The sequence below is a fragment of the Lactuca virosa genome, chromosome 8, assembly GCF_052849685.1.
Source record: "Lactuca virosa cultivar CGN04683 chromosome 8, Lactuca_virosa_CGN04683_v6, whole genome shotgun sequence".
Classification (NCBI taxonomy): domain Eukaryota; kingdom Viridiplantae; phylum Streptophyta; class Magnoliopsida; order Asterales; family Asteraceae; genus Lactuca; species Lactuca virosa.
The window spans coordinates 278,613,135-278,685,223 of record NC_136433.1 but is presented as its reverse complement, the minus strand read 5'-3'; the positions used below and the strand labels follow the sequence as shown (position 1 = coordinate 278,685,223).

Here is a 72,089-nt window from a genome sequence, read left to right as displayed (position 1 = left end):
ACTCGGTACCAAGTTTAGAGAATGAAAAATGTATAAATAAATTATGAGTGAAGGGATGTGTACCTTTTTTGAGATTTAACGGGTTAAGATTACTAATTTACATGAAGTAGATCTTGAGGTGGATTGCATTCCAGGATCTTGATAGAATGATTGCTTCCATGGTGGCAAGCCAGTATGCCCATTTTCTAGCTTCAGAGTCTATGAGATACGGGCCTTCGCATTTAAGAGCTAATTTTCCAGCACTAGCATCCTTGGTGTTTTGGAAAACCTCTATTATCACCAAATGTGCTATTTGGAATATTTTGATCCTGATGTTTTTTTGTTGTAGGATCTAGCTATTCCCTGTTACTAAGATGTTATCCGAATTTTGGCAAGATCCCAGACCTCATCTAATGTGTCAAAGTTTGGTTGTTGCTTTTGGGTGTTTGCATATTGATTCTTGTCATATGGAGAATTACTTAAGTAGGAATAGTACTTCAGAACCAAATACTAGAGAGTAAGGAGTTTGCCCCCATTGCTCCCTTTGTAGTTGTTCTATCTACCCATAGTGCCATGGGTAATTCTTCAGCCCATCTCCCCTTCTTGTTGTTCAAGCACTTCTTGAAATTATTTATAATGATATTTTTTGTTGGATTCTGTAACAGCCCAAATTTCCAATAAAAATTTTTCATTTTAAATAACAAAATCATTTTCCATAATATATAAAATTCCAATCACATTTGTTTTCAAAATCCATAACATCAGATAAATTATTCACATTATCAGAGTGTCCCAAATAAAATGCCAGAGAGTGCATGTCTCGCCATCACGCCGGGCTCTTGCCCTTAGATCCTGAAGTACCTGAAACAACCAACAAACTGTAAGCTAATGCTTAGTGAGTTCCCCAGAGCATACCCCACACAATCCACATAATCACACAAACCATATTAGCCATATTAGCTACATAAACCTCATAAGCCATGCACACATATAAGGATGCCGTGGAAACCCTCCAAGGTCTTACTCCAGGATGTCGTGGGCTCCCTCCAGGGTCTTATACCTACATGTCATGGGCTCCCCCATGGTCTTTACCTGAATTGCCATGGGCTCCCCCCATGGTCTGATATCCAACTGCCACGGGCTCCCCCAGGGGTCTTCCATGCAAATAACACAGAGTTAACTAACATAACATATCACAGAAATAACTAGCATACTACATAACACATATATACACATATAGGGCTGTCGTGGACTCCCTCCAGGGTCTTACTCCAAGATGTCGTGGGCTCCCTCCAGGGTCTTATACCTATGTGCCTGATGGGTTTTGAGCATTCTAACACTCCTATGGTGTACATGCAACCCTACAAACCTTAGATCTATGTTTTCTCTATTATTCATGCAAATATTCAATATTCCAAGATTTCATCCTAACTAGCATCTTATGGAGCAACTATACTACAAAAGTCTAGTTAGATGACATACCTTTTGATGAAGCTTGAAGTCTTGAACTTTAAGAGCTTAGCGCCAATAGTGTGGAAGCCTCAAGTAGAATCACAAATCACCAAAAACACCTTGGAAAGCTTGAGAGAATAGTAAGCACACTAGAAATCAGGCCACTCTTGTTTACTCACACACTAGTGTCAATTTCAAGTGCCACGGACCTCTTTATATAGTATGGAGGATTAGGGTTACATTCATGTAAACCCTAATACCCATGACCTTTCATTTCCATAGGATCCATGGGTTAATAACTCCATGGACTATCCATGCAAGCTTAGCCCATCCTAAATGAACTTGGCCCATCCTATATATATATATATATATATATATATATATATATATATATATATATATATATATATATATATATATATATATATATATAAGAGTCCATATTTAATTAGTTAATTTTGATCACTAAATTAATTCTAAATTAATTCTTGATCAATACTAATTAAATAATATGATTTCATATTAATATATTACAACTTATAATATATTAATAAACCATATACATACTATTCTCAAACGACTATCCATACAGATTGTTCCGGTGAAGTGGAACCCAAATGGACCATGCTACTCTCGGGTCGAGTACATACCATTAATAGTTATGGGCATAGACATCTAATCCAACGGCCTCCCACTTGTATAATTCTAAAACTATTATTATGTATGACTCCAAGATCCCGACTAGCAATCGTAGCTCTTAAAGCCGCTGTCGAACTCTGACCTAGTCAAATGGCGTGTCCATTAGATAAGGGATCATATATTCCTCCATTCTAGATATCATATGGACTGAGACATGGATTATAATCATTCTCTCTGTCCATTTGTTGTTTCCCGATTTCTGATTTATGACGACCGACTAATTGAACAAATCAAATCAGTCCAGGCTTGGCCAAGCACTTAGGGGTGTCATCACTAAATCATCGAGGGGCCCACAAATATCGTTTTTATCCCATCAAGGGTAAAAGGAATGGATAAACTTCAACCCAAATGTTCGCATGTACTGACTCATCAAATTACACACAACGATATGTTTTATAACAACCAAGTTACTGGTTGCGTTTACATATGTCAATGTGCAACTGACGCGCAACTACAACTCACACGTCTCTGTTATAAGAATATAAGATATTATCGTCTCATGATCACTTGTGATAAAATCCATGAAGTGATACAAATGAGCGTGGGTTGAATCCTATACTCAAATCTTATTCCAGGAGCACTCATGAATGTTGTAGCAACTTTTGCTATGTCTAAACACTTTATACATCTACAAGCTCACTTCATGACAGTCTTCGTTCATACCTACTTACAAAGTATGATTGACTATGGAGAGTTTGAATAACCTAGTTATTCGGGAAGTCAAAACATGGAAAGTGAAACACAAGAATAATCGAATCCAATATGGTCTCAGAACTTATGAATATAAATAAAACACCTTTTATTTATCACCATATTGATTACACATTATTCATTGCATAATGTTTCAAATAATCAACTTTATACTTGAACTAAAACGATAGTTGTCCCATGCTCCAAGCATACACACTATGTTTTCTAAACAATAGTTAAGCCATACTCCAAGTATGCACACTATGTTTGTCTATGATCCTTACTTTGTGGAATAGATCAATTGAACATTATTCCAATGATTCTCATTCCACAATCCCAAATCCTTACCACAAATGTAAGAATACAAGATTCTTTGCCATTTACTGAAATCTGTTAGATTCTAAACTTACATGCATTGATCCTCTTGTAATGACTATGCACAAAAGTCACAAAGACTTGGCAACAAACATTACAAAGTATTCCAATGGAGATCAATTCCATGGAAACGAAGTCTCATATTCAAAGTACATTCCTTTGAACATCCTCCTTTGCATTAAGTTTTCTAATCTTACACAGATTGAATAACTTCCACCTATGGAGACATTTCCATATTCCCATTTTGACTATCACTTCTGAACAAGAGTTGCCTATTTTCAGAATATGTCAATATGGTGCTTTCCAAAAACTTATACCATACTTCCAACTGTCCATGAGCAACCAATCTTTGGTAAACCTCAGATTGTCCTCGACAATTGCTTAATCATTTTAGTCATATCCAATTCTAGACCATTTCCCCTCTTAATGCCCTAGACATTAGGAAAATTTAGAAAGGATAAATATTATAACACATGTAATCGATCCTATATCCGAAACATATGGGACACGATTCATGATGTCTCACATAAAGACATGATCCTAGATCAGTCTTTTGCTACACTATTTTTTATTTGCCATGTTTTCATAATTCGACTATAAAGAGGGATGTCGTAATCATAATCGGATTTGAGAACACAATATGTATAGAATTTCCTTATGTTGAACCATTCTAACATAAAATTCATATATATTTCCTTGACTAAAGAATGATTAAAATCTCAATCTAAGCTTTTAGAATTGAAATGAAGTATAATTTCTTCTCCCTTAATTATAACAAAACAACTTTTTCCTAATTGAAACTTCTGTTTTCTATAATTAACATTGCTAACTTGCAACACTTATCATAATTATCATGCTCCCACTAACATGATAATTATCAGCATAACACTTATGCTCCCACTAGCTTTGGCATGTATCCAGAAATCAGCTGGACTTCTAGAAATCAATACTTTATTGACTTTCTTACCAAAGTTCAGATTTCTGATATGAGATGCTTTGATAAGACTTTATCAAAATCATACACCTTTTCTTAGATAGCTCACATGTGTGTCTAAACAGTTTTTAGAACTATGAAAAGGGATGTCGTAATCATAGTGTCAATTGTTTAGACCTTTTCCATTTCTCACAAGTCCATGTTAGTGTGCCGGTTAACCACACACGCTCCACTAACGACTTTGAGAATGCAAATATCCCAATTGCTATCTACTTAAAACCTACTTAGTGAAAGCGTTTCCTCACCATCATTTTTATGAATCGGAGAGAAACCTTATGACACTTAGATTTTATGGTGTATGTGTTCCTATTCATGTGAATTTGTCAAAACCATAATCACAAGACAAGGTTAGTGACAAATCCAAACTCATATGGACTGAACTTGTGCAATCTTAAATTCTTGCGACTTGGCAGCACAAGGCCTACCATTGCTTCCAGGTTGTTATCCAAAAATTGAGAACTTGTAGAACTCGGATGCATAGTCAACTTTAACTATAATGGGCACAAAAACAAGAGTATGTCAACACGATAGGTTACAAACCTCAAGTCGTGCGTTAGTGATAAACTACATGTTTTATTCTTGATTAGTTCTTGAAACTCTTTCAGGATCTTTTAGACTCCCACTGTCATCTTGACATATAAGACTCTCTTGCCAAGAACCATTCCTTGACAAACAAATATTCAAGAGATAGTGCAGATTCTTATCAAGACAAACACTTCACACAATTGGCCTTAGTTGGTCTTTGTTTTATCCAAAACATCACAACTTACCAATTTCAAATGTACAAGAATAGAAACCATTTTACTCTTACATTTGACAAGTGTTATAAACCTTCTTTAAGATGTGTCACTCAAGTTACAATCTTGGAGTATGACTCTAAGAATTGTTTTGGAACGAAGTATGACTCATCTTCTTGATTTAACCACTTCAACAATTCATGACTCCTCTTCTTAGCCATAAGAATGCACTAAGGTGTCCTTAAAGGATGAATTGTGATATGGTGTCATAATCATTAAGATGATCATAAAACATGATACTAAAGTACTCTCCCATCTTTTCAGATTCGAGAAACTTTTATCTTTCTGCCTAATTTGATTCTTCTCATTCGTTCTGCCATACACTGAAACTTTTCCAATGTTTCAGAATTATACTTAATCTTGTAAGTATAACCATATTTACTAAACTTTAGTAAATCATGACGAATAGTCTTATCGATCTTTGTCGTAGACTTGACCAGTGCACAAGAATGTGTACTCGATCCCTTAGTCCTTTACTTGACTCACATATACATGTGAACAAGGAATTAGTCTTAATTTTCCAAAGATAAAAATTCTCATTCATCAAACAACACAACTTGCATGATTCCAAGTTTCTGTCCAATTGAAACTTTGGTGATGAGAATCTTTCCTTATTTGGTAAATTTAGACACTACCACCAATGAAAGAATCAAATTCATATTTCCATTATTGCTAGAAACATACAAACATCAATTTTCCATAAATGCCATTGCAAGGAGATATAAAATAAAACAAAACAAAATTTTATTTATTTATAAAATGCGGAAAAAACTTTTCCTTACAATGGAAATTTAAATGAAAACTATGCTATTACATATTTCCTAGCAAACTATCATAACCCTTAAGTAGTAGCTCAAAAATCCGATCTTCGAACCATGCGATTGAAATCCATCTTCGCGATCAGATTCATCATACTCTTCTTTTAAGCTTCCTTCCCTTTGCTTGATCCCGCAAAACATCAAAATGCAACCTAGTCACATCATGTATTAAGAATCAATAATTAGGAACTTAACAGAGTTAGATAGTGGACTTACCTAAAGCAGAGTCAAACTTTTTGATTCTTCCTTCTCTCAGATCTTTCAGGTAGTTAGGGCAGCTTCGCAACCAATTCCCCTTCTCTTGACAATAAAAACATATAGACTCTTTGGGAATGGTACACGAGACTATCACAGGCTTAGCCTTTCACTTTACCTTTTGGTCAACCGGGTTGACCAAAGCCGATCCCTTTCCATTCGGAAGAGAAAGTTTTTCTGGACTTCCAATGTTACCATTGTCAATGTCCATGGAAGTTTGAGAAGTAGATCTTCCACCCAAATTTACTTTTCCAGTGCGCCAAAACATTTCTGATTCAGCAGCAACAAGCAAATAAGTAAGATCAATGAGGGTCATGTCGTGGTCTGTCACATAGTAGTCCTTAATGAACTCACTATATGACTCAGGAAGTGATTGAAGGACCCAGTCAACAGGCAACTTCCTTGAGACGTCGACACCCAACACTCTCAGCCTGACGATATGTGACTTCATCTCTAAGACGTGAGAACACACAAGTCTTCCATCTTCATGTTTCATTTCAAGTAAGGCTTGAGTGACCTTGAATTTTTCAAGTCTTTGAGCTTGTGGGTCAGGGAGAATAATTGGAGGAGGTGGAGGAAGAGAAGTATGATTTCCATGATCCAATCACGGGACATCATCTACATTAGGAAAGCTTGTTCCAAGAGATTTGGGAAGATCATAGTTGTCTGAACCAGACATCTACAATGGGAGAAATTCAAGTTAGTTGATTTAAGTCCTTAATATAACACCCAATACGAAATATTAAGGCTAGGACCCAACACAATATTTTATAACTTGGAAGAGGGATGCCGCAATCCAAGCTACAAAATATTTGAAGGTAGGCGAATGACGATTCACCAATTTCCACCATAAAAAACGAAATAGGTATTAGGTTTTAATTGGATTGAAACTCCTAGATCTTTTGAGATTCATTGAACTTTTCAATGTCATGTTTAAATCTCGATTGTGCCCTCTCAAGTTTGTGACTGGGATGCCGAGGATCACAAACAAGGTGTGAATAACCATGCAAATTAACTTGGTACCCTTAATTTTTATCACTTAATCGATGTGCCGGTTACCCACACGCGCTCCACCGATCTATGATAAACATTAAATCACCCTTTGCCACTCTTACTAGTCCATGTTAGTGTGCCGGTTACCCACACACACTCCACCAACGACTTGGTAAGGTACAAAGTGTAATTTCATGGGTTAGAACCAATTTCACATTTTCCTAAAGTAACTAAGATTGGGAATTTATAAAAGGTTTAGTTACTTTATATTTATCATTATACTTATAATGAGAATTACAGTCCTTGTCCTACCTGTTCGGCTAACGACCCTCCACCAGTCAAGGAAACGGTGGGTGAGAGTGGACACCCATTAAGCTGCCATTTTATAGGCAACACTTATACCCCCCTTATAGACCGACTTCGTCAATGAGGCCTACTAATAGTAAGACTGACTTGCTCTTATACATATAATATATTATTAACTTATAATACTATAAAGTATAAGGGTTGAATTTTAACTTTTAAAACTCTAGGGTTTGGAATTAACGTGTGTGTGAGACTTTACAAATTCCAAAACTTGAGGGAAAGTTTTGAAACTATTCAAAAACTTTTCATTTCTATAACTTATGAGTTTAATATGGCTTTTAATGGCAAGACTCTTGAAAATCCATAACTTGAGGATAAGTTATGGATGTCATAAAACAATTTATTGAAAAAGGACTCTAAAAGTTTCTATAACCTATGGCTTTAAAAACTCTTTTAGATCATCTAATAAACAAATAAACATGTCAAGAAAAACTATGATCTAGTTTAAACTCATATGAACAAGACAATTCAAATCAAACAATTTTCATGTAATTAGCATCACCATTAAACTAATACAAAACATGAATCTATTGACAATTATCTTTTGAATTGGATTAGAATGACCATTACCATATCAAAAACACGTTTATAGGTTCAAAAACAGCTTAGTGTAATGATTCTAGTCCAATTCCAGCCTTAAAACATGAAAATCTGCAAACTGGAAGACCAACTCGTCGAGTTCTATAAGGAACTCGTCGAGTTCATGCTTTAACACATGAACTCGTCGAGTTTTTGGCCAGAACTCGTCGAGTTTTTGGCCAGAACTCGTCGAGTTTTCAGTCTGGGCAGATTCTTGGTTTTGAAAAATAAGTTGCATCAAGTATAATTGAAAACAAGCCTAGGCTCTGATACCACTGATGGATTTTAAGCATTCTAACACTCCTATGGTGTACATGCAACCCTATAAACCTTGGATCTATGTTTTCTCTATTATACATGCAAATATTAAATATTCCAAGGTTTCATCCTAACTAGCATATTATGGAGCAACTATACTACAAAAGTCTAGTTAGATGACATACCTTTTGATGAAGCTTGAAGTCTTGAACTTTAAGAGCTTAGCCCCAATAAAGTGGAAGCCTCAAGTGGAATCACAAATCACCAAAAACACCTTGGAAAGCTTGAGAGAATAGTAAGCACACTAGAAATCAGCCCACTCTTGTTTACTCACACACTAGTGTCAATTTCAAGTGCCAAGGACCTCTTTGTATAGTATGGAGGATTAGGGTTACATTCATGTAAACCCTAATACCCATGACCTTTCATTTCCATAGGATCCATGGGTTAATAACTCCATGGACTATCCATGCAAGCTTAGCCCATCCTAAATGAACTTGGCCCATCCTATATATAGATAAGAGTCCATATTTAATTAGTTAAGTTTGATCACAAAATTAATTCTAAATTAATTCTTGATCAATACTAATTAAATAATATGATTTCATATTAATATATTACAACTTATATTATATTAATAAACCATAGACATACTATTCTCAAAAGACTATCCATACAAATTGTTCCGATGAAGTGCAACCCAAATGGACCATGCTACTCTCGGGTCGAGTACATAACAATAATAGTTATGGGCTTAGACATCTAATCCAACAGTGCCATGGGCTTCCCCCATGGTCTTTACCTAGAATGCCATGGGCTCCCCCCATGGTCTGATATCTCACTGCCACGGGCTCCCCCCCCCCCCCCCCCCCGAGGTCATCCATGTCTAACCAATAAGGTACTAGCACATTCACATACATACATACTAGGCATATCAATAATGATTCCACAATCATCACAACTAACTGAATGGGCCGGACTTGGTGCCTTCGACCCATTAGTATGGTGAGGAGACTCACCTCTCAAGAAATGTTGAACTGATATTATCAAATCCCAACTCACAACTCGAACTCAACTGCCTACAACCATCATGAGACTAACTTTTCCAAAATCCCGAAATACCAAAGATACCCTTAAAGTCAAACTTGGTCAACCATGGTCAAAGTCAGAGTCAACAGTCAAGGTCAACAGTCCATGTTGACCCAACTCGTCGAGTGGACTTGCTGACTCGTCGAGTTCCTTCAGTTCTCAGAAGACCGGGGAAAAACCCCAGTAAACTCGTCGAGTTTGCATAGTGTACAGAGGATCGTGTAAACCCAAGTCAACTTGTCGAGTTGGCAGGACAACTCATCGAGTTTTCCTAGTCTTAACATTTTTAAACACTTTTCCAGCGAGTCCAAAGCCCCAAACTATAGATATGATCCCCTAGGATGGAGATACCATGTAAAGTTGCTATCTTTACGTCCATGCATGGCATTAAGGGGGCTAAAACACTCAAACATAGCTTATTAAGGGATTTAGGGCATGAAGGAGGGCCAAGACTTAATAAATTTAGCGACTTTAAGTCCATGGAGGCCCTAAAATGTCCAGATTTGAAGTCATAGCTTGAAGACATGCTCAAATCCAAGAATGACCCAAGTATAAGCTAAAAATGACACTAAACCCTCTAATGGGGAGATCTAGCAAATGAATGATCAAGGTTTCGACTTTATACCTCAATGTAGCTGCAACACTAGAGGAAATCACGGATCTACTACCTTCCACTCAATCAAACCTCTTCAAGCTTTCAAGTTCCTTCCAAAAGAGCACCAAAAATACTCTCCAAGCTCACACACACAAAATGAGAGGAAATGGGTGAACTAGGGTTTCTTAGGACAAAGGGGGTGATGAGGGAGGCTAACAATGAGGCTTAAATAGAGTGCAAACCCTAAAAATTAGGGTTTTCCTTCCCAGTGTCAACTTGTCGAGTTGGAGCTCCCCAACTCGTCGAGTTGAGTCCTTAATCCGCGTCCAAATAAATCCCTACACGACGAGTTGGGGCTCCCCAACTCATCGAGTACCTCAATGTAGCGTCCAAATAAATCCCTGACCATTGGCTTGAGGGTGGATGGGTGTTGAAGTTATTAATATGATTCCGCATCTTGCACATAAATATTGATTTTTGTTGCTAATGAATTATGATCTATTGTCACATATGATTTCTGATGGAATTCTGAATCTTTTCAGGATGTTGCACTTTATAAAGGATACCACTTCTTTATCTCAAACCTGGATGAAAGCATCAGCTTCTATGTATTTCGAGAAGTAATCAGTCATAGCCAACATAACGACCTTCCCACAAGTTTCCATAGGCAAGTTTCCAACTATGTCCATCCCCCATTTCATAAAGGGACAAGGAAATAGTATAAGATCCATTGGTTCTGTCAGTTAGTGAAGAATGTTGTTCTTCCTTTGACATGTGTCACAACTCTGAACAAACTAGGCAACATCCTTCCTCATAGTAGGCCAATAGTATCCGGTTCTACGAGCTTTTAAAAATAAGGCTTTGCCCACGGTGTGGCTTCCATAGTCACCTTTGTGAATTTCTTTAAGGGTTTTCATTGCTTCATCAACCTCTAGACATCTTAGGTAAGGTCCTACAAAAGATTTTCTAAAGAGTATATTGTCAGTTATAAGAAAACTATAATTTTTTAACCTCAAAGCCCTTAGGCTTCCAAGATTTTGGCCGGGATGCTGAATCGAATATTGACTTGAATGATGTGTAATGTCGAGATTTTTACCCCAAAAGTTTTCATTTTATGTAACACTTTTTTTACTTTAAAACAAACCATACGTTACCATGTTTCAAAAATAACCCAATTAAAACTGTTTAAGTTTAAGAAAACCTTTATTGAACAAAAGTAACAACCAAAACATGTCCAACTGGTATCGTCTAAATAAAAATATACAACCCAATATTGTAAAAATCCTGACTAGGTTCCGATTAATCTCTGATTAATCCCTAGGCGCTACCCGACCGACTAGAAGGCGTCTAGCGATTAATCTCTGCCTACAAAATGAGCGAAGCAGTAGAAAATGTTGAAATTTTAATACTCTGAAGAAGTTTTATCTCAATAGAAACTATTTGAGGAATGAATAGTGTTGTATTAATCATGTTAACCTATTTTGATATGATATTAATGGTATTTACGAACTTTGTTATGATATTTGTCATATTTAATTTTTTTATAATTCAACGAATTAGCAAATTATGGTCACCACTAAATCCCCCGATTAATCCCCGCCTAGCCGATTAACCCCTTAACCCCAGTCCACCGACTAGCTAACGTCGAGCTTTTTTACAACCTTGATACTACCCAAAGATAAATGCTCCTAACCTCACCAATCCATGCTCCCAAGCTACCTGTGCCGAGCCAAATGCACAAAGTACAAGAACAAGTGTCAGCCCCTGCTAAGTGAGTTAATAAAAGTTGCATAAAGTCGTAGGGAAAACATAGAGTTCCCAAACGGGTCAACAATTCAATTTATACGAAAAAACAACATCGAGCAAGAAACACCACATACTCACATATAACAACAAATTCATCATGTATCACCAAAAGCATAACATGTCACCAAAACAACACATATCACGAAAAGCATCGCATATCACCAAAAGCATATTACCAAAAGCATATCACTGAAAATATCATATATCACCAAAAGCATATCACCAAACGCAACACATATCACCAAAAACATCCTATAATAGGCATGAATCTCTACGCACATCGTTTGTAACACCGTGATTTTTCACTCAAAATTTTCTTTTTTTAAACACCTTTTTAATCAGAAAACATTAGCGAAAGTCTTATATTGCTTATTAAGAAAACATCACCAATGTTACTTATGTCAAACAACCATTTCAAACCCAAATTCATAATTCAACAAAAATAAGTTCTCAAACTAGCGGAATGAAAGCTACAACAATGTTCCAAACTGGTATCATACCAATGAAACTAACTAACCAAAAGTGTGTCCCAACTCACTAAGCCTCACTCCACTTTAACCTAATGTACCATTCACAAGTAAATATGGCAAACACACAATAGATCAAGTGTTGGCATCGGCACAATGAGTCAATCTCAAGTACAAGAATATGGAAACATGCACATTTCATACAATCCATTCATTCACACACATTTCCATATTAGATGGTCCATGCATACACATAAATCTATTTAATAATTATACATTAATCTCACCATTATAATTACTTAGTATATTCACCGTATATAGGGTCTAAAACAACTTTAACCTTCCCCAAAAGACCTCATTCACTAGTAACATGACTTGATGACCAAATTCACTAAGTGAGGCGTGACTCTCACTAGTAACATTGTCTCTGGTTCCATTTTCGCTACTTCGATGTTGCCCAAAGCCTTTGTCTCTGCAAACATACTTCCCAATCAAACGTGATGTTTATGAAAGATCTTGTATGCCCAAAAGTCATTATAGAATGATATTGCTAATAACATATGATCTTATAGGGTCACACCTTATAGCAAGTTACCATTAATTGATTATTTATTAGCATAATTTGATTATTAATAAATATATCAACACTTGTATTTAATTGGAAAAACATTATTTTACGAAAATAATATTTTACAACATATTAGGAATTATCGTTTCAAAGAAATAATAAGAAAGAGAACAAAACTAGCTTAGTATATAAGGTATGTATTTAAATGTTATGTACAAAGTTTTGGTCACTTTGAGTAACAATCAAGTTAACATATATAACTAGCTAGTTGAATAAAGTAAATAGCATTTTATTTTTGTCTCCTTTGACCTATATGAAATGATGGTGTTAGGCATGCATTTTGATTTGTTTATTACCTCATATCATGCTTGTAAGAAAGCTCCATGCTTCTATTATTTTATTTCCTCCTTTAGTACTAAGTCTTGGTATAAACGAAAGGCTTAAGAGATAAGTTTTAGCTAGTTGTTTTACTCACTATTCTCTCCATAAAATGGCAGCCAAATTTTGGATTTTGGATGCTTTCCCTCTCTTCTTCTTTCTTCCATTTGGTGCTAGAAATGAATGCTCTAAAGTTGCTTCTATTTAAGCAGTTACTTTGTATAAGTCTTAAATCTTAAGAAGAACTTTATACAAGTGTTTACTAGCATACTTTGGTAGTTCAAATCTTGCTTGGTTGATACATTATAGAGAACTTCTACTTGGAGTCGTAAAGTCATCTTCATCAAGTTCCTAAATGCCAAAAGGAACCAAAGTCTTCAATGGTTGTTATATTTTCTCCTTCTTTGGTTATGTTTAATCTTTCTAAGTTCTTGCAAAAGGATCCTTGGTGGGTATAAAATGGTTTTATTTTATTCAAACAAAAACAATTTTGTTGTTAACTATGTTGAATTTTGAGACTAAAATTAGACTATGTTTTAATAAAAACCTAAAAATTTGTATGAGAGCCATTTTGGCAAGCTTGGTTAGATTATTTGTTAAGTTGATAAAATCTTTGTTTTTGGAAAACATGGATGGTTTTCTCTTTGTAAGAAAAATCCATACATATTTTCTTTAACAACATTATAATTGTTATTTTTTGGTGACAAAAGTTTACATGCATTTTTGTGAAAAAAGTTGTTTTAGAAAAATAAAGAAATGTTTTATATAATTTTGAGTATATATATGTATGATGTACATAAAATAGCCATGGACCTTTGTGTTATTGTTTGTGTTGATTTGTTCAAAATGGTTGTAATAGTTTATTTATTCATATGGTATGTAATAATTAAATAGATTAGTTTTTATTTTGTTTATTTTTGTAAGTAACATATTAGTTTTAAAAATAATTTATTTTGTATAAAAATGTAACAAGAAATGAAGATGGAGCTAATTTTGAAGATCAAAAATGTTTGTTTTTGCTATTTTTTAATAGCAGGTGAAAACGCAAGCTTATCTGAAAGTGTTGCCGAAAGTATTACTGTTGGAAAAGTGTTGCATCAGGTGCAGGTCGTAAGCCAACCTTTTCTGTGAAGTGTTGCATGTTGCTGAAAATATTACCCTTCAAGAAGTTTTCAACTTTTTCGCAAGCATTGGATGTTTTCTCAAGTGGAAGCTTCAACAACAACATCACTTGATGTTTTTTGTTCCCTTAAATGTCCCTTTAGGAATAGACTTGACATATTTGTGATGGCTCACAAAAATATCACTAGACTTTGTTGGTTTATGCACATAGGTTTTTTTGCATGTTTATGTTGTTTCATTTGTGTTGTTATTATTATGTTATGGTTGATAAATTAGTTTTCAAATGATAAATAATATTGAACATAAATAACATCACAAAGGAGTTTGGTTTTAATGAAATTTACCTTTTAACATAAGATGGTAAAAATAGTTTTAAAATAAAACAAGATTTATCGTTAAAACTAGCAACCGATAAGTTTTGTCGATTAAAATTATATAGATTTGAAATTGAAATTTTATAAACTTATCAAACTCCAAGCCATATTTTATAAAAGAGAGTTTTATTAAAAGGTTTTAAAATGTTCTAAAGAGCTCAAACGGTAAAACTTAATACTAGCTATTAATTTTAAAATTTGATTGCGGGGTAAATGACCTAAAAAGGTAACGAACTTTGGTATTTGTCCACATTTAGGTAACCATGTTTTTTTCGTTCACATTTGACCATTGAACTTGTTTCACCTGTTCAAAATAGGGTAATATGACCGGTAATTAGCGGTAACATTACCCTATTATGAACAGGTCAAACAAGTTTACTGGTCAAATGTGTACGAAAAAAACATGGTTACCTAAATATGGAAAAAAAAACCAAAGTTCCTTACCTATTTTGGTAATATTTGGTTCTTTATGTTAAGTGCATGTAGTCATAAGATCCATTTATGTGAAATGAAATTGGGTTGTCCGGTCTTGTGTATGAGGAGATGGTTAAGTATTGGGTCAACCCAGTTTAGGCCCAGCTAGTTAAGGGTTAGGTGGTATACGCTTAAGGGGTTACGTTGTATGTATTTTAAAGACCGAGCAACATAGCTTAGCCCATGACTAGCCGAGACTAAACTGGGTTAGACCAAGCCTAACCTAATTGTTCATTGACTGTCGGAGCCTGATCCCAGGGCACACAGTCCCTAAGACGGTTCTTGTCTAATATTACCAGAACAGGTAAGAAACTTTGGTTTTTGTCCGTATTTAGGTAACCATGTTTTTTTCGTACACATTTGACCAATAAACTTGTTTGACTTGTTCATAATAGGGTAATATTACCGTAATTACCGGTCATATTACCCTATTTTGAATAGGTTAAACAAGTTCAATGGTCAAATGTGAACGAAAAAAACATGGTTACCTAAATATGGACAAAGACAAAAGTTCGTTACCTTTCTAGTTCATTAACCCTTTGATTGCGTCAATTTTATAAAACCGGATTTTATATAGAAATTGTTAAAATGTGATTTTACATAAAATGATATTTTTTAAAAGTATATCATGGCTCATTGGATGTATGCAATAATCATGATATAATATGGTTTTTAAACTATAATTATAAAAACATGAAAAGCCCCTTATAAACCTCAAATATATGCAATTATTTTTAAAAAACATTCGCGCATCTCTTGTATGTACTAGTGGGATAAAGGTCACCTAACCGACTAATGTTATCTTTTTTTTATGGTCGGGGTGTTTTCGCAATTTCTATAACCAAGTTATAGGCTGAGTACACAAGTTTTTTAAATTGGATGATTTGATCGAAAATCTTTTGTGATAAAGGATACCTAAGCAAGAGAGTTCTGAGGCATAGATGGGATCAAACATGTCTAATTAAATTTTGTTATTAGTGATCCCATATATCTAGGAATTATATACTAGTATATAATTGATAATAGATATCTAGTTGGATTCACATGAATGGGATAAAGGATACCTAACCATTTGTCTAATTTGCAACTTGGATACTAGACTTTGATAATTAATGTTTTTGGAAACGAAAAGGGTATTAATTATTGAAGATTAAATATTGAAAATAGTAAATGAAATTTGTTAAATATTTGTAAATATATATAATCCGTTGTCATTACCATAAATCATCATTTTCTAATTGATCTGAAAAGCAATAACATTCAATAGATACAATTTCAATGAATGAGTTCATATCTTGAGAGACCGAAAATTGTATACTCATAAAGGACCTATTCTTAAACCACCTTCTTTGAGCAATAGACTTGAACATGATACCTAATAAAGGCATCACTATGAGGCTTAAGATGCTTCTAACATCATACTAGGAATAGTTGATTTCCCAGAAGTATTGGAAAATATAGATGTATATATGATGATATAACATGTATGCAAATATTCCTACAATACAGTGATATTTTGTTTCAAATCAGTTTAAACAATGGAATAATACAAGGTTGAAAAGAGTCACCCTTTGTGATCTAAGAGGCTCATAGTTTATGGAATGAATACCTTTAGGCTCAAAAAATCCAATAGGCCCACATAGATGGATCTTTTTTCTTTTGTGGAGAAACATGATACTGGAAAAGGAACTACTCCTTTATCTAAAAAGAAAGTGTGCAAGAGACTAGTACTTCAGGTGTCTACTATATAGAACTTATACTTTTCAAATAACACTCAAGTACTTGGCACTTAAATCTTAACATAATATTTGTAAATGGCTTGAAAATACTTACAAAACAGTAACCAGCTGAGCACAAGCAAGTTGGAACTACACTCTCAAAGTTTAGTTTATTATTGATGCTTAGAACATAAAGTACTTGTAATGTAAAACAATATATGTTTTTGGAATAATGTATGTTTTAAATTTATCATGTCTAAATATATGTCACATTTAATTTATTAAAATTTGATTATTTACTTAAATCGTTTTTTTCATATCGATCACGTTCGTATTCGAAAATGATTAACTTTTATTTATGAGACAAGATCTCTTAATATAATTAAAAGTAAATATCAATGTTTTATAAATATCAAGTTCTATATGCAAACACTTTTGTCTTAAACTTGTCTTGAGTCAAAGTTATCTAAGACATTGTTATCTTTATTATATAAATGAAATACACATATTCCAACTTCAAGAAAGGGATCATTGAAGGAAAATAATGTAGTTTATTTGACATATGTGGATCTTAATTATAAATAAAAGATTCCTAATGATATTTTCACTAAACTGTAAACAAAATAATTATTAAGGAACTATATACGGTGATGTATGACTTTCTTTCTAATGAATGTCTAAGATTTAGCATATGATACCAAATCAACTTTATTAACAACTCTAGTAGTTACAAATTACATTTTACACGTTAAAACATAATTATGAAATGTTTGTTTAAGTTTTCAAATATAAAGTTGAGATATAAACCAATAATAGTATCTAAAGCCTTAGTGATAATAAAGGATGAAGTAAACCTTACTGGATAAAGTTTACTTTCTAATCGGTTGAAATATCCTCATTTTTCTCTTAAGATTACCCATCTATCACTATTTTTATCTTGAATATAAACACCAAATAATAAGTGGATAAAACAATTTATAGGATTTTGTATGGAAAAGCTACATCCTTATCTTACATAATGTTTTATGAATTTAAAGCCTATGTTAGACTAAAGCTTATAATCCTAAATTCTACTAAATACATATTTGTAGAATACTCTAAAAGGTTGTTTATATTATTATATAGAAACCCACCACGAGTAAGTTCTTTTATTTATATGAATGCTAAGTTAGCAGAAAGCATGCTTCTAATGACAAAGCAAGTGGGAAGAACATGGAACTTAAAGCAACTCAAGAACCATAATATGATGTAGCACAAGTTGGCACTAGTTTTAACAAGAAATTGTTAAATATGAGTAAAAGCTATTCATAAATACAAATTGTTCACATTAACGGTAGAAATAATCTATGACTTGAGAAATTTAGAATCTCTTGTTGATGAGCTCTACTTGATGGTTTCTGGAAAATCCATCAACTACCAAAATACTATATCATATATTGAATCTGTTAAATGACTTTGAGTCGTGAACATTGAGATGTAATCATGTATAATAATTAAGTATGGCCTTGATAAATCTTCCTCCCTTTAGCAAGGCTAAAAGTAGTAAGTGATTCTTTTAGAAAGAATACATAGATGGATATCATACATACTTAGCAAGGCTTGTTATAAAACAACTTTCTCATATTCATGTTATTGACTATGGTCCTTATCATACTCATGACATTGACTATGATCAAATATTTTCACAAGTAGCTATGATTAGATCAAAAAGGATATTATTTACTATAACTTCATATTCTTAATATGAGATATAGCAAATAGAGTTCAAGAAAGATTGATTTTCTTAATAGACATGTACTAGAACATATCTATATAACTTAGCATGGAGGTTTTCTTAATCCTAGTTATCCTAACATAATGTTTAAAGCTTAAGATCCACTTGTGGATATAAAGCAAACATCTCAAGGTTAGAATCCTCATTTTAATATATAAATACACAATATACTTTTATATCAAAATAAAGATGACATTTGTGTTTACTAAGAACTAGCGGGAGCAAAGTGATATTCCTAATCTTGTATGAATGATACATAACTAATCATGAGAAATTACATTCTGAACATGCCCAAATTTTTCACCTTGACTCGGAATGTGTTTCTAAAATGAAATACATAGGAATGACAAGATACATTCTTGGAATGTAAAATATACGGATACAGATAAAGATGAATGTTCAAAGTTTGATAATCTTCTTGCATATGTAGACAATATCTTGAAACATATCAAGATACAAGATTCTTTTGGAGGAATATTGGTATTACCATATGGCACTAAGTTTGAGGTAGCCTCAAAAGGACCTAGCATATAGGTTTGAGCTACATAGAATGATTTATATTCAATTTTCTTAGCAAATGAATCAATCATTTATGTTATATTATGCACAAGACTATGTATATGATTATGATATGAACATATCATAAGACACCAATTGAATACATGGGTAAGTCATTGGATGAATATGAGGAGATTCTAAGAGTACTTGAGAAAAACTAAGAGAATGTGCATAAGATACTCAGTTTGGAAGAAGAAGATCTTTATGTAAAGAGCTACACAAGATGCTGACTTCAAAACAGATTAATATAAATATGAATTATAATTGGATTATGACTTCATTATGGAATGAAGAGTAAGTTTTTTGGAATGAGGTCCAAGCAAAACATGATAGCACTGTCTACTACAACATAAGAATACACTACTACTTCGATAGCTAAAATCAATTATGATTAGTTGAGTTCAATGAAAAAATAAGTTTAATCCTACCATTCAGTGATAACTTAGAAATATTTTTTGACTTCAAGAGTATACTTAAACATCAGAGCACCAATCATATTCTCTAAGATATTTTACTATACTAAGAGTAAGTTAAATAGGGAGATTATAGTATTTGCAAAATTCATACAAATTCAATTTAGTCAGACCCATTAATAAAGTTCTTCCCTTTAAATTAAGTATGAGTGGTCACACTTTAGCTATAGGACTTCATTATTTTAGAAATGCGATTTTGATTTGAATTTAGTATTTTCATATTGGAACTTTAAAACAACTACTATATTGTTTTGATATATTAGGATATGATCATCACATCAATACTTATTGTGTTCTATATTAACATGTTTAACCCATGAATAATCTCATTATTATAAAAGTTTATAGTCGATTATAATTATGGGAGCAGTTATGAAATAAGACTAATATGAATTGGAATGGTTGAATCTCACCAAATGAAAGTAGACAAGTGGTTTTAACCAAGTTTCATTGGTACTTGTCAGAGAACTGGTACGGAATAGAACGTCATCAAGATCACCTCATGGATTGCTTTCGTGAGTGACACTTGATTAAAAGGTAGTATCTATGTATCCTTTAGACCGGAGATACATAGTAGGACTTATGTGTAGGGAGTGTTGTGCTTTGATATGGTCAAAAGCTGATTCTTAAACGGATAGCTATAAAATCCATTTTTAGGTATGGTGTGAACTATGCAAGAGGCTTATGTATTTAAGATGGGATTTATCCATCTTATGTGCTGAGAGTAAGACATCAACCGTCGTACCCAAAGTTGAACTCGAAATAATATTGAGTCTGATCCAAGTCTCAAGTTCAACAGGATGTCTGTACCAAAGGGATAACTGATAAACTTACCTTATACATCAATTGAAGCTTTGAGCTTTCGGGAATTAGATGATGATGAATGCCATTCTTCGTCGTATGTTATTAAGGTTGTGAAATGTTGCGAGACATTCACCACTGTCTATATCAATCTATGAAAAATCTTGTGCAAGTGGGAGATTATAAGATCTTGTATGCCCAAGAGTCACACCTTATAGCAAGTTACCATTAATTGATCATTTATTAGTATAATTTGATTATTAATAAATATATCGAAAAACATTATTTTCTGAAAAAAATATTTTACCAACATATTAGGAATTATCATTTCTAAGAAATAATAAGAAAGAGAACAAAACTAGCTTAATATATAACGTATGTATTTAAATGTTATGTATAAAGTTTTGGTCACTTTAAGTAACCATGAAGTTAACATATGTAACTAGCTAGATGAATAAAGTAAAGAGCATTTCATTTTTGTCTCCTTTGACCTATATGAAATGATGGTGTTAGGCATGCATTTTGATTTGTTTATTACCTCATGTCATGCTTGTATGAAAGCTCCATGCTTCTATTATTTTATTTCCTCCTTTAGTACTAAGTCTTGGTATAAACGAAAGGATTAAGTGATAAGTTTTGGCTAGTTGTCTTACTCACTATTCTCTCCATAAAATGGCAGCCAAATTCTGGATTTTGGATGCGCTCCCTCTTTTCTTCTTTCTTCCATTTGGTGCTAGAAACGAAGCCTCTAAAGTTGCTTATTTTTAAGCACTTATTTTGTATACGTCTTAAATCTTAAGAACAACTTTATACAACTGTTTACTAGCATATTTTGGTGGTTCAAATTTTGCTTGGTGGATACATTATAGAGAACTTCTACTTGGAGTCTTAAAGTCTTCTTCATCAACTTTCTAATTGCCAAAAGGAACCAAAGTCTTCAAAGGTTATAATATTTTCTTCTTCTTTGGTTATGTTTAATCTTTCTAAGTTCTTTCCAAATGATCCTTGGTGGGTATAATAAGGTTTTATTTTATTCAAACAAAAATTCTTTCGTTGTTAAGTACATCTAGTTTTGATACTATAATTGGACTATTTTTTAATAAAAGCCCAACAGTTTGTACATGGCATCCAAAATCACCAACATCACTCCAGCCCCATACATTGGGGCCATGTATCAGAATGGTCACCTAGAAAAACCATTTGATCCCCCCCCCCTATGGTTGTAACTCTTATCTCATTGATGTGGTCAGACAGGGTATGTACCTTGACATAGGCTGATACCCCTCTTTTTAACCCACTATGTGTATTTATGCATTTTTATTATCTCACAATACATTAGCATTTTATTTTCCATGTCTCACCACTAAGCATAACACATACCAAATATCACCATAAAGCATATAACATATCAAGTCCCATCATGAAGCATATTAAATCATTTCATGCGTATTACTCCATAAATACTAATAGCATGCATCCTAATAACATTATTATGAGGTCAAATTAGATTCATAGCAAACTTGAAACACACATATACATCAACAAATTCACATCTCACCACTAGCATGACCCCAACACTATTTTCATGAATATATCAAGATAATCATTGTGTCTAGCATACATACTCTCTTATTATCTTTAAACATTAAGGAATATAAGTTTCATGTAGCCCTTACTGCACACATATTTAGAGCATGACAACATACAAGTAATTTTAGGCCAATAGATTTATAAAAAAAACATGTATATCTCTATTTATGTACTAAATATCCACAAGAGAGACTCACCTCTAATCCAAATGAAAGGAGTTAAGAACATTGGAAGTTGGCCAAACAACTACTACGAAGCACCCTACAATATATTGGAAAGAACCGGATCAGTAACGACACCAAAAACAACGAAAACTCCCTCACTGTTCGTCAGGCGCGTCGCGCTTATTGGTTTCCTAGTTTCGGGACTTTTCGATTCCAAGCTTTCCAGACCATATTTAATCTCATTTTTGGGTGATTCGGCCAGTAGGAAGTATATGACAAAGCTAGGTTTGTTAAGGAGGTAGATAATGGCACAAGGAGGCACATACATCATTAAAACCTTAAGAACATACCCACACACTAGTGATGGGTGACACCCACATGACTACCAATGATTAGGACATGAAGATATATGATAAGAGATGATTATACCTTCTGGATATTCAAAGATGAATCCAAGAGAATCCCTAGAAGAGAAGATCTTCAAGACTACCACCAAGAATTCACCACAAACTCACCAAATCTTCACTTCCATTCCACTTACTACACCCACACACTCCAAGGAAGGAAACTAATCCAAGAAATCATTTCAAAGTAGGATGGAGGCTACAAAATAGGGTTTGTTCCCGGATTTTTGGGTTCGACACCCTTAAATATGTGATAACTTTTAATTTAGGCCCCCCAAAGTTCAAGTAAATGACCCCATGACTCCTACACATGATAGATTATCATTTTCCTCAACTTTGACCCTAAAAGTTAACTTTAACGAACTCAAAATGTAAATTAACAAGGAAACATAACAAAAAGTAACCTTGATGACGGAATAGAAAATTCAGGTCGTGACATCCTATCCCAATGGAATTACCTAGTTCACTACTCGTGTGTTTGTATTGTTGAATGCTCTAAGTAGCTCATGACTCCACCCAAAACACCAACCCCGGACACCCCTTTCTCTACTCTGACAATGTGAAACACAAGTAGTTTGTAGTGTCATTAAGGATTTTCTACCAGCAGTTTCGTACATCCATAACACCTCCCAATCCAACGTGATGTTTCTACTGGTCCTCCTCGGTACGACCACACCACTCCATTCCACAAACACTATAGTAACTGAATATGTGTATCATATATCTAGGGATGTTCACTATTTGGATAAAACCGAATTGTCCAATTGGACAATTTGGATTGGACTATTTGGTTCGGATATTCAGATTTTTGGATTGGTTTTTAACAAAACCGAATTATTATTTTGGATTTCGGATTGGTTTTGGTTTACAAAATAAGAACTGAATAGTCCAAAAAAACCAAATAAACATTATTTATTTATTTATTTATTTCAAATTGGTTCAAAACATTTCACCCGATAAAAAAAACATTAAATAGCATCTTCTCTCAAAAGTTTTCTATCTATAAAATATTTAACTATAATATATCTTCTTAGTAGTTATTTATAAATTTCAAATCACAACTAAATAATTTGTTTTCATTTCTTGTGTAAAGTTGGATAATATTATAATTATATGTCATTTTAAAATGTTTTGGTTTTTGAAAACCGAATTATAAAAACCGATCCAACCGAATTCTAATCAGATCGGATCAGATCGGATTTGAATTTAGTTTAGATTATTTGGATCCATGTTTTGAAAACCGAAATCAATTTGGATTTACTTGATTGGATCGGATCAAACCGATCCATCCAAACGAACACCCTTACATATATCACTTGATCTTGTAGATAGTCTGTGTGACTTATGCCTCAATGGCTAAATCTCTTTTCTTATAGGTCCTCTATCAACCTAAAGGTCACCAAAAGTATCTAGATATTGTTGAAGGCAAGTGTTATAAAATACCCAACCCACTACACAATGCCCCTAAAAATTCAGCAATCCATCATATTAAGCATGCAATTTCATACAATCAACCAATATCATCATATGCACCAAATTCATCAACAATTCACCAAAGCACATCCAACTATCATCATTTCAGTCAAATTTGTGCTAGAATACCATAAATATCATAGTCATCATAATAGAGTCAAATATTAATTTATACCCAAAGCATGGCAACCAGAAAACAAGAATATCAAATTAACACATCATATTCAAATACAAAACGATGGCTAATTTATACGGAAATTGAATCAATGATACGTATGTGAAATGTACTTTTCGACTTATGCACATTTTGTGAATAAAACTACTAACTCACCTTAGCCTTGACGAATACTTTATTAACTTTAATTTTTTAGCTCCCTTGAAGTTTTAAAGACCTCAACTAATCACATATACCATCAAGTTATTAAGTGCACTCAAAGTCTATAAGTTTAGTTTATCATATTTTAGTTTTATATTATATTTTTTATAATTCCATCCTTGACCCCTGTTCAGTGTTTTGAACATAAATCAAAATTTACAACTCCAAACGGGATGATACAAAATTTTTTGGAAACTAGACTCTATTTACTAAAACTTTGTTCTTCTAGTTATTTTGTCTAATTCAGAGCATAATGGCCACTACAGCCCTTGCAAGACAGGTCAACATTGTTGTGCAGATTTCCAATATTTACCAAAAATCACCATATGCTTTAAGACTTTAGACAAAGGATTAAAACCACTAAATTTTACACACAATAATCTTGAACAAAGGTATTTAAACATCAATTGAGTTCTTAATATAGATAACAAATAGATGACCAAAACATGATTGAAATCAGGATGCTCTTATCACACCAAACATAAAATCCTACACCCACCAATCAAGACTTCATCAGGTTCCAATTCAAAACACATACTAGCATGAATCTTAAATGGACTTTAGGAAAGAATTATGTGCCATATAAACATTTTATTTAATCCCTTTGATTGTGGTTTTAGGGCAGAATCGAAAGATGAAACAACAAACATTACATGACCTTTCAAGCTAGATGTCGGGTACATCTTTTAGCAAGAATTACCACCACTTAACAAAGAATATAGAAAGGCTCTTAGGGAATGTTTTAACAACCTTTAGGAAGGTTCAAACATAGCTTCTTAATGCAGAAAAATTTCAAACAATAAACCACATGAGTTGAAGTAAAAGAAGACAAGATTTTGACACGAAATAGAGACAACTTATTTTGTAACTCTAACCAATTCTTAAGCACCATCAACAAAAAATAAGGGAATGTTTTTTAAAGAATTTTGACAGTGAGAAATAACCAAGAACACATCCAATATGATTATAATTCGGCCATACATGGAGTCACAATATATGATGTGAAAAAAACAAGATAAATCGACAAACGATAAGTAATTTGACTTCAAGACTCTTAACACAACACTAGAAATTGAACAAATAACACATTACAGGAAAGAAATTAAGAATTTTACTAATTTGGATGATTTATTTCGCAGAGCACCAAAGCTCCCAAAAATCTCGTTGATATCTCCCTCCCTCGCCTCGCTATTTCTCTTCTCGCACCCCTCCTTCATGTTTGGATTTCTTTTCTTCTTCTTCCTGATGTTCAACAATGCAACCACAACCCAAAACAATAGGAAGTAATCATTTTTTATGATTTCACATAGGCCACGAATGAAAAGGAAACGGACGAGTGTAATTAACCCGACGAACGTTGTACCAGGGGGTTATACACGATTTTAGGTTATACATGATTTTGCTAATTAGTCCTTCGAGTTTCAGCCTTAAACCCTCCTACCCCAAACCTATATTAGTTAACATTTCAAGCTTTTTTTAATGATAATATAGCCCCTCCATTCTAATTAAACCTTTTAATGAATTATATTTACCTTATTTTTCCCACAAAACCATTTAATTAAATTATTTTCTCTTAATTATTCTGTAATTCTTTTAGATATTAAATAACACCATGTTTATTTAATTTATTTCATTTTAATATCATAATAAAAAATCATTTGTAGAAAAACTTATTCGAGTAACGGAAGCTAACGTCGTTGATAGAAGTAAATTCGGGTTGTTACATGTTGAACCATGATTTTCAATTTCATCGACTTGCTTTTGTTTTTTGAATGTTGGGGTGGTTATATAGATAAGTGGGATATTTGGGTGAGGTGGAATCTTGAAAATTGATGCAAGGTTTGCTAATGTATCGGCTTCAGTATTGTCTTCCCTATGTATTTGATCCATGTTGAAGATTTGGAATCCTTTCTCCAACTTTTTGACTATTTCTAAGTATTTGGAGAGCTTTTCACCCTTCCAGTTAGACTTTAAATGTCTTCGGTGGATGTTGGAGACTTCATATTGAGATTGGTTTTATTTGTTATGGGCTTGCTTCTATTCCTCTTTTAGCTACCATGTAACCTAAAAACATTTCGGATCATACACTGACGTGTCACTTTGCATGGTTCAACTTCATGTTGTATTCCTCCATGATGTCAAGGGCTTCTACAATATTATTGTAGTTCTTCGACTTTACCACTGTGTATTTTATATATACTTCCATGGTTGTTTTGATCTTGTCTTTGAACATCTTGTGCACTAGTCTTTGGTAGGTGGATCCTGCATTTTTCAAACCAAATGGCATAACCGTATAACAATATATACATGTTGGTGTCATCAATGTTGTGTATTCTTGATCTGATTCCCCCATTTAAATTTTTTGGAATCCATTGGATTCATACATGAAAGTTAATATTTCACACCCTGTTGTCGAATCCACTAGGGAATCTATGTGAGGTAACAGGAAAGGATCCTTGGGGAATGCTTTATTCATGTATGTGTAGTCCATGTATACTCTCTATTTCCTATTCTTCTTTTGGACCACCACCACATTTGCCAACCACCTTGGAAACTCGACCTCTCTAATTATCTTGGCTTTAAGTAGACGTTCCACTTCTTCTTAAATTATCTCATTTCTTTCGGGTGAAAACTTCCTTCTTTTTTGGTGTATCACCATGAAATAAGGATCAATATTTAGTCCTAGAGAGTGCTACTCTTATTATTTTTAGGAATTGGACAAGATCTTCCTCAAGATCATGGGGAAGATTTGTCCCCAGTAGCACCTTGATTTCCAAATCGAGGGGGGGTCAAAGGACACTTTTTTTCTTTCTTGCTCACTTGTTTTTAAAACTTTTGGTGCTTCCTTATTTAAATGTTACGTTGCCCAGGAATTGTCGAAAATTTCATTGAGGATGTGTAGCAATTCTTGGCTTCTTATTGATCTCCAAGAATCTTGATTATCACACCCTCGGTCGATGGTGGAAACGTTGAGTTGTACGACGTTTGCTGAATATCGTAACCATAATACATAAAGCCAACATAATATTTATTTGAATGGTTATTACATTGAATATATTACATGTCATGAGATATCTACTTTCTTGCGTCTTGTACTCCCTTGGAATAATCTTCTTCTTCTGTGGCTCCCTAGGAATACATGTGATTTTGAAAACGGTCAACCTAATGTTGGTGAGTTCACAAGTTTTATGGTTATTGAAAATACTCTTTGTAAAAGTTCTCAATATAGGATCTTTGTTTATGATTATGTATGCTTTCCAAATTCCTCCTGTTGTCTATGTTTTTAAGAAGTGTTTTCTTTTACTATCTTTGGTTGTAAATTGTTATCTTTCCTTTAACATTCTCTTTTTATTTTGTTTATTCCTTCTTTCAGGAATATTTGGATTTGTACACTCGATTAGTTCAAGTAGGTATTTGATAAGATACTTAGGAAAGTATCTATCCTTATTCTTGTATTTATTTACTGGAGCTTATATTAGTATCTCTTCTTATCACTTTTTCTTTTAAGATAAATTACTTCTTTACCCTAATCTTTTCTTTAAAGACTTCTTATTTCTTTTGCTTTGTAACATCTCAAATTTTAGACCAAAATTTTCATTTTTAATTTACCATAATGAAGGTTTCACAAACCAAGTTATCAAATACATAATTATCCAAAACAACCATTATCACAAAATATCATAGTTCACAAACTGTCCCAGTAACAAATCTCCCAGCGAGTGTGTACAATCAGACCTTCGCCTTCCCGCGATCCTCAGAAGTACTTGCCACATATAAATCAACAACTGTAAGCATAAATCTTAGTGAGTTCCCTAAGATACCCCATACAGCGAAACATAAATAAACATCTATTGGTTATCAGCAACCTTGGGGACTATCAACAGTCCTATTGGGCTAACAGCATGCCCTATGGGTTATCAGCAACCCTGGAGACTATCAACAGTCTCAGTCACATATAAAGAGCATAGCATAATAATAACAGCTAGACCTAGCTGGTTATCACAGATACAATTATTCTACCACACAGGTAAGAATAAGTGAGGAGACTCACCTGATACTGACGAAAAGTAAATCTCACACCCAAACTGTCGGAACTAGACTCTGCCTAATCAACGAAATAATTAACCCTAATTAATAATTAAGGTCTAAAACACAACTCGCAAGTCCAAATCCCACAACTAAGTCCTATAAGGGCAAAAAGACTATTTTGCCCTTCTCATGATCCAAAACCCTAAATCTTGACCAAAAGTCAAAAGTCAATAAAAGTCAATTGCCCATCGCGTACGCTAGGTGTACAATTCCTTACGTGGGGCGTACAACGCAATCAGAACCCATCGGGGGCGGAATCGGCTATGCAGGGCGTATCCAGGAGTACGTTCGACGTACTCTGTCTGCTTCCACTTTCACCAACTTTGTGTCTTAATCCATTAAGACAACTAACCCAGCCTCAGATCTGACCATTCTAAGATGTCTTAATCCATAAATTCATTGGCTTTAAGCCTTTGCATGACTAAGAAGGACCCAATTGCAACAAAATTTGACTTCTAACACACTCTAAGCTACTTTACTCATGCATGAGCCAAAGGGAATTATCAAGCAACCATTTTATGAATCTACAGGTCCTAAAATGCATGAAAGGACAACTACAATTCCCTGGAGTATTCCAAATTCATAAAGGACCAATTTCGGGGACAAAAGCTCATAAAAATTCAATCATGTAGATCAAATGGAAAACTCATCAAGGTATAAACTTTATACTTGAGAAATATGCACAAAGAGGAAAGGTTTCTGGCTCTTCAAGCTTGCAAGCAACCACTTCTTCTTCTCTAGGCTCCTTCTTCAACAAAATGCACCAACAATACTGAATAAACTCACAAAACTCACACCAGAAACTTAAACTCGGAATTAGGGTTTGGGAGGGGGGGATGGTGGTTGATAAGGATGATCAAATGGGGATCTAATGTTGTTTAAATAGGGAGCAACTCTTAAGATTAGGGTTTGGAGTCTGGGATAGTACGCCCGGCGTACCACACGTACGCCCAACGTACTAGCGGATCATACGCGTTCCACTATGCACGAGTACGTTGCACGTACCCTCGAGTACGCCCAACGTACGACCAAAGTGCAAGCCTTTTTCTTTTCAAGGGACCAATTGTGCACTTTCTCATAAAATAAAGAGTAATAAAAATAATACCTAATATTGGGATGTTACAATTCTCCCCCACTAGAATCAGACTTCGCCCTCGAAGTCCTCCTCAGGAAACAACTCAGGATAGTGCTCACGCATCTCGAACTCAGGTTCCAACGTCCACTCTGATCCCTTCCAGTGCTGCCACTGAACTTTGACCAAGTTCATTACCTTGTTCCTCAAGGTATTTACTTTTCAATCCATAATTGTCACAGGCTTCTGAACGTAGTTCAGGAGATCGTCGATCTGAATGTCCTCCAAAGGGACCACGGCTGCCTCGTCAGCTAAGCACTTTCGCAGCTGGGAAACATGGAAGGTATCATGAATCTGTCTCAACTCCTCTGGTAGCTCCAACCGGTAAGCCACCTTGCCCACATGGGCCAAAACTCGGAAAGGGCCAATAAACATGTGGCCCAACTTGCCCTGCTTCCTGAAGTGGATAACACCCTTCCAGGGTGACACTTTCAGAAGCACTAAATCCCCCACCTAAAACTCTAGCTTAGAGCACCGACGATACACATAACTCTTCTCATGGCTCTGAGCCGTCAGCAACCTCTATCTAACCTGCTGTATAAGCTCAGTCGTCTTCAGCACTACCTCCGTGCTCCCCATGACCCTCTGTACAACCTCGCCCCAATAAATAGGAGTCTGACATCTCCTTCCATATAGAAACTTGAATGGGGGCTTGCCGATACTGGCATGATGATAGTTGTCATAAGAAAACTCAGCCAATGGAATATAGGAGTCCCAACTCCCACCAAAATCGATGACACAGGCACGCAGCATATCCTCGAGCGTCTGAATAGTCTGCTCGCTCTGCCCATCCGTCTGCAGAAGGTATGCGGTACTGAAGTGTAGTCGGGTACCCAACTCCTCGTGAAACCTTTTCCAGAACTTGGAAGTAAAACGCACATCCTGGTTCGACACAATAGAAGTTGGCACCCCATGCCGAGCCACCACCTCTCGAACATAAATCCCAGCCAACTTCTCTGCATAAGAGCTCTCACCGATGGCTAAGAAGTGAGAACTCTACGTTAAACGATCCACTATCACCCATATAGCATCAACACCCCTAGCAGTCTTCGTAAAAAATCCATAGTGATCTGCTCCCACGTCCATAAGGGAACCTCCAAGGGCTGCTATTTGTTATGAGGGTGTTGGTGCTCGGCCTTGACCTTCTGTCAGGTCAAACATCGCTCTATAAACCAGGCGACATCTCTCTTCATACATGGCCACCAGTAACTATGCTTCATGTCAAGATACATCTTGGTATCCCTAGATGAATGGAAAATCTCGACTTGTGGGCCTCCTCCATAAAAATTCATCGGGCCCTACCTGCATACGGTACCCATACCCGCCCATGAAGGGTCAAAAGCCCTCGGCTATCAATATCAAAGGCTGAAATTTGGCCGATCACCCGCTCACTTTTATGATTTTCTTCTTTTATGGCCTCCGACTGCGCTTCTTTGATAATCGCTAAAACTTGAGTCATCACAATCATCCTCATGCACACATCCCGAATCGGGGGACTCACCGCCTTCCGGCTCAAGGAGTCGGCCACAACATTGGCCTGGCCCAGGTGATACAGAATCTCACAATCATAGTCTTTCACTACATCCAACCACCTCCTTTGCCAAATTTTCAGGTTAGGCTGATCCATAAGATGTATCAGGCTCTTATGGTCCATGTAGACGGCACATCGAACACCATAGAGATAGTGGTGCCAAATCTTGAGGGCGAAAACTACCGCCCCCAACTCCAAATAATGCGTGAGATACTTCTCTTCGTGAGGCTTCAGCTGCCTCGAAGCGTATGTAATCACATTCCCCCTTTGCATCAACACAGCACCCAACCCTGAAATGTATGCATCACAGTGGACTACGAAGTCCTCAACTCCCTCAGGGAGGGAAAGTATCGGCGCCTCAAACAGTCTCTAGTGAAGAGTCTCAAATGATGCCTGCTGCTCAGGCGCCCAATTAAAAACAACATCCTTCCTTGTCAACCTAGTGAGAGGAACAACAATATTTGAGAAGTCTCTAATGAATCTCTGATAATATCCTGCCAATCCGAGGAAGCTCTGAATCTCAGATGGAGACCTCGGCATTTCCCACTGCATCACCGCCTCTATCTTGGCTGGGTCGACCAAGATACCGTTCTGATTGACGAGGTTGCCCAAAAAATAAACCTCGCGTAACCAAAAGTCACACTTGGAGAACTTGGAGTAGAGCCTCGCCATCCTCAAAACTCCAAGAACCTCTCTTAAATGCTCCTCGTGATGCTCTCTAGTCTTCGAATAGACCATAATGTTATCGATGAAAACGATTACCGATCCATCCAACATAGGCCTGCACAACCGGTTCATGAGATCCATGAACGCCGCCAGTGCATTGGTGAGCCCAAAAGGCATCACCACGAACTCGTAATGTCCAAAGTGAGTTTGGAAGGTCGTCTTCTAAATATCCTTCTCTCGCACCCTCATCTGATGATAGCCGAACCTTAAATTGATCTTGGAAAACCAAGATGCCCCCTGAAGCTGGTCGAAAAGATCATCAATCCTCGGAAATAGGTAACGGTTTTTCACCGTCAGCTTGTTCAACTCCCGGTAATCGATACACATCTGGTGTCAACCATCCTTATTTCTAACAAAAGGAATTGGTGCTTCCCAAGGAGAACTGTTCGGCCGAATAAACCCTTTTCCTAACAGCTCCTGCAGCTGAGAGGATAACTCCTACATCTCAGGAGGTGCAAGACGGTACGGTGCCTTGGCAATTGGCGTCGTACCGGGAGTCAGATCGATCTAAAACTCCACTTTCCTCGCAGGAGGCACACTCGGTAACTCCTCAGGAAAATCACGTACAACCAAAACGTCAGAAATAGAGGTCGATCCCTTCTTATTAATCTGAGGATCCACTACATATGCCAAATACCCCATACACCCACGCTGTAAACTTTGTCTTGCCCTGGCGGCAGAACAGAAGGTTGATCCCGACCTAGTACCCTCGCCGTAGATAGTCAGCACTCCCCCACTAGGGTCTCGAACCATCACCAACTGATGCTCACAGTCGATTAGAGCCCCAAACCGGCTCAACCAATCCATACCCACGGTCACATAAATATCTCCCATCGTGATAGGGATAAGATCTATCGGATAACCAATGTCGAAGATATCTAATACACAACCCCAGTAGATATCTGTAGCAAAGACTGGACGCTCATCAAGTATAGAGACTCTCAAGGGCCTGCTCAAAGTCTCTCATGTAATACTAAAACTACGACAAAAATACGATGACACAAAAGATCGACTCACACCCGAGTCAAACAGCACAAGCGCAGGCACATAGTTCACAAGAAAGTACCTGCACAATCGATAATATAAGCAACATAAATAAATCAGCAGAATAATAAAGAATACATACCAGCCAACACGTCTGGAGCTACACGTGCCTCGTCTACTGTCAACTGAAATTCTCTCCCTCGAGCCCTCGGTACCTCGGGCTTCCCCTGACGGCCATCATTGATACGCAGGGTCGCGGGGGCCAAAGTTTGAACCACCCTATATGCAAGCTGAGAACACTCTGCTCTCATGTGATCCGCCTAGTTGTAATTGAAGCAAACCCAAAATCCCTTGGGGTCAATCCCTAGCCAAATTCCCCTCCTTAACACACAAGTAGCAAGTCGATCCTGACCGATAGAGTCCCTCATGATCCTTGCCGCACTTTCCTCAAGTGCGGCCCTTCTGGCCTCCAGCTCTCTGATCAGAAGGCTTGGGCCTCTTAGTCATCGGTTGCGACTGTACTGGCCTCCTATCTCTCACTTGGTTCTCCCTCTCCTCCCTAATCTGGGTCTCCAGCTCAATCTCTCTCCTCCTAGCATTGGTCTAAAGCTCAGCCAATGTCCGATATGTGGTGTTTGCCACAAATTCAAAGATATCTCTCCTCATAATGCTCAAATACCGACTCACACACACCTGCTCCGTGGACATCTGCTCAGGACAAAACAAGGCCCTCACATGAAATATCCTGGTGATCTCAGTCACTGTCTCGGTCTTCTGCTTGAGAGACAGGAGCTCCTACACCAATCTTTCCTGCTCAACCACGGGTACAAACTCATCCCTAAACATCTCAGTAAACCTCTCTCAAGTCACCGCAATATGCTCTGCAATAATGTAATCAGCTGTCACAAACTTCCACCAATCCCTTGCTCCCAAGCGAAGCAGGTTCAGCACGAAATGAACCCTCAGATTCTCCGATGTCACAACCCGAAAATTTCTATCATATAAGGTGAAACATCTTAACTTAAGGTCAAACTTATGGGTTTCCAGACTTAGTATAAGTCAGGGTTGTGTGTTAGGAAGTGAACCACTAAGGAAACGAGTTAGAAGTATTGCATTCGAGCCATAAAACCTCAACAAGTGAGGTTCACGGCCGTGAATCCTGATGAGTTTTGAGCTTTCTAACACTCCTATGGTGTACATGCAACCCTAGAAACCTTGGATCTATGTTTTCTCTAATATACATGCAAATTTGATTTTCCAAGGTTCTCAACCTAACTAACATGTTATGGGGTACTTGTAATATAAAACCTTAGTAGAATAACATACCCTTTCTTGTGGTTGATTGCTTGGAGCTTCAAGAGCCAAGCACCAATAATATGGATGCCTCAAGTGGAATCACAAATCACCAAACCAACTTGGAAAACTTGACAGAATAGTATGCACTTGTAGAAATCGGCCCACCTTTGTTCTCCCACACACTAGTGCCATTTCATGTGCCAAAGGCCTCTTTATATAGTATGGTGGATTAGGGTTACATCCATGTAAACCCTAATACCCATGACCTTTCATTTCCATAGGATCCATGGGTTAAAAACTCCATGGACTATCCATGCAATCTTAGCCCATCCTAAATGAACATTCGCCCATTCTATATATAAGAGTCCATATTTAATTAGTCTCTTTTGATCACCAAATTAATTCCAAATTAATTCTTGATCAATACTAATTAAATAATATGATTTCATATTAACATATTATAACTTATAATATATTAATAAATCATAAATATACTATTCTCAAAAGATTATCCATACAAATTGTTTCGGTGAAGTGCAACCCAAATGGACCATGTCGGGTTGGGTCAAGTACAAACCAAATATAGTTACGGACTTAGACACCTTATCCAACAGTCTCCCACTTGGATAAGTCTGATAACTATAGTTGCAAGTATGACTTCAGGAACCAACCAGCAATTGTAGCTCTTAAAACTTTGTTGAACTATGAAGTGTCATTTTAGATAAGTGATCATTTAATCCTCTGTTCTAGATATCAGCCGGACAAATACATGGAACAACGTCGTACTTATTGTCCAGCAGTTTGTTTCCCGATTTCCGATTTGTTTGACATAAAACTAAACTAAACACATCAATTCAATTCTGACCGGGCCCGGCACATAGGTCAAAACAAAATCATTGAGGGGCCCAGATATCGCTTTTAATCCTCCAAGGGCTAAAAGGAACATATAAACTTCGACTCATATGCTTGTTCTACTACTTGTTGAATCATACACAAAGGCACGTTTTATAGCATCAAGTTACCGATGCGTATTCGTACAATCAATGAACAACCAACTCATAGGCAACAACTCATAACTCTAGGTTTGAATAATTATATCATATTACCGTCTCATGATCACTCGAGATAAATTCCATGAAGTGATACAAGTGAGTGTGGGTTTAATCCAATACTCAGAACTTATGAGCACTCACGAATGTTGTAGCAAATTTTGCTATGTCTAACCACCTTAGACATCTACAAGCCCAATTCATGACAATCTTGATTCGTACCCACTCCCAACATATGACTGACTGTGGAGAGTTTGAATAAAGTAATTATTCTGGAAGTCAAAGCATGCAAAGTTGAAACAATAGTAAACGATTGACACAAGATAGCAACACCTTACTTATAAATAAACAACAACTTTTATTTAATCAAATGTCAATTACATTTTACAAGTTTCAGAACTAGCTATCTAATCTTTAAAACTAATATCGTCCTTTTGCCCGGTACAAGTCATAGCATACATGATCGAGCCAACAGCAGAAGCATATGGCAATCGACTCATCTCAGCTATCTCAGCCTCTGTACTCGGACTCTAAGCCTTGCTCAGTTTGGCATTGCTTTGGATCGGTAAATCACCTTTCTTGGAATTCTGCATGTTGAACCTTTTCAACACCTTGCCCAAGTAGGTGCTCTGACTAAGTCCAATTAGTCTTTTACTCCTTTCTCTCAAGATCCTTATCCCTAGGATATTGGCAGCCTCTCCAAGGTCCTTCATAGCGAAACACTTCCCAAGACAGGACTTAATCTCCTGCAAGTTGGGATGTCATTTCCCATGAGTAGTATGTCATCCACATACAGTACCAAAAAGCTAACTATACTCCCACTAGCTCTGACATATACACATGACTCATCTTCGCTTCTCGAAAAACCAAACTGTTTTACTTTCTCATCAAAACAAAGATTCCAGCTTCGAGATGCTTGTTTCAATCCATAAATGGATTTCTCAAGCTTACACACTCTATCAGGGTACTCTGCATTGACAAAACCCTCTGGCTGACTCATGTAAACATCCTCAGCCAACTTTCCATTAAGGAAAGCGGTTTTGACATCCATTTGTCATATTTCATAATCATGAAATGCAGCAATGGCTAGCATAACCCTAATAGACTTAATCTTTGCTACTTATAAGTGTGTACGTTACCATCCATGTCGGTCTTCTTCTTGAAGATCCATTTGCACCCGACTGTCTTACGACCAGGTACATTGTCAACCAAGTTCCAAACTTGATTGTCATACATGGACTGAATCTCGCTGTCCATAACGTCTTTCCATTTAGTAGACTCGGGGCCTGCCATGGCTTCCCTGTAGCTGTTAGGTTCATCCAAATTTACCAGTGTACTATCACTGATAAATGTATAACCTTCCGCAGTAATATGGAAACCATAGTAATGCTCAGCTGCATTCCTAACTCTAGTGGAACGCCTCAGAGGTACAGACTCGTCAGTTAGTTCAACAGGAGTTTCCTCCTCAGGTTGATTACTAGGGTTTTAGGTTCCTTCACCACTTGACTCTTGAAGCTCTTCAAGGTCAATTTGCCTCCCACTGTTTCCTTGGCTTATAAATTCTCTCTCGCGAAAGACCCCTCTCCTTGCCACAAAGACCACATTCTAATTGGGCCTGTAGAAGAGGTAACCAAAGGATTTATTTAGGTAGCCGATGAAAATACACCGCTCACTACGAGGTTCGAGCTTGTCGTGAGTCTCACGCCTCATGAAAGCCTCGCTACCCCAAATCTTGATGTGGTCTAAATTGGGAACTTTCCCAGTCCACATCCCGTGAGGTGTTTTGGCAACCTTCTTGGTAGGGACTAGATTAAGGATATGGGCGGCAGTCTCCAAGGCATACCCCCAGAATGAGATTGGTAACGAAGCTCGACACATCATGGAACGAACCATGTCCAACAAGGTTCGATTGCGCCTCTCAGCCACACCATTAAGCGGTGGTGTCCTAGGAGGTGTCAATTGTGAAACAATTCCACATTCCTTAAGATAGTCAAGGAACTCTGTACTAAGATACTCTCCACCTCGATTGGATCGAAGCATCTTAATGTTCCTGCCCAGCTGATTTTCCATTTCCTATTTAAACTCTTTGAACTTGTCAAAGGTTTCTGACTTATACTTGATTAAGTAGACATAACCATATCTACTGTAATCATCAGTAAAAGTCACATAGAAGCGGTTAGCATTTCTTGTGGCGGTTCTGAAGGGTCCACACACATCTGTGTGTATGAGTTCCAACAAACCTTCACCCCTAGCACAAGTACCAGTGAAGGGTGACTTAGTCGTTTTTCCAAGTAAACAAGATTCACAACTATCATCTGACCTTAAGTCAAATGACTCCAAGACTCCAGCCTTTTGGAGTTGGCCTATACGCTTCTTGTTGACATGTCCAAGACGACAGTGCCACAAGGATGCCTTATCCAAACTAGTGGAAGAATCGATATGCAACACATTATTTCCTAAGTTGTCTACAACCGACACAGTTTCATATACACCATCACAAGGTAATGCTTTAAAATAAAGAACATTATTATAAAAAGCATTAATACCACCACATTCATTATCAAATGAAAAAGTAAACCCTTGTTTGTACAAACCGTGAAAAGAAATAATATTTCTCACCATTTCAGACGAGTAACAACACTTATTCAAATCTAACACTAACCCAGTACTTAGCAACAAAGAATAAACTCCAATCTTGGTGACAGATGAAGCTTTCCTATTCCCCATGATCAAGTTTATCTTTTCGTGCTCCACATCCTCACTTCTTCTTAGGCCTAGAACATATATGAATACCACAACCTGTATCAAGGACCCAAGAATTAGTATGTGGTGAGTTATTAGACAATATAGTGTAAATACCTGCATGGGTAGGTTTGACCTTCCCATCCTTAACATCTTGCAGGTACTTGGGGCAGTTTCGTTTCCAGTGCCCCTTATCATGAAAATAGAAGCATTCAGCTTCCTTTGGTTGGAAGAAGGAGTGACAAAACCACCTTTGGTTCCACTGGAAGAGGAGCCATCAAGAGACTTTCCCTTGGTACCCTTCGAAGGGGTCTTCAGCTTATTCCCTCTACTTTTCCCGATTGCCAGAACCGGGGCGGTGTTAGGAGTAGGAGTAGTAACAACCGATTTACCTTTGATACGACTTTTGGTGATCTTCAAAAGTCCTTGAAGCTTGATGAGTGTGACCTCCCCTTGTTCATATGATAGGTCATTCAGAACTGATCATAACAAGTAGGCAAGGAGTGCAGTATGATGTCAATAGCCAACTCCTCGAGGAAGTTCACATTCAATTTCAGTAAACGGTCCACAAACCTTTGCATTTTCTGCATGTGTCTCGTGATGGGTTCACCATCCTTCGTTCGGGTTGTTATCATGGAAGAGATGATTTCATACCTCTCTTGACGAGTACTCTGATGGTATCTGTCCATTAGATCCATGTGCATCTCAAAAGGGTAAAAGTCCTCATAGGACTTCTGGAGTTCAGCTGTCGTTGTGGCCAACATGATACATGCCACCTTGGTGGCATCTCTCTCATGAGTCCTAAAGTCAGCGATCTCCTGTAGATTAGCAGTAGACTCATCAACTTCTTTCAGCTCCTTGTCAAGTAGATATTGCTTGTCCTCGTAACGCGTGACCATCCTGATGTTCCTGATCCAATCATTAAAGTTGGAACCATCAAAGATGACTCTCCCACAAATGTTCATGAGAGAGAATGAGCATGTTGGGTTTGAGCCAGAAGCAGCATTGTACATCTGAAAAAGAAGAAAGACAAGTTTATATTAGATATAGAATCCTTAATAAGACACCCAAATGTAATATTAAGGCTAGGACCCAACACAATATCTTATAACTTGGAAGAGGGATGTCGTAATCCAAGCTATAAAATATTTGAAGGTAGGCGAATGACGATTCACCAATTTCCACCATGAAAAACAAAATAAATTATTAGGTTTTAATTGGATTGAAACTCCTAGATTCTATTGAGATTCATTGAACTTTTCAATGGCATGTTAAAATCTCGATTGTGCCCTCTCAAGTTTGTGACTGTGATGCCGAGGATCACAAAAAAGGTGTGAATAACCATGCAAATTAACTTGGTACCCTTAACTTTATCACCTAATCGATGTGTCGGTTAACCACTCGCGCCCCACCGATCTATGATAAACATTAAGTTACCCTTTGCCACACATACTAGTCCATGTTAGTGTGCCGGTTAACCACACACGCTCCACTAACGACTTGGTAAGGTACAAAGTGTAATTCCATGGGTTAGCACCAAATTCAGATTTTGCTAAAGTAACTAAGATTGTGAATTTATAAAAGGTTTAGTTACTTTATCATCATCATATACTTTTAATGAGAATTATAGTCCTTGTCCTACCCGTTCGGCTAACGACCCTCCACCAGTCCAGGAAGCGGTGGGTGAGAGTAGACACCCATTAAGCTGCCATTTTATAGGCAACAACCTTATACCCCCCTTATAGACCGGCTTCGTGAATGAGGCCTACTAACGGTAAGACTGACTTGATCTTATACATATATATATATATATATATATATATATATATATATATATATATATATATATATATATATATATATATATATATTATTAACTTATAAAAGTATAAAGTATAAGGGTTGAATTTTAACTTTTAAAACTCTAGGGTTTGGAATTAAAGTGTGTGTGAGACTTTACAAATTCCAAGACTTGAGGGCAAGTTTTGAAACTATTAAAGACTTTTCATTTCTATAACTTATGAGTTTTAATGGTTTTAAAGAAAAGATTTTTGGAATTCCATAACTTGAGGAGAAGTTATGGAGTCCATTAATTGGCATTTAGATCAAGAATTACACTAACAAACAATTTGCAAATAATTCCTATGATCTACTAAAACTCATAAGCATGAACATTCAAATCAACAATTTCAAGAATCATATAAACATATATAAAACTTGAAACTTTGATAATAACCTTTGAAAATGGATTAGCATAATCATTACCACATCAAAAACATATTTTATAAGTCCAAAACAGTTTAGGGTAATGATTCTAGTCCATTTCAAGCAACAAAACTCGAAAATCAGCACTCTGGGCCTCCTACTCGCCGAGTGCAAAAACCTACTCGACAAGTAGGATGAGTTTTCACTTGGACTCGTCGATTCCCCCCATGGACTCGGCGAGTCCACTGAACAGTGAGCAGATTTTCGACTTTTTCAAGCAATTTGCATCAAGTATAATGAAAACAAGCATAGGCTCTGATACCACTGATGGGTTTTGAGCATTCTAACACTCCTATGGTGTACATGCAACCCTAGAAACCTTGGATCTATGTTTTCTCTAATATACATGCAAATTTGATTTTCCAAGGTTCTCAACCTAACTAGCATGTTATGGGGTACTTGTAATATAAAACCTTAGTAGAATAACATACCTTTTCTTGTGGTTGATTGCTTGGAGCTTCAAGAGCCTAGCACCAATAATGTGGATGCCTCAAGTGGAATCACAAATCACCAAACCAACTTGAAAAACTTGAGAGAATAGTATACACTTGTAGAAATCGGACCACCTTTGTTCTCACACACACTAGTGCCATTTCATGTGCCAAAGACCTCTTTAGATAGTATGGTGGATTAGGGTTACATCCATGTAAACCCTAATACCCATGACCTTTCATTTCCATAGGATCCATGGGTTAAAAACTCCATGGACTATCCATGCAATCTTAGCCCATCCTAAATGAACATTGGCCCATTCTATATATATAAGAGTCCACATTTAATTAGTCTCTTTTGATCACCAAATTAATTCCAAATTAATTCTTGATCAATAATAATTAAATAATATGATTTCATATTAATATATTATAACTTATAATATATTAATAAATCATAAATATATTATTCTCAAAAGATTATCCATACAAATTGTTTAGGTGAAGTGCAACCGAAATGGACCATGCCGGGTCGGGTCAAGTACATACCAAATATAGTTACGGACTTAGACACCTTATCCAACAAACCCTTCTTAGGCCGTGAACTCATGCTATAAGTATGAGTTTTAGCCACTTTTCCTTCACTTCTTCTTTCCTTATCCGCAATCACTCCATTCTCTTTCAAGTATCATAGTTCAAGAACACCATATTTCACTCTTAAACACCCCTTTCCTTTGCTACTCCATAGAAGCTTACATGGATCTTCAAACAGACCTTCCCGAACTACCACTCGTCCAACAGATCAAGTTGAAGCACAGAGGCTAAGGACGAATACAGCCCACCTATCACTATTAAGTGTATACGTGAGGGTGGTATATAATTATGATTATGCGGATTTAGCATGTGTGTTTCCGCCCTATCTCCTCTTCCTTGTTTGGTTGTGGACCTGGGCAGAGTCGCACATCCGACTGTCTTACTAATCTTAATTATATACGACTAGTATACATGAGGTGATGATAGATGGACCAGGTATGAATCCTATCATGAACGTTAGGGAAAAGTTGCCCAGGTCTACGAGTGGATATTCTACCATTCATAGGAGCATGACCCCGAGAGTACTGCTGAAAAAGCTAATTTCGGGACGAAATTCCATCTAACGGGGGGATGATGTCACAACCCGAAAATTTCTATCTTATAAGGTCAAACACCTTAACTTAAGGTCAAACTTATGGGTTTCTAGACCTAGTATAAGTCAGGGTTGTGTGTTAGGAAGTGAACCACTAAGGAAACGAGTTAGAAGTATTGCATTCGAGGCATAAAACCTCAACAAGTGAGGTTCACGGCCAAGAAACATGTTCACAGCTGTGAACCCTTCTTAGGCCGTGAACTCATGCTATAAGTATGAGTTTTAGCCACTTTTCCTTCACTTCTTCTTTCCTTAGCCGCAATCACTCCATTCTCTCTCAAGTATCATAGTTCAAGAACACCATCTTTCACTCTTAAACACCCCTTTCCTTTGCTACTCCATAGAAGCTTATTAGGATCTTCAAACACTTGCTAAAACACCAAGATCTTCAAGTGTTCTTCACCATTTCTGGGTCGTGAACCCTCCCAAGGCCGTGAACCATTCATCCTTTGGGTCGTGAACCCTCCCAAGGCCATGAACCATTCATCCTTTGGGCCATGAACCCTCCCAAGGTCGTGAACCCTTCAAGTGGGTCGTGAACCCTTCATCATTTAGGCTGTGAACCTTCATTTGGGTCGTGAACCATTCTTCAATTTGGGCCGTGAACACCCCATTTGGCCGTGAACACCTCAATCCCAGCCGTGAAGACCCTTTCAGCCTCCTAACTTGTTTCTAGCACTCTTTTGGTGAGTTATTCTTGCATCCTAGGTTGTTTCCCAATCACCTTTGTAGTTAGATTCACTAATTTCATGCCTATATGTATCGTTATATGTCATTTAGGACTCGTTTGTGCCTCGGGACTTCATTCGTGGAACTTATCATCCTTATTCCAGTCTTCAATTGAATCACCCACATAAGGTGAGTTCATACACCTATAATTTATCTTTTAAATGTTTTTAAATGCTTTTAAGGGGGGAATACAAGTTGAACACAATAATATTGTGTTAATATTTACGTGTGATAACCATCACATTAAAGAAATTCTTATGCTTTTATAAGTTATCAAATCAATTCAAAAACATTTTTAAAGGATGTTAGATTGTTGTTATTAAAATCCCATTTTTAAAGTACATGCTTAACTCAGTAGCTAATTGAGTCTTTCCTACATATCAGTAACAGTCCAAACAATCATACTAGTAAACTATAATAGGTATAGTTTAGGGATTCAATACATACTATAACTAGAACAGAAAGGAACATACATACTATAACAAGAACAAGATAACAATAATGTGAAACCACTACTTCATGGCATAGCAATATACTTGTTGTGCCATGTTTTGTAACCAGAGTCTCCTGGAGGGAGAGCGTGAGTTTGTGTATAGATCTATACGGGATTGACCATCCTACACCTTGCTGCTAGCTACAGTGGGACCTGCAGGTCTACGGGTGACAAATGTCATACCATTTTTGACGCCTGAAGAACGTCGTGTGTTATACTAGTCAATCAAGCATGGTTATAACCTCATCACATTTTTCCTTAACTAAACAAATTGGTTTTAAAGGTAGTTAGTACTTCAGTAGTTATTTTATACAACACTACTGTACATCTTCATCTTTCCATTACGTTCGTATAGTGATATTCTCACATCAAGAAATGCAATCTATTTTCTAGTAAAGATAGTCATAAACTTGGGAAAACATACATTTTTTACGAGAGGACAAACAAACAAAACAGTCGGGTCTTGGTACATTCAGTTAAAAGGGGGCCTATAATGCTAACTTTATGATTCCTTGATGGATACATTAGGGATATATATTAATCGGATCCGACAGGCAGTAGGATGTGTGCTTTCCGCTTCATTTCCTGTTCCTTTTTTGGTTGTGGGCTTAGAGCAGATTCACACAGTCTACTATCTATTCGATCTTAGCTATATATATATATATATATATATATATATATATATATATATATATATATATATATATATATATATATATATCCTGTATACACCAAGTAATCATAGGGAGTAACAGGTATGGGTCAGGTCACATCATACAAATTCAGTATACCACTTTCTAGTACAAAAACATACTTTTCGGATAGAACATTAAGTAGGTGAAACTTGAAACTTATCTATAAAAGGTTTGATACGCATTATTAAACCAGTATAACTTAAAGGACCTTAGGTGGTTAGTTCTATAATACCTTAGTTTATACATAAGGGTTATATATAATTAATATCTGATAGGCAGTTGAATGTGTGTTTTCCGCCTCATTTCCTGTTCCTTGTTTGGTTGTGGACTTAGGGCAGATTCATATATTTAACTGTCCGTTCGATATTAGATTATATATAGCTAGTATCAACTAAATGATTATAGAAGGAACTATTGTGGTTACCATTTTTACTAAAGGAAATATATGATTTTCTTAAAGAATGTTTTCATCAAATATAAAAGAACTATTACAGTTAACTCTGTAAGTACCAAACGAATACGCTAGGGTTATATACAATGAAGATCTAACAAACAATGAGATGTGTGACTTCCGCCTCATTTCCTGTTCCTTGTTTGGTTGTGGGCTTAGGGCAGATTCACATAGTCGATTGTCTCTTTGATCTGGATTTTATATAACTTTTATCCATTTAGTACCCATAGAAGGAATTGTAGAGTCATTTTTACTTATCATTAATCACATCAGGAAATATAGGATTTTCTGGAGGAACAGGCGAACTATTCTAAAAGAACTTATATTTTACTTTTCATAACTAAAATACTTATGAACTCACCAGCTTAAATGTTGATCTGCTCTTTCAAAATAACTTGTATTCTCAGGAAACTAGTAGACAGGTACACGCTCAGGGATTCAGAAGATGGATCATATAGCTTCATGTCTTTGTTTTGTTATGTACTTTTGGAGTAAATATTTTGTGAATCAAATACATGTAAACACTTTAATATTAATGCAACTATTGTTTGTTACTTTGATTACTATGATGCATGTTTTGTAATACTAAGCATGACGTCCTCCGCCCCCGAATGTTTCCGTCGTTCCGGTTTGGGAGTGTGACATCCGGACACGAGCAAGTATAAAACATCCCTCAACATCATAGATCCGTATCATTAGGGATGAGATTTAGAACCGGAAAACCGGACCGGAACCGGAATCGGACCGGAACCGGAACTGTTAGAACCGGAATATGTAAAACCGGTCCGGGTCCCGGGTTTAAAGAATGGCTCTATCCGGGTTTCGGGTAATCCGGGTTTCGGGTCCTTCGGGTCCGGGTAAACCGGGTTTAAGAACCGGAACCGTGTTAGGAACCGGAACCGTGTTAGGAACCGGAACCCACTCTCATCCCTACGTATCATAGCAGCAATCGGATCCTGGGTTCCATAAAACTTGGGTGGCTTCATGTTGTTGAACTCTCGGTACCACAACGAATCACCACCCTGTGGTCTCGCAGCAGCAACAGCTGCAGTGGCTTCGGCAGCAGCAGCCTCAGTAACAGAAGCATAGCGCTCATCAAAAGTCTCAATTAGCATGGTCTTGATAGACCCAAACATCTCTGGAATAGCCCCTCTGATTGTTGCGGCCACCTCAGCGGCAACAATCCTGCGGATCTCATCATTGCTGGCACTCGGCCTCTCAGGGTCGCTGGAGCCTAAACCTTGGGAAACCACCATACAAAAACACACAATAAAATCATCATAAATCAATCTAAAGCGCATCTACCGACACCCACACACTCCTACAAGCTCCTTAGTTCCTTAAGATTCCTCTTTGAGCCACATACGGATCCAGTGCTTCCAGTAGTAAAGGCCCAATACTACCTTCCACACCAACCTGTTTTTGTCTCAACTCGTCCTCTCAAGACCCTAAGTCATAAGGACTTTACTACCTAAAATCAGCTATAGACTCACCCTGTTGGTTCCTTAGAACCATGACTAAGCATCTAGACACTAACTCTAGACAGCTCCCCAGCACTGCTCTGCCTCATAAGATCTCTATTGCCCTCGTTATTTGCTTTGCGCATGCCAATTGTACATAATACGAGACTCAATAGACCTTCGAATAAATGATCCTACCTCAAATCCACAACCAAACAAGGAACAGGAAGAAAGGCTAAATCAGGCATTTTAAGGCTATAAAATCCTAACTATGTACAGTTATATAGCATACACTAAGCAAATAGTAATGACAGATTAAATTTCATAAGAATGAACTCCTAGGCTAAGGCATTACAAATCAGGAAACATTATCACACCATTCCTGTAAGATTCCTTAGCCTACCACTTACTAGCACGCAATTCTATCAGCTTATAAAATATCAGCTCTGCACTTCTCATATTATAAATTGGGGTATTTTGGGAAACTACTACTCGAGCGCTGGTTGATTGTACACACTGCTTTACTGGGTTTTTTCACCTTTAAAAATCTTCATTTCTCTGTTAATTTCTTAAAAAAAAATTCAGATCCTTATTTTGAATTTGGAATCACCCTGAGGTTCATCCAGATCCCTCAAACCAAGGCTCTGATCCCAAATTGTAACACCTCAAATTTTAGATCATATTTTTCATTTTTAATTTACCAAAAATAAGGTTTCACAAACCAATTTATCAAATACATAAATATCCAAAACAACCATTATCACAAAATATCAGAGTTCACAAACTGTCCCAGTAACAAATCTCTCAGCGAGTGTGTACAATCAGACCTTCACCTTCCCGCGGTCCTCAGAAATACCTGCCACATATAAATCAAAAGTTATAAGCGCGAAACTTAGTGAGTTCCCCAAGATACCCCATACAGCGCAGCATAAATAAACAGCTATGGGTTATCAACAATCCTGGGGACTCAGCAGTCCTAGTGGGTTAACAGCACACCTGTGGGTTATCAGCAACCCTAGAGACTATCAGTAGTCTCAGTCACATATAAACAACATAACATAATATTAACAGCTAGACCCAGTTGTTCATCATAGATACAGCTATTCTACCACACAGGTAATAATAAGTGAGGATACTCACCTGATACCGACGACAAGTAAGTCTCACACCCGAACTGTCGGAACTAGACTCCGCCTAATCAATGAAATAATTAACCCTAATTAATAAATAAGGTCTAAAACACAACTCACAAGTCCAAATCCCACAACTAAGTCCTATAAGGGCAAAAAGACTATTTTGCCCTTCTCATGATCTAAAACCCTAAATCTTGACCAAAAGTCAAAAGTCAACAAAAGTCAACAAAAGTCGCGTACGCTAGGTGTACAATTCCTTACGCAGGGCGTACAACGCATTCAGAACCCATCGGGGGCGGGACCTGCTTCCACTTTCACCAACTTTGTATCTTAATCCTTTTAGACAACTAACCTAACCTCAGATCTGACCATTCTAAGATGTCTTAATCCATAAAGTCGTTGGCTTTAAGCCTTTACATGGCTAAGAAGGACCCAATGCAACAAACTTGAACTTATAACACACTCTAAGCTACTTTACTAATGCATGAGCCAAAGGGAAAGATCAAGCAACCATTTTTTTGAATCTACAGGTCCTAAAATGCATAAAAGGACAGCTACAATTCCCTGGAGTGCTCCAAACTCATAATGGTCCAATTTTGGGGACAAAAGCTCATAAAACTTCAATCATGTAGATCAAATGGAAAACTCATCAAGGTATAAACTTTATACATGAGAAAGATGCACAAAGAGGAAAGGTTTCTGGATCTTCAAGCTTGCAAGAAACCACTTCTTCTTCTCTAGACTCCTTCTTCAACAAAATGCACCAACAACACTCAATAAGCTCACAAAACTCACACAAGCAACTTAAACTCAGAATTACGGTTTGGGGAGGGAATGGTGGCTGATAAGGATGATCAAATGGGGATATAATGTTGTTTAAAGAGGGGTAAACTCTTAAGATTAGGGTTGGAGTTTGGGCTAGTGCGCCCGACGTGCCACACATACGCCCAGCGTACTAGCGGATCATCCGCATTCCAATATGCACAAGTACGTTGCGCGTACCCCCAAGTACGCCCAACGTATGACCAAAGTGCAAGCCTTTTTCTTTTCAAGGGACCAATTGTGAACTTTCTCATAAAATAAAGATTAATAATTATAATACTTGATATTGGGAGGTTACATGCTTATTGTTACATACTATTACTACTTCAAGGCGTTCCCCTCTACATAGTTTATTTTATTAAGGTTGGCCGAACATTTGTTACAATGAGTTACTATAATCGATCTTTCGACTAGATATTTACCCTGAACAATGCTTCATTGGACATTGTAATGTAGTTTAGAAAGTTATGATGGCTATGACATTACCATCAAGGGTTGTAGCTAGCAACCATAGGTGGGGGTGTCAACCCCGTATAGATCTATACATATCTTTTCCACTCACTTAAGATTTAACGATTATAGGTCGGGGTTCGCTCAAAACAAATCAGCTAAAGGATGTTTTCGTTCTCATTTAACAACTATTTTGTTTAACCTTATAGTATGTTTTATCGTTCTTGTTATCTTTAGTTTCCTTTTTATGTGATTTTCTTCCATAATTATACTAATATGTGTATATATATATATATATATATATATATATATATATATATATATACATATATATATATATATATATATATATATATATATATATATATAATTATCATAGTTTTTGATGTTTTGATTTAGGATATTAGGGCAAAGTAACAACTAAGTACAATGCTTATCCTAACGTTTGACCAGAATAACAACTAGGTACTATGTTACCCTAGGAAATTGGCCAGCACATCGACTAGGTATAATATTATGGTTTAGGGCAAAGTTTCTATCAGGTATAATATCATCCTATGGTTTTGAGCAGGATAACAACTAGGCAAAATATTATTCCTAAAATTTTGGCAGGGTAACTACCAGACATAATATCATCCTAACGTTTCATGCATTTTGTAAACTGCTGATATATTACAAATAATAATATTTTGTAAAATCAATAATGTAGCATTATAACATGTATTCCCCTCCCCCCCTATAAAAATATAAAATTCGGTAAAACATGGGCCGTGAACTCACCCTTATAGCGTGATTCGGCTGCTCCAAAACTTCACATCGGGAGACTCGAACCGTTCGGGAGAAGGGAAATTATATAGATTGATTGAGAGAGAGTAGAGAGTGGTGTAAGGTGTGAAAATAGAGTGAGTAAGGGTCTCTATTTATAGTGGCTGGTTTTGGTGTGCGTGTGGCGCACCTTCATATGCGTGGCGCACATGTGCATATTGGCTCCACCCAACATTGGACATGTGGCACCCTCTTGTTTGTCCACGTCTCCCGTATCTCAACGAACCTGGTTGTCAGAGTGCGCGTAGCGCACGGCGCGTGTGACGCATGTACGAAAATGTTTTTCAGAAATCCATATCTCTTTCATATGAATTTTGTCTTCGACATTCTTTATATATCCGTGTAGCAATCATTGAATACCACAACGTTCCTTTAGGTTGTATTGGCTAATTTCGACTTTATTTTTAGCCCTTATTTTTATAATTCTAAATGATTTTTCAAAAATCATATCTCTCTCGTACGGACTCCGTTTTTTACCTTCTTTGTCTCAAAATTCATATCTCGAGAGGCACTACGGTTCTCTTTTTGGTGACTTTATCCAAAGTTCAACCGTTCTCTTCATTGCTTTTTGGCGTTGTAACTTCTTACGCGCGCCTAATTTTTATATGTTACAATAATCATATCTAATTCATACGGAGTTAGATTTTCACGAAACTTATATTTTTTTGAGGCAGGTGGGCGTCTGTTTCGCAATATATTATTCTTTATATTAATCAACGTAACTTTTTGCGCACTTATTTTTAAATTTTTCATCTAGTTGGACTGGTTTTTCTTATGGGTTAGAGTTCGAAATCTTGCGTTTTGCCAACTATCACTTTCTAAGTCTTTTTTACTTGATGCAATTAGCGATTTGGGGTCTATGAAACGTCCTAAAAATACGTTCTGAAAATTTCATTTTAAACCATTAATTAAACCATAGTTATCAAATCATTTCATCAAAACATGAGTCAAAGTATTTCAAAACATTATTATCATAGTTTCCGAATCAAAACATCAGAGTAAACATCCCAGGCTAAACATCATGGTGTGTGTTATGTAGTCATCCTGAGCTCTTCTCTCTGCAACTGGGAATACCTGAAACCAAAATTGAAAACCATAAGCACGAAGCTTAGTGAGTTCCCCATACTACCACATAATATACACATAATGCATATACTGGGCCCCCGCCCCTTCCTCGGGCCCCGCCCGGCATCAGGCCCCGCCTGGCATCACTCCCCGCTTGGCATCGAGCCCCGCTCGGTATACATATTTATTTCTTCCAGGCCCCACCTGTCTCTAGGCCTCGCCCGCTATACACATACAAACTATATCATATTATCATACTAGCACATAAAGAATCATACACAGTACTATATGCTCCAGTTATAAGGCCTCACCTATCTTGGGCCTCGCCCTGCTATGCTAATGATGAGATATGGAACCCGTTCCATACTCAGCTAGTGATGAGATACGGGAACCCGCCCACACTCACCTCCCTACCAGGCACATACAAGTATCACACAGACAACAAGTATAATCAACATGCACATAATCATCGGGTACCACCCGGCATCGAACCCTAGTCCGGAAGCACACATATAAACATTCCTCGGGAACCGCCCGGCATCGGACCTTGGTCCGGAAAACATACAATCATACATACGGGCCGACATTGGTGCCTTCGACCCGTCCCAACAGGAGGAGACTCACCTTGATGCTGAATCTCACGGTAAGAAGTCTCTAGCGGCTGCTCTGACGACTCCCCAAGCTATCCATCCCAAATATCACCCAATTAATCATTAGGTTCCACACCGAAATCCATAATCCTTACTTGGGGTGAAATGACCGTTTCACCCCTGGTCCAATAACACTCACAATCGAGACTCAAGCCCAAAACCATAAAATCCATAAAAGCCCATCAATGGCCCAATTTTCCAAATTGGGCCCAACCCCTACATGGAACAACCCCTGTGAACCCATTCCATACTTCATAACCCTCCAGGGTCAACCTAGGTCAAAGTCAACATCCAAGTCAAAGTCAAAGTCAACCCCCCGAGTTGACTCAACTCGAAGCGTTTATCCTTCAACTCGCCGAGTTCCTATGAATCACAGAATCGTGATTTCGCGATCCAACTCGTCGAGTCCATCCTTGAACTCGTTGTGTTCTTCCTTTCAACAGAATCAGGACACTTCACTTCGACTCATCGAGTCCATCCTTGAACTCGTCGAGTTCCTCTGTCTGTCAGCCCTTCTTAATGCATTAAGCCTTTATTCTTCAGATCTGAACCCAATACTCTAGATCTAGACTGGAAATACCTTTTAGAAGGGTAAAGTTTCCAACTTTACCCATTAATCCCTTCCTAAAGAGAATAATTTCAAACCCTAACCCAAAAAGGGCCAAGGTTGTCACACCCCAAAACCAAGAACGGCGGAAACGTTCAGGGGTGGAGGACGTCATGTAAAGTATCATAACAGTGCAAAGTAGTAAACAAGCAACAACATCGTCCATTACATTAAAAGTAAAGTTTTAATACATGAGTGTTCTTTCATAGTAATAAGACAACAAAATATGTAATCAAAATAAAAGACGAGTCTTGTATGTGCTCCGTCTTCTCAAAAAAACCTGGCCATCGTACCTGTCTACTGGTGACCTGAGAATACAAGTTATTTTGAAAGCGAGTAGATCAGCATAAAGCTGGTGAATTCATAAGTATTTTAGTGTCATTAATTTGGAAAGCTGATATGAAAGACATGCAATTGTTGATGAAACATTTGATATAAGTGTGAAAACCCTAGAAAATCCCATATTTCCTACTAGTATAAAAAGTAGTCTTCTACCAAGACCCGAATGCTTTGAAGTTTGCATTTCTGTGTAAATGAAAGTTTTTCCCATGTGACTATTATTATAAATATATAGTCTACCTCATCGTTTATGTGAATGTGTCACAAAATAAAAGTAAAAGGGAAATTATATAATCATTTAAGTATTATCCTTTGGTACTAGGATAAACACGACATGGAAAATGCCGAATAGTATTAACCGTAGACATCCGTCGATGTGCATTTTCCCTCTGTAGCTAACAGCTGGGCGTAGAATGGTTAGTCCCGTACATATATAATAGTATCTACACATATAATATGTAATAGTATCTCATCATATAGTATCTATGTAAAAGTATCCATGTAATAGTATCTACGTAAAAGTATCTATGTAAAAGTATCCATGTAATAGTATCTCTTCATATTATGTATGATGTATTAGTATAGACTCATGAATGAACTGACTCTGGTGTAATTTCCTTGTAATAGGAATAATCTTTTGTATCCCCTAAACTATACCTATAATAGTTTACTGGAATGTAAGTTGAGTGTCCAAGTAGGTTTATACACCCTTGCTACCCAAGAGTGTTGGAAACTGAATGAAAAATGAAAGCTCTCATATCAATACATATATACATGAAACATATGTGTATAGATATGGTTTTTAACAATAAGTTGAAAGAGGTTTTGTAAAACATTTAAGAGTTTTGAGCAATAAATAATAATGACTTGATGTCATTTTATAAAACATTTCAAAAGTAATTCCTTTGATAACCAAGTACAACATAACTGAAAACCATTGCGTTTATCACATTTTGAAGTATGTGAAATCAGTTGGTTGAAAACACAGTTATAAATCACATGTGATTGATTCTATAACATGTTGTTTTCTACTTGTATTCCCCCCCCCCCCATTAAAGCATTTAAAATCATTTAAAAGATTGATTAAGGGGTATGAACTCACCTGTAGTGAGTGGTTTGGATGAACTGATGATATAGGATTGCTAGGTGTCAAGTGAAGACTTGAACACACACAATGATCCTAGTTAACATATAATAACACATATATGTATCCAATTAGTCTTTAAACAACTAATTAACAAAGTTAAGACATCCTAGGAAATGTAAAACACCTTATATAAGTGCTATAAGTCCTTAGGATTGCATCTAAGTGTTGTAGGACATTGCTATTGAGTTTAGGGTTCAAGGGGACCCTTCATTTGAGTTTACGGTTTTGTGACCATAACTCATTGAGTTTACGGTCGTAAACCCATGAGTTTACGGCCGTAAACTCATGTTTCTTTGACCATTTCATGTTTTGAAGTCTTACAAGTCCAAAGAAGCATTCCTACTTCATGTATAAGCCTTAGGGAGAGATTAGGGCACCATTTCACTCCTTTTAGGAGTTTACGGTCCTTGGACCATTTCCCTTTGGGTTTACGGCCGTAAACCCAAATGGTTTATGGTTTTATGATGTTTTCAGGTACTAAGCACATCAAGGAAGGGATCTAGGCTAGTTTCCAAGGCTTAGAAGGGACTAGGGCACACTTTGGTACCCTTTATAGGGTTTACGGTCCAAGAATATCTTGGACCGTAAACACCTTTGATCCTTGGTTTCTTGGGTGTTTTCTTGATGTTTAGAAGTGTAACAAGCCTTATTATACTCTAGGATAGAAGTACTTACAAGATAGAGGCTTGAAAAGGTGCTAAAAGTCCAAGAACACTAGTGTGTGTTCTTGGTGTTGTTGGTGAAACTTGAAGATCTAACCTTTTGGAATGATTTCACGGATGGAAGTGTGTTAAATCACTAGATTAAGTAATATCTCAACTTATTAGGGCTAGAAATACTTACAAGTTGAAGATCTTGGAGAATTGTTGGATGATACTTGAGAGAGAATTGAGTTTGGATCTTGAATTTGTGAAAAATGGTAAATAATGACTAAGTGTCATATATATACCCCCAATTTAGGGTTTACGGCCGTAAACACCTTTTTTTAGGCCGTAAACTCCAAACTCTTGGAGCTTTGGGACTTTATTGTTGCACAATAAACCCTAGAGCATCCTCTCTCCTGGTATCTCCTGAAGTAATAACTTAAAAACACTCAAACTTATTCCAAAAAGCTTGAAAGTTAGCAGAAACTGTTCTGACTTCTATTGAATTGAAATGTTGTACAAAATAGAAATTTCGGGTTGTCACAAAGGTCTTAATCCAAAACCACCAACACTACAAGGTAGACCATGAGGTCATAGATCTGGACCATAAGAACCAAAATATCACGTAAATTACCATGCAAAAACCTCATCGAATAATTGATCAACCATAAAACTTTCAACCTTGATTATCTCGATGCTACTCTCAGAACAAAATCACTGACCATAATCAACTATAGAACATTTATACTTGACAGATGGCTCAGATAATCCTTCGAGTAGAAGATTCATCCCTGCAACAGTTAGACTCAAACGAGATCTGCGCAACAGGGTTAAATCAACTACTCATAGATTATTTAATCCAACTGTAAGTGACTTAGCACCTTCGATCGGCAAGCTACCCCACACACAAGAATCCTCACATCACTACTTCTGCCCTAACATCATGCTGCCTTTTATCCCCTTTTCGAATGAACCGAGACCTCCCTGGTCCCAACTCATCTGCCAACTATCTGGAACACCGGACTCCGACCCGGTTGCTGAACCAAAGAACACCCTCTCAGTCACTCCCGGCGACTTCCGAAAAAAACTTCGGCTATCGAAACTACCTTATCCACATTGCCACTTTTGGCTCCATTAATCCTAGGATCCCCGATCCCATACCTCGACCCTACGGTCTCTACAAGGTCCCACCTGCATTGCTATAAGCACATAGGCCTCGCCTATGGCTCTCACCTAAACCATATCACGGAGCGGCCTTGCCCACAGGTGTCACCTATCTAGAACTGCACAGGTCCAACTCCACCTCGAATCCCATCGACCTATCCCTTCCTGATTTCAATCCTGTTGTGGCCTTTCCACAATCCTACGGACTGACCCACCCTGGCCTAACTTATCTGACTGAGTCTATGAATGTTACGGCTCATTCCGCAGTCTAACAACACTTTCCACGTTGTCTCAACCGCTGATTACCAAACCGAACACATCCAACGTCTAGCACACACACGACCTAACATCCCGACTGAATTCGCATCCTGACAGGGATTCCCCAACCTAGTTTCCCAATACCAGCTACCAAACATCAATAATATGAAAACCGAATGCTGGGAAGTTTCCCAAACGCCCAACTCACATACTCCTCAACCCAAACAGCCACTTGGGCCGTCTTCCTCCCCTGCGGGAATGTGAACTTATCCTAGTTTCGCACCTACTTCTGTTCCTGAATACCTGAACGATTCTCCCCCACTTTGATTCAACTAACATCTTACAGCACACACAAGACTGGAAGGATTCCCAATCCTTTTTACCATCCAATGATCAATCTGCTGGAAACCACACTTATCACTGTTAGTGTTCCAAAACTAACCAATACTAAAGCAGTACAACTCCTGGATACCAACGGAGCACTTCCCGAGTTCCAATCACACTTGCTACAGCTACCGCATCCTGGGAACCCACTATATAAGGAGACGATCTCGAACTACTACTCTAAGTTTCATGGTCTGCAGATGGCATATAACCTGAACATAAGCAGAAAATATAACTCCAAGTTACACTTACTCATACCGATGCAAGACAATAGCAATAAAATCATAAATAAAAACTGATAGGAAAGCAAAAGGTACACACCTGCAATATTGGAAGCTGCTCGCGCCTCCTCTGTAGTCAGCTGGAAAGCCCTGCTCCTCGCCGCAGGAGCCTCTACCTGGCCCTGACGACCGTCGGTGATCCTCAATGTTGTAGGGGCAGGAGCCATCACCTGTCCCACTTCAGCTAAACTCGAACAGTGGGCCTTCTTGTGGCCCCGCTGACTGCAATGAAAGCAGATCGGGTCTGATCCCTGGGTTGTGGCAGCGGTACAATCCCTGCTATAAAGACCGATCCGGCCACACTTGAAGCAGCCAGAATCACCACCACTGCCACTCCTACACGTACCCTCACGCGTCCTGCCGCACCTACCGCATCGGCTACGGTCCTGATGACTCCTCGCTCTAGAATTTGATACCGTGGGCCTCTTGCCCAATCCTGCGAATGTTTGAACCTCGTATGGCTTCCTATTCCTTTCTGCCTCCAAATCAATCTCCCTCTCCCTGGCTCGAGCGATCATATACCCAGCGTCTTGCAGATCTATCGGCTCACAAACTGCCTGATGTCGCTCCTCAGCATCTTGTAATATTGGGCCTTCTTCATCTTCTCATCCGCTTCATACTACAAAACGAGAAGGGCCCTCTCCCTAAACTTAGCGGTGATCTCAGCCACCGTCTCTGAAGTTTGCTGGAGGTCCTGGAACTCCCGTGCTAGCTGTTGTACCTCAATCACTGGTGCAAACTCGGCCCTGAACCTGGCCGAGAAGTCACTCCATGTCATCGCATCAATAATGTCATCGTCTCCAATAGCATTTCCAACCTCCTCCCACCAATCGCGTGCTCTGTCCTTCAGAAGACAGGAGGCGAGTCGGACCTTGTCCCCCTCGGGACACCGGCTAGTACGAAAAGCGTTGGTGACATCTGCCAACCACCTGCTGCTAGCAATGGGGTCCCTAGCCCCATGATAGTCTGGATATCCACAAGCTCTGAACTCCCTAAATGTCAATGTGTGCGCCCTCATCATTGATGCCATCTGGGTGCGGAATGCACCCAACCTCTCGTCCAGAATCTCCAAAATACCTTCCTTGATCGTACCGAAGATCACAGGGGTCTGGTCCATAATACTGTGCGTAACCTCGGCTGAAATGAACTCTCTCATATGATCATCAAGCTGTCCGGCTCCAGAGCCCGAGCATGATCCCTCGCCGGCACCAGAACTGCCAACTGGTCTAGTACGTAGCGTCACCATGCTGCAACATATCATAATAACCATCAGAATACTCATCACTACTGAGGCATCACACATACATACTACAAGTTTCCTGGTTTTATCTCAGTTCTCCTTGACTCGAGCACGGATCCTCTGCTTTTAGTAGTACGGGCCCATACTACCTTCCACATATATCCTTACTTTCCTCAAGAATTGCCTTGACTCCACCAAGTCCCTTTCACTACTACTGCTCCCAGCACTAATCTCATCCTAGGCTTACCCTAGGGTAACCTCCGACCCACTCTCCGCCATCAGCTGCATAAGAAGTCCCTGTTACCTTTCCCTAACTAGCTCACGAATACCATTACATATTACTAAGACCATATAATTCTTCGAATGAGAGGTCTCTCCCTATAACGGTTAGACTCAGAAGAGAGGTGCGAAATAGGGCTAGACCTAACCTTCTGAAATTATTTAGTCCTCGTAATATGTAAGTTAACATATTAGTTTACTAGTTAATTAAAGATAACTAGAACTCCTAAAAGCACAAAGCAAGCAGCATTCGAGCTTGAGTAACCAAAACCAAGCATATCCTAATCAGTCCATCATATTACTGACTATTCAGTACTAGCATGCAGTTTAATAAGCATACAAAATATACATACAAGGCATCCTTCCTAGATCCTTATCCCTAATCTAGCATGCAGTTCTCATACTCATACAAGGCATCCTTCCTAGATCCTAATACACAATATACATGCAAACTATAATAGGTATAGTTTGGGGTTTTCAATACACCGTTTTTACTAATTCAGAGTTATACACTGCTAAGCATATAAACTATGACAGATTTAGTTTATGATATACATTACTACAGGAGTACAATATTTAATAATTATTTAAGTATAATTATTACCTTATCCAGTATTCAACGGATTCAAATACAAGAGAACAATACAGAATTACACGTAAACTAGATTATACAGAATTGTGAGACTCTACTTCAAAACTGTACCCTTAAGTGTACTGAATTAAATCCTATCATAGTATAACCAGAGTCTCCTGGAGGGAGAGCGTGAAATTTGTGAATAGATCTATTCGGGACTGACAATCTCACACCTGAACTGCTAGCTACAGTTAGGCAGGCATGCCTGAGGTGACAAATGTCATTTAACCGACACTTGAAGAACGTCGTAAAGGTCACTAGGTCATATCAAGCATGGTTATACGACTCACAATAAGTATAAACTAACCTTTGTTTACGAGATTTCATTCTTCATTAGTTTTATTTTAACTAATAGAACTATTATACATTACATTGGGGGATTCCAGAGATACAATACACGATTTTATTTAAACTAGAAAGAGTTCCCTCGCGTTGCTACGGGTCTGGAAAGATTTTTTTTTCCTGATTTGATTCAAAATTGTTCATGTTTGTTTGTGGCAATTTTGTATTAGAAAATCCAAAGAATTTGTTTTTTTTTTCTAGGATGATCATGTATTTCTTAGCTCATATTTGTCTATGGGTGGCTTTTTATGACATTCATTTTTTATTATATTGTGAAACTTCTTACATGCAAAACATCGGATTTTTCACCGTTAATCTAAGAACATATGGTGATGTAAACTGAACAAAACATAATTTGTAAGAACACCGTATTAGTGGTAGTTTTGATATTAGACTTTACATATTATGTACAACAACAGGTTGCGACCAGGCATACATATAGATGTGTATAAGATATTTAGGTATAAGGGTGGTTTCATGTAAAGCGTTGTTTGTTTTTGGTGATGGATCTTAGTTCTTGATCAATCTTTGTAGCGTACACGTTTTGATGCTTGCTTCATTGCAACGTCACCTGCATATGAATGAGATGGTATTAGTGGTAAATGTATGTTGTTTTGTGGGATTTTTGTACCTGATTTATTAACTTTACGTTTAGTGACCCGTGAAGTTTGAATTGGAGTTGTCGTTGTTGATTTGTTTGTTGTTGTACGTGTGCCAGTTGTTGGATGTGTAGGAGAGGCTGGTATTGTTGGGGTGGTTTGTTTTTCTATATTGTTTGTCTCGTCAATGTTCACAACTATGAAACGGATGTTGTCAGAAGTGGAGGATTTAGTTATTTGTAGGTACATGTTTCTTGCAATGAGTTTACAATCGATGATAATTGGTGGTATTGTTTTTCTATTTTGATGATCGTGTTCTGTAATCAGTTTTTCACATGATAAGCCGACAATTTTTGTCACTGATTCATTGGATAGGATGGCAGTTGTTGAGTTGGTAGGGTCGTTAATGGCAGCAGATAGTTTGTACCTGTAGACATAAATATTGTGATCATTGGACTTGATAATTAGGTTGCTTTGCGATTAAAGCATTGCTTACATAAACTTGGGGGAGGTCGCTTCGCCATGGGTTGTACAAAACCAGGTGTCACCTTTTTTTGAGATTGATCTTCCACAACTGGGACAAAGTGTATGGTACCAGCTGTCTTTGATAAGGAAGTCTGATATTGTAGCTTTTGTAATGAATGTCTTTCCTTGTTTGTTTACAATGGTGTAAGAATATATTTTTCTCCATTATGTGATAGTAAGTGATTAAAGGTAAGTATTGGTGTTTGAATATGGGTACCAGGAGGTCAGAATGAGATTTGTTGTTTATGTCTTGTAATGTGACTGGTGTTGCTGAGGATGTTGGTGTTGGTGAGGATGTTGGTGTTGGTGTTGGTAGGTTGTTAGAACCTGAGAAAGAGGAGTCATGAGTTTTAGTTAGAGTAAATTACACGAATGGTCCCTATGGTTTGGAGTAATTTATGCGCTTGGTCCCTAACTTATTTTTTTAACTCGTAACGTCCCTACTATTTGTTTTTATTACACGATTGGTCCCTACTATTTGTTTTTGTTACGCGCTTGGTCCCTGTCTTACCTAAAAAGGCTATTATTTAAATAGAAAAAAATAGTGGGGTAGGTAAGGTAAGGTGAGGGGGTACGGTTGGGGGTGTGTTTATTTAAATAAATTAAAAAATCAAGGGGAAAATAGTCTTTTTAGATAAGACAGGGACCAAGCGCGTAACAAAAGCAAATAGTAGGGACCTTCCGAGTTAAAAAAATAAGTTAGGGACCAAACGTGCAAATTACTCTAAACCATAGGGACCATTCATGTAATTTACTCTTTTAGTTATGTATAATTTGTGCATGATAGAAGAGTTGGGAGGACCTTTCAGTGAGGTTGACTTTTTCTTTCACAGGTGGGTTCACATATACATGTGTTGCACTGGTTGAGTTTAGTTTCAGAACTCCTGCATTCAGATTATTGAGTAAGTGTTGTAGATTATTTAATTGGTATTTATTTATTTTTATTGTAGAAAAAAAGGATAAATATTAAGTGTTGTATGTTACCTGGGTATGTTGTTACTTTTACGTTAGTGATGGCAATGATGACAGGAGCAACAGAGGTGGTGATCTTCCTGCGATCGAATTTGGCAGGTGAATCGATGCATTCTTTCCATAAGGTTACCATGATTTCGTCCCTGCTGGTGGTATTGATACAAATATTTCTTAGGAAATGTTAAGACAAATTTGTAAATATATTTTAGTGTTTTTGATAATCTGGTAAACTTACTTTTCATCTCTAACAAATAAGTTGATATATGCTTCACCGTCTCGTTTTTTACAATCTCTGAGCTTTATGAATATACTGACAAAATCTGCATTGGTTTTATTTTGTGTTAGTTATTTGTTTATTCTAATATTTTATGCGTTTATTGATGAGTACCTGGTAGTTCATTGTTTTTGTTAACAATCTCATTCAGGTGTTGTCTTGAAACAAATCGAAACCATGTTGTTGGAAGTGCTTCTGAATCTGCTATTTCCTCGATTGATGATGCTGGACCGACGTTGAGATGTAGTGTGTTTTGTAGTACTTTTTGATGCTGATCTGGCTCTGAGCATGTATAGTCTGTGATGGCGTAGCATTTAGATATGTGAAGCATTGTTTCTGCATGTTCTTGATCTGCCTTTTCGCCTAAAATCTGGATTGAGCCCTCCTATAAATGCAAATTTATGGTTAGTAATGCAATGTGATTAAAGTCATAGATCAGATTACACATATGCTTACATATTTATCAACAGCTATGAACCAGGTTTCAAAGGGCGAAAATGTGGTGTCCACTTGCGTAGGATACGCAATTCAAGAGTCGTGCCTGGGGAATTGTGGTGAAGTGTCGATATTCTTTCCATTGCTTTGTACCTGTGTGCAATTTATTGGGTAGTGTCACAGTTGGATACATATAAAGTGATAGGAAGGAAATAATGTTAAGAACTTTGAATAGAAGTTATAATGAACATGGCCGAGACAATAATATTAAAATTGTGGGTCTTCAGATGATTTCACAACCTCATTATTGTTGAATAATTCCAATAATTCTTTGAAGACAACGTTTGTTGTTACATTGCACTGTGTGCCTTCATGGTTTCTAATTAGAACTTTAATTGAATTTGGGGAGGTTGCTCGAGATAGAGCCCATGAGTAAATACTGGTTGCGATAGGTAGACGCCGATTTTTTTTAACGACTGACCTTGACTTTTATTTATAGTCATCGCATAACAAACTTTTATTGGGAATTGTTTGCGGGTGAAGACAAATGGTAAATCAGGGGAGTTGTGAACAAACTTTATGCGAGGAATATAAACACGCTTTCCAATAGAGGTGTCTGTAATAATCACTGCCTCAATTACAGAAGGGAGTAGTTGGGAAATGATTAGGCGTGTTCCATTGCATAAACCTTCTTTTTTATTTATGTTTCTTATTAGCATTATTGGAACATTCACTTTCAATGTTAGTTTGTGAGGAGGAATTCCTGAGAATGTTTGTTCATTTAAATACTCAACCGGGTAGAATGTTTCTAAATCCGAAGTGTGTTGGCCATTTGGCACCATAACATCACAGCTGCTGTATGTTGTGCCGTGTCCCGGTGCCATTTCTAAAATCAAGGTGTTAATCTCATTTGCTGATTCATTTTTCGGGCACACAATTGCTCTATTTAATAAATCAGTGTGACTTGGATTTTTGAGAAGGTCATTTCCGTAGACAAATTGTATAAGGGAATGTAGAGCATTGATGTCATTTGGGATAAGGAATGCTTCTGGTGTTTGAATGTACTTTGTATTCACCGGATCATTTATATCTGAAATACCTTTGTCTCCATTCCCAATATCTAGTAGCCACGCTGCCTCAACTCTCATGTTAGAGTGAAGTTTGTACACTTTAAAATGCCGCCACAAGTATGATTTTGGTAAGGATGACATTACAATTTCTGATTTCCTACTCTTGGGTTTCACAGGAAGCGTTTGACGGAAGTCACCTCCAAGAAGCATCGACATGCCACCAAACAATTTGGAGTTATGTTCTAGTACATCTCGTAGTGAACGGTCTAGACATTCAAAACAACGTCTGTCACTCATTGGTGCTTCGTCCCATATAATCATGGATGTCCTTTTTAGGAGATCTGCAAGAAGAGTGTTTTTCTTAATGTTGCATGACGACTGGTCTGATAGGTCAATAGGAATGTTGAATCTTGAGTGAGCAGTTCTTCCTGAGGGTAATAATAGTGATGCTATACCCGAGGCTGCAACAGCTAAGACTATCTTCCCTTTAGATCTGAAATATGAAAGGATTGTTGTCCATAAGAATGTCTTTCCCGTTCCTTCGTGACCATATACAAAAAGCAACATTTGATTGTTGTTCTTTTCAGCGAACAATATTGCATCATAAATATTGAGTTGATCGACATTGAGTTGTGATACCATTTGTTGATGTTGGTCTTGTAAAGCATCTCTGTCGTAGGCTGTTTCTTAGAGCAAGAAACGGTTGTTCAAAGTTGCAAGATCGATGGTGATGGTAATGGCAACCCGAAATCTGACAGTGATTTAGAAGGAGTACATGAATTTAACAACTTTTGTAGTTCAAAAAGAATTTGTTGCTGCAAGTCATGATCATTCTGAAAGAAGGATGTGTTCTTCATATTTGATTTAAGTGTGTGCAATAAATCATCACCCATTTTTTGTCATGCATTTTCCCATAATTGTAAAGGGATACCCACATCACATAATAACAATAAATGACAGAATGGGGATCGTAGTTCACATGAAGAGGCCCATGTTGTTGCTTCTTTAAAGGCAGTCATCCATTCCTTGTCGTCGCCGATCAGTCCTAGTGCATCACAAGCTTCTCGATACGTTATATATATATTACCTCGAACGGTGCGAAGTTCTGTGTATGATTTTGTACCCTTTTGATGACATAATAACATGCGCAAATAGAACAATTCTCCGGCTGTGGGATGAACAAACACTAATCGGCCAACTGTTTCTGCTCCGGCACGGATTCTGTGTAACCACTTTTTGCATGTACTGTCCCAACGAAACTTTGTTGGATAATCAATATATGCCAGGTGCAGCCCATCCTCACAACTACGATTGTTTTCAAACCATGCTACAAGAGGTGTTCTTCCAAAAGTTGGATTTCTAACAATTTTCTCCGGTTCTGTATTTTCTCTAAAAATCGTTGTCTGCATGTTCTCTAAATGTACAGGCAACACTTGTACAGCTGGTGATCGTTCATGAATTGGAAAATTAAGAATTCTCCACGATGCTTCATGAGGACATATGTACAGACCATCCAAAAAGTTATTGATTTCATTCACACCCATTTGAGGTTTAGTAGAAGTAGAAGACATATCGGTTTCAGAGTTATGTATTGCAAACCTGACTCGTTCCACGCCTTTTGAAATATATTTAAACAAATACTTTATCATCATATTCCATCCACAGTACTCCACATTGATATGCGCATTGAAGCGACTGCATAATCGTTTGTTGTACGGTACGACATACCCATTGTCAATTCTAATTCCATTTGATAGGATGTGATATGAAACAGAATTCCTTTTATATTGAACATAACCATCTTTATCGAATTTTGTTGTTGTGTTGAAAGATTTTGGATAATTTTTACTACATTTATCATCTTTAATGCAAAGAGCAGACAGATTTATTAATCCACAGGGACCATGAAGCATCGAATTAGTAACAGTTTGGTACAAGGATGCTTCTGATGTCGGATTTGGGAGCTCGGCAGTTATGTATTGATCAATATCAATAGAATTACGTATCTTGTATGGTGGGGTTACCCATAACAATGTATGACAATGAGGTAACCCTCTTTTTTGAAATTCGATAGTATATAGATCTACAAAAACAAAAAAATTACGAAAGTGTTAAAAAGAATCTGGGAACATTATAGTAGCAAAAGTTACAACAAATGTTCTTACATGCTGCAACTTCTCCGAATGTTCTATCTTCCTTCAAAAAGTTGATAAATTCATTCAATTTTATTTGAAAAACTCGTGCTATAATATCCGGACGGTTGTTGCTGTCAGAGTGACCATGTAGCTCTATGTATCTTTTAATTCCTGGCCACTTTACATTACATGTAAACGTAATAAAGTATTGTGGATTTCCGTAAACTCGACAAAGAGCCAATGCATCCTGGTAATGTTTGTACATGTAGCGTGGGCCACCGGTAAATGTGGCCGGTAAAAATATGCGTTTTCCTATAGAGCGGCTGTCACTGTCACCTTTGGAAATGGCATCGTAAACACCACTAACATATTCAGATCTAAGTTTTTGTTGGTGATTTTGAATGTAGTCCAACATTCCCTGTTCTATACATGTGTATGCATCGACCAGATACTGTTGGAAGAGACGACATCCATGCAAAATAAGAGAAAAAATTCCGTACCTAGCATGTATATTATAGCTGTAATACATATTAACCGTAAGTTTTCTACATTTGGAACCACCAGTGTCTGCCAATTGCAAGCGGGGTGACCATCCATCTTCACCGAATGGAAACAACAACGGGTATTGTAACGGCATGTAACTGGGATGAAGCTTACTTATTCTTTTTGGGAAACCGGACTTTGAGTGAAGAATTATATCATAACCGCAATTATTGAAATCATCACCAAAAACAATGCAACCTAAACTTCCTGGAGATGGTGTACCATATCTCCGGTCAGGTACGTCATTATAAAGGCGTACCGCATACGTGTCTAAATTAAGTGTATCGGCCATTTCCTTGGCTGTTTTAAATGTCCGCACATACTCATTGTGAGAAGTTAGCATTTCCATCAGAAGTGCAACAGTTTGAAGATGCACAACCGAGTCAATCGGTTTATCAAAATGAGAAAGTCTGTTGGATAGTTCATTCTCCGTGTCATAAACATACAATTGCAAAAAACGGGGTTTATCATTACCGTCAGGAGATAGACGACCTATCCAATGAGATATTTGGCCAGAAACTTTGAAAACATATGGCCCACGTTCTTCGTTTATGGTTTCATCAATTTTCCCACCAAATGAGGTCATTGAAAACATATTGTTGTATAGTCTAATATTCTGTAAAAAGTGAGCCTCATTATAAAGATTCATCAACACAGGAGGAGGTTGTAAAGGGTACGGGAGAACCACAACTCCCGACTTACAACATTGTGTGTACCGAGGATGATTGGATCGCGATAACCTAAGAACCCTCTCAGCATACCAAAAGTAGGCCCCACAAAATTCACAAATACAGTTACAATCACCGGAATCGATGTACGCTGGTAGTGGGAGGGACGCATGGATATTGGAGAAGAACAAATGTCTTCTACTCTTTTTAGAGATCGAAGTGCTGCCGCTGTCATAGGAGACCGGCCGCTTCGGACGACGCTTCATACGATCAGTCATTCTAAAATTCGACAGCAACAACACACAAATTCCAGTACATAAATAAACAAAACCTTAGAAATTGTGATGTTTCATACCCATTGTTACAGCAACGTCTCAAAACCTAAAACCTGTACTCATAGCAAAATTGTACATACCCCCAATCCAAATACATATATTTAACAAAGAAAACATAGTAATCCACCAACGGAATCATGTACAAATTTAAAACTGAAATCCAATTTGAAATCAAGAAAAATTTAAAATTAAAATTCTATTTGAAATCAGAAAAATAGCAGGGGGAGAACAAACCACAGTAATAACACAAAGATTGAAGACGATGATGTATACCAGTCGAAGCCGATGATTTACAGGAGGAGACGGTAGCGTGACAGGAGAACGAAGAAGAGAAGAATAGAAAAAAAAAAGCAGATGGAGGGGGATAGTAACCGTTTTAGTCGGCGTAAAATTCATCCGTAGGGGAAGAGTTCTAGCCGGGTGGGAAGAAGGGACGAAAGTTGACAAATAACGCAAACAATGGTGGTCAAATGCTGAAACGGTAAAAGGCACTGTTGACCAGGGTTACGTAAATTAATATAATGTATAATAATAAAACTACTATACACACTGGTGGTAGCCAGGGGTTTCAAACAGAACATTCTACACCGAGGTTTTCATACAGAATTCATCATACAAGACATCTAGTAGTAACCAAGCATACAAACTAATATGTTTTATATACTACAACCGGATACAATAACAAACATTCATAGTTAGTTCTATAACTCTTTAGTTTATGCATCAGGGTTACGTATGAAGAATTCTCGATAGACTGTGGGATATGTGGTTTCCGCCTCATTTCCTGTTCCTTGTTTGGTTGTGGGCTTAGGGCAGATCCATATAACCAACTGTCTGTTCGATATTGATTTATACGTGGCTAGCATGAACTAAGTGGTTATAGAGAGAACTGATATTATCTCACTCTTACTAAAGAAAATATTGGATTTTCTTGGAAAACATATGAACATTTTTACAGAGTCATCAACAGGTTTTCATTACAAAAACATCGCTTATGAACTCACCAGCTTTATGCTGATACTCTTTCAAAACTGCTTGTATTCTCAGGGAATCAGTAGACGGGTACCTCCTGGAGTTTTGAGAAGACGGCGCATATAGAGTCTCGTCTTTTTCTTTTGATTATACTTTTGATGTATAAAAACAAGAATTAACAGATGTAAACCCTTTTTCATATATGTATTCAATGTAATGGTTGTGTTTACTATGATTGCTATGATACAATTGTTGTGATACTACACATGACGTCTTCCACCCCCGAACGTTTCCGCCGTTCCGGTTTGGGGGTGTGACAGATTGGTATCAGAGCTATTGTTTATAGTGAACTAAGTATACCGAACCTTACATGGTATACAACTATAAACACTAAGGGTCCAAAGTGCTCTGAACTAAAAGTATACTTTTAAAATATAAGTATTTTATAAAGAGTATACAAGTATCCATAAGTACCAGAAACAGTATGATAAGTAGAACAGAACAAAAGTATTTGGATGTTGGACACTGCGATTAAACCTGGATAGTTATGTAATCATGTCTGGGATCAATATAGCTTGATCAACTATATTTATTTGAGACATGACCAACATGTGTCTGGGAGTGATCGCGGTGTTGCAGCAAGCCTAAAACTTACCAAGCTATATACATCAAGGTATCAATAGAGCAGAGCATACAACTTAAAATACTATAGGAGTATTTTAGCTAGAGCTGAATGCAGTATAGAGATTCATTCCAAGTGTTGCTGCTTATTTCTTTCTAGCGATAGTTTACTTGCATTAGTCACCATTCTTTGTTTATCGCTTAGTAGAACACTTTATCTATCAGGATGAGATATATCTTGTTTCATATCTCTTAATTTAAGATCTAGGGGACTTACCATCCTCTTCTTCCTGATTATTTTTAGAACAAGATGCCTCCCAGAAAGAGACCCAGCAAGAAGAACAACGACCCTCCGCCACCACCATCTCCTCATTTCGATCCTGCCATGTTCCAGGCAGCAGTTACAGCCATCGTGACTGCAGTAATGGCGCAAATAAACCCTGGTGGGGCTAGCGGATCCGGAGGTGGTACTCATCCCCGGAATCTCGGCTATCAGGGACATCAAAAGGAGTGTTCCTATAAGGACTTCATGAACGCGAAACCCAAATCCTTCGATGGCAATGGGGGAGTCATTGCCTTAACCCGATGGTTCGAGAAGATCGAATCCATCTTCGAAATTTAAGCTTGTTCTGAGGCCAACAAGGTGAAGTTTGCCGCCTGCACCTTCACCGACAGAGCACTAACCTGGTGGAATGGTCGAGTCAAATCCCTAACCCTGCTGGTAGCGAATTCCATGGGTTGGGATAGCTTAAAGGAGCTTATGCTCGCTGAATATTGCCCAAGGGGCGAGATGCAGAAGTTAGAGCACGAGCTCTGGAACCTGAAGATGAAGGGTTCCGACATTGCCGCCTACACAGCTAGATTCTGTGATCTGGCTCTCCTCTGTCCGGGAATGGTCACCCCGGAAAGCAACAAAATAGAAAGATGCATTTGGGGATTGACGCCCCTAACTCAAGAGAATGTCTTGGCTGCTAAGCCTTCCACATTCGACAACGCCAAGTGCCTGGCGCAGACCCTAATAGATCACGGGGTCGGTCTTGATGACGTGACAGCCGCTCCCGAACCATCAAAGGCGAGTGATGGAAAGAAAAAGTTCTGGAACAAACAAAAGGGTCGGTCTTCGCAGGAGCCCTCCAAGAAACAGAAAACGGTGGCAGTCCACGCTGCTACTACTCCTGCTGCTGTTCCACCCACCCAAGCACCTACCAGTGGATATGCTGGTACTCTTCCAAAGTGCAACAAGTGCGACTTTCATCACCACGAACCCTGCCATGATTTGCAATGCAACAGTTGTGGTAAAAAGGAACACACGTCTCGATTCTACAAGGCCCCAGTCCAACCAACCAATCAGGCTCCTGGAGCGGGCGCTGGACAAGCCTGTTATGGCTGTGGGGAGGTTGGGCATTTGAAGAGAAATTGCCCCAAGGCAACAATAGGTGGTAACACAGGGAGGGTGATGGCGATGGTCCAGGTGGAGGCAGTTGTTGATCCCACAGTTGTTACGGGTACGTTCTTCCTTGACAACTCTTATGCATGCATTCTTTTCGATTCTGGTGCGGAGAGGAGTTTTGTTAGTCATGCATTCAAACATCTACTCAAACATAAATCCCAACCTTTAACTAAAATATTCACCGTCAAGATGGCTAACAGAAAGAAAGAGAGCACTAACGACATATTCATAGGTTGTACCCTTACTCTAAACGATCATTCCTTTCCCATCGATCTTATGCCAGTTTCCATAAAAACCTTCGATGTCATCATTGGTATGGATTGGTTGAGCCCCAATCATGCCGATATCCTTTGTTATGAAAAATCCATTCGTCTCAATTTACCCTCTGGCGAAGCTCTCATCGTTTACGGCGATAAAATCAGCTCAAACCTTCGTATCATTTCATGCATCCAAGCCCAGAAATATCTGGGAAAGGAGTGCCATGCATTCCTAGCCCATGTCGTTAACGAAAAGCAGGAAGTTAAGGACCTCGAGAGCATCCCCGAAGTCTGCAACTTTCCTGATGTCTTCCCCGAAGATCTTCCAGGAATCCCTCCCGAGCGCCAAGTCGAGTTCTGTATCAACTTAATCCCCGGAGCTACCCCCGTAGCTAAATCCCCATATCGTTTAGCGCCGATAGAAATGCAAGAGTTATCCAGCCAGCTCAATGAGCTGCTCAGTAAGGGATTCATCAGACCAAGTTCCTCACCCTGGGGAGCCCCGATTTTATTCGTGAAAAAGAAGGATGGATCCTTTCGGATGTGCATTGATTATCGAGAACTGAACAAGCTTACCATCAAGAACCATTATCCCTTACCCAGAATCGACGACCTCTTCGATCAATTTCAGGGACCCAGTTACTTTTCAAAAATAGACCTAAGATCAGGGTACCATCAGTTGCGAGTTCATGAGAATGATATTCCCAAGACAGCATTCCGAACTCGTTATGGACACTACGAGTTTCTGGTGATGCCCTTTGGTCTAACCAACGCACCGACGGTATTCATGGATCTGATGAATCGGGTGTGCCGCCCTTTCCTCGACAAGTTTGTAATCGTGTTCATTGACGATATATTGGTCTACTCTCAGAGTGAGGAGGATCATAAGCAGCACTTGAGATGGGTGTTAGAAACACTAAGGGCGGAAAAACGTTATGCAAAGTTTTCAAAGTGCAAATTCTGGATCAGAAGAGTAATCTTCCTTGGTCACATGGTTAGCGAGGAAGGCATACACGTGGACCCTTCGAAGATCAAAGCGATTGAGAATTGGTCAGCACCGAAGACACCCACAGAAATCCGTCAATTCTTGGGTCTCGCTGGCTATTATCGCAGATTTATCCAGAATTTCTCCAAAATTGCTAAGCCTTTAACCACCCTGACACAGAAAGGCGTAACCTTTAGCTGGGGAGAAAAGCAAGACACTACATTTCAAACATTGAAGCAGGCCCTATGCAGCGCACCTATCTTGTCTCTGCCCGAAGGGACGTAGGACTTCATTGTCTACTGTGATGCATCCAATCACGGCCTAGGCTGTGTGCTCATGCAACGAGGAAAGGTTATTGCCTATGCCTTGAGACAGCTGAAAACACACGAAGTCAATTATACAACTCACGATCTAGAGTTAGGAGCAGTGGTCTTTGCGTTAAAGATTTGGAGACATTATCTCTACAGAACCAAGTGCACTGTCTTCACCGACCATAAGAGCCTACAACATATCTTCGATCAGAAAGAGTTGAACATGAGACAGAGGTGATGGGTAGAGCTACTCAGTGATTACGAGTGCGAAATACGCTACCATCCCGGCAAGGCCAATATGGTAGTGGATGCCCTCAGCCGAGAGGAGTATTCAGGTCGTAGGGTGAAGGCACTGACAATGACCATCCATTCCCAATTATCCGCACAAATCAGAGAGGCTCAACTGAAAGCCTTAAAACCAGAGAACATGTCGGATGAAGCCTTGAGAGGAATGGAAAAGAACTTAGAGGTTTAGGGAGACGGAGTTTACTATTTCATGAACCGGATCTAGACCCCAAAGTACGGCGGGTACAGGGAGGTTGTCATGAACGAAGCTCACAAGACTAGATACTCCGTTCACCCAGGTTCAGATAAGATGTATCTGGATCTCAAACAAATTTATTGGTGGCCGAACATAAAAGCAGAGATCGCTACCTTCGTGGGCAAGTGCCTGACTTGCGCCAAGGTAAAGGTAGAATATCAAAATCCCTCAGGTCTACTCCAGCAACCAGAAATACCTGAGTGGAAGTGGGAAAGGATTACAATGGATTTCATCACAAAGTTGCCCAAGTATCCGAGTGGGCACGACGCCATCTGGGTAATTCTCGACCGACTGACTAAATCCGCCCACTTCCTGCCAATCAAGGAAAACTTCAAAATGGAGAAACTTACACGAATCTACATTCGAGATATAGTCCGCCTGCATGGTGTACCTGTATCCATTATCTCAGATCGAGATAGCAGGTTTACCTCGAGATTTTCGCAATCACTACCGAAAGCTCTTGGAACTAAACTGGATATGAGCACAGCTTACCATCCACAGAAAGATGGGCAGAGTGAGAGAACCATTCAAACATTGGAAGATATGTTGAGAGCCTGGGTCCTCGACTTCGGCATGTCGTGGGACACTCATCTGCCTTTGGTCGAATTTTCCTACAACAACAGCTACCATACCAGCATCAAGGTTGCACCGTTCGAAACCCTCTATGGCCGTAAGTGCAGATCCCCTCTGTGTTGGGCTGAGGTGGGCGACACGCAGCTAGTCAAGGGTCAAGTCCCCGACAGCACGCTCACAGGCCCAGAAATCATCCGAGATACTACCGAAAAGATCATACAAATCCGGGAACGATTAAAGGCTTCAAGAGATAGACAAAAGAGATACGCCGATAAGAGACGAAAACCCTTGGAGTTCTAGGTTGGTGACCGTGTCCTTTTGAAGGTCTCACCCTGGAAAGGCATGATACGCTTCGGAAAGCGTGGAAAGTTGAATCCGAGATACATTGGACCATTTGAGATCCTCGCTAGGATCGGTCCCGTAGCATACAAACTTCATCTACCCCGGGAACTTAGTAACAGTCATCCTGTCTTTCACGTCTCGAACCTGAAGAAGTGTCTGTCCGATGAGACACTTGTGATTCCCCTCGATGAGATCGAACTAGACGAGAACTTACACTTCGTAGAGGAACCCGTAGAAATCATGGATATGGAAGTAAAGCGAACAAAACAAAGTCGTATCCCGATAGTGAAGGTTCGCTGGAATGCCAAGCGGGGACCTGAATTCACTTGGGAGCGCGAAGATTCAATGAAACAGAAGTACCCTCATCTATTTCCGAGTCCATGATTTGTATTTTGTGTCTGAATTTCGGGACGAAATTCCCTCTAACGGGGGGATGATGTGACAACCCGAACCTTTTTCTAGTTTCCGTTAATTAATTTCTGTTAATAAAGTTTTATTT

General features: G+C 37.9%; 2 protein-coding genes across 8 annotated transcripts; both read right to left on the bottom strand.

The window, feature by feature from the left end:
- Positions 1–58,351: 58,351 nt before the first annotated feature.
- Positions 58,352–65,963, bottom strand: LOC145134604 (uncharacterized). Of its 7 annotated transcripts, XM_079069448.1 has the most exons (10): positions 64,023–65,963; positions 61,088–63,940; positions 60,809–60,940; positions 60,467–60,737; positions 60,314–60,398; positions 60,091–60,221; positions 59,909–59,990; positions 59,078–59,433; positions 58,632–59,008; positions 58,352–58,553 (listed from the first exon to the last, which is right to left on the bottom strand). In XM_079069448.1, exons 1-2 carry the CDS (start codon positions 65,479–65,481, stop codon positions 62,757–62,759), a joined length of 2,643 nt encoding a protein of 880 aa, XP_078925574.1. In that variant the 5' UTR covers positions 65,482–65,963; the 3' UTR covers positions 58,352–58,553; positions 58,632–59,008; positions 59,078–59,433; positions 59,909–59,990; positions 60,091–60,221; positions 60,314–60,398; positions 60,467–60,737; positions 60,809–60,940; positions 61,088–62,756. The 7 variants fall into 7 exon arrangements, with proteins under 7 accessions (XP_078925574.1, XP_078925573.1, XP_078925572.1 ...); XM_079069447.1 differs by having other exon boundaries at positions 58,352–59,008; positions 60,091–60,224; XM_079069446.1 differs by having other exon boundaries at positions 58,352–59,008.
- LOC145131563 (uncharacterized) lies at positions 61,171–62,499 on the bottom strand. Its single transcript, XM_079066236.1, has one exon. The coding sequence runs from the start codon at positions 62,497–62,499 to the stop codon at positions 61,171–61,173; it is 1,329 nt and encodes a 442-aa protein (XP_078922362.1).
- Positions 65,964–72,089: the final 6,126 nt, after the last annotated feature.

Coding starts and splice junctions, on each gene's coding strand:
- LOC145131563 (XM_079066236.1), bottom strand. CDS start 62,499: ATGGTATCACAACTCAATGTCGATCAACTCAATATTTATGATGCAATA.
- LOC145134604 (XM_079069447.1), bottom strand. CDS start 65,481: ATGACTGATCGTATGAAGCGTCGTCCGAAGCGGCCGGTCTCCTATGAC. Junction 63,941..64,022: donor ATTCGGAGAAGTTGCAGCAT/GTAAGAACATTT, acceptor TTGTTTTTGTAG/ATCTATATACTATCGAATTT.